Below are 72,089 nucleotides of genomic sequence, written 5' to 3'. Positions count from 1 at the left end.
ATTTGGAAGAAGTGGTATATATACACAATGGAATACTACTCAGCCATAAAAAAGAATGACATAATGCCATTTGCAGCAACATGGATAGAACTAGAGACTCTCCAATTGAGTGAAATGAGCCAGAAAGACAAAGACAAATACCATATGATATCACTTATAACTGGAATCGAATATCCAGCACAAATGAACATCTCCTCAGAAAAGAAAATCATGGACTTGGAGAAGAGACTTGTGGCTGCCTGATGGGAGGGGGAGGGAGTGGGAGGGATTGGGAGCTTGGGCTTATCAGACACAACTTAGAATAGATATACAAGGAGATCCTGCTGAGTAGCATTGAGAACTTTGTCTAGATACTCATGTTACAACAGAACAAAGGGTGGGGGAAAAATATAAATGTAATGTATGCATATAAGGATAACTTGATCCCCTTGCTGTACAGTGGGAAAAGGAAAAGAAAAAAAAAAAGAAATGATATATGTGGAGTTCTCATCGTGGCACAGTGGTTAACAAATCCAACTAAGAACCATGATGTTGTGGGTTCGATCCCTGGCCTTGCTCAGTGGGTTAATGATCTGGCGTGGCCGTGAGCTGTGGTGTAGGTTGCAAATGAGGCTTGGATCCCTCATTCTGTGGCTCTGGCATAGGCCAGTGGCTACAGCTCCGATTTGACCCCTAGTCTGGGAACATCCATATGCCACCAGAACAGCCCACGAAATGGCAAAAAGTCAAAAAAAAAAAAAGAAATGATATATGTATGATATCACTTATATGTGGATCTAAAATATGGTACAAAGGAATCTATCTACAAAAAAGAAAGAATCATAGTCATAAAGAACAAGGGAGAAGGACGGTGGGATGAACAGAGAGTTTTGGGTTAGTAGATACAAACAATTACATTTAGAATAGATGGTCAATGATGTCCTACTGTATAGCACAGGGAACTATATCCAATATTTTGGGATAAACACGATGGAAGATAGTGTGAGAAAGAGAATATATATGTATATATGTATATATGACTGTGTCTGTGTAGGCTGTACAGCAGAAATTGGCACAATACCATAATCAACTATAATAGAAAATATTTTAAAAATAAAACAGAACCTTCAAAAAAGAAATAGTATATGTTTTAATTAGCTAGTGTATATTTTTTCTTCATTATTGAATTGTTGCGAATTTTGTCCTCAGGAGCCTGTACTTTTACCCTGGAACATGGTATTCTAACATCTTCAAATGCATCAAATTCCTCAAATGCATGAAAGAATTTTGCGTCATAATTCTATAATACATCAACTCTTGGGGGAAAATCTGAGTCTGAGACAGGACTTTAAAATAACACATCACAGAAGTTCCTTTAAAATGACTCCAAAATATAATTTGTAGCATTTTACTATGTTAATGCTCATCATATATAAATTAATCACGTTATTTTTTCTTTCCAAGTAGTGAGGACGACTACATGGTTACAGGCAATGATACACAAATTTCAGAATTCATTCTTGGATTTTCAGAGGACCCACAACTGCTGCCTCTCATATTTGGGCTTTTCCTCTCCATGTACCTCATCACTGTGCTTGGAAACCTGTTCATCATCCTGGCTGTCAGCTCAGACTCCCACCTCCACACACCCATGTACTTCTTCCTCTCCAACCTGTCCTTTGTGGACATCTGTTTTACTTCCACCACCATCCCAAAGATGCTGGTGGATATACAGATTCAAAGCCAAGTCATTTCTTATGAAGGCTGCATCACCCAGATGTATTTTCTTTTACTCTTTATACAATTGGACATCTTCTTTCTGACTGTGATGTCCTATGACCACTTTGTGGTCATCTGCCACCCGCTGCACTACACAGTCATAATGAACCCTATTCTCTGTGGAATTCTGGTGCTTATATCCTGGGTGATAGGTGCACTTAATTCCTTATTACAAAGATTACTGGCTTTGAGGCTGTCTTTCTGTATGGTCTTGGATATCCCCCACTTTTTCTGTGAATGAAAACAGATGGTCCAAATTGCCAGTGGGGATACCTTTCTTAATAATGCAGCGATGTATTTTGGAGTTGGGCTGTTTGGTGGTGTTCCCCTTGCTGGGATACTTTACTCTTACTCCAGGATAATTTCTTCCATACATGGAATGTCATCAGCTTGGGGGAAGTATAAAGCACTTTCCACCTGTGCATCACATCTCTCTGTTGTTTCCTTATTTTATTGGACAGGCTTAGGAGTGTATGTTAGCTCTGCTGCTACCCACAGATCACAGTCAAGTGCAACAGCCTCGGTGATGTACACTGTGGTCACACCCATGCTGAACCCCTTCATCTACAGTCTGAGAAATAAAGACATAAAGAGGGCTCTAAAAATATTATTTAGGGTAACAGCAATAAAAGGGCCAATTGTCCTATGACTGAAGTAGTGCCCGTGACCACAAGACTCAGAAGGTTAGAGGCAGAGATAGCAATGTTTTGATTTGATAGTAGAAATAGCACTTGCTCTTTATATTTATTGCTGAATACTTCCATTTCTTTGATTTCAGCCTCTCTATATGATTTAGGTAACTCATTTGATTAAACTTTTCATCTGTATGATATAGGTAGAGTCTTCCATTTTTCTATTTTCCTAAGTTTTTCCCAAACATGGATGAGAAATATTTGGAAATTTCCATTTCCTTTATGGGACATATTTGTTTTCATAAAGGTGACTTTTTTTTCTCTGAAATGACATTTATCTTAACAAGTAAGCCTTTATTTGTTTTGCTGAAAGAGTGGTCATCAGTTTTATCACTCACATGGAAAAAACTACATATGACAGATAAAGACACTTATGCAATTATAATTGCATAGGAAAAATCTGAAACTAATGTTTTCACTTTGGATTTGTAATTCTGTGTAACTACCTTAATTATTGCAATAATACTGACTTTATTATTATTTATTTATTTATTCATTCATTCATTCATTCATTATTTCCCCCAACACACTTTTTTCTTCCCACTGTACAGCATGGGGCCCCAGTTACACATACATGTATACATAATTTTTCTCCCATTGTCATGCTCCATTGTATTCTTGCTACTGAGTTTTATAACTGGTCTCTTGGTATTATATAATTATTCACCCTGGGTCCCCAATACCCACCACCATCATTAATAAAAATTTATCACCAATCACAGTGGAGTCTGTATTGAAATGCAAGTGTGAATAAATAAAATAATATGGTTTTTTGTCAGAGATGACCTTAAACATAGAAAAATTTAAGCCTCACATTTCATTACTGTACAAAATATTTATTTACACTTTATATCTACTCATCAGAGTATGGAAGATTGGTGTCCACATGTGAGAGGGTTTTTACTTTGAAGTGAATGACGTGTTGGTTTTATGTTATTTTCTTCCCCTTGATCATGCCATTTGTTGGCTTCAAAAATTCCTGTATTATATACAATTATGACTCCTCTATTTCTTTGAATAAAAGATTTTCCCCTTTCTAAATTTTGTTATAACCAGTAAAGAATCAGAAGTAGGGGATGAACAAGATCTTGGTGAACCATCGTTTACCCCCTTCCTGCTTAGCTATCTTCAATATTCCTGACAAAAGAATGACTCACAAAAAAGCTTAAATTTTTATCCTGCCATGTGCTTCAGTATCAACATTTATTTCTGCACAACTTCTCCTAGATCCCTGGAATTTATCCTTTTTTTTTTCTAAATGACACTTTATTTATTTATGTCTTTTTAGGGCCTCACCTGATGCATATGGAATTTCCCAGGCTAGGATCCAGTTGGAGCTGTAGTTGCCAGCCTATGTCACAACCAAAGAAATGCAGGATTCCAGCTACATCTGTGACATACACCACAGCTCATAGCAATGCCAGATCCTTAACCCGCTGAGCAAGGTGAGGGATCTAACCTGTGTCCTCATGGACAGTAGTTGGGTTCATTAACCACTGAGCCACGATGGGAACTCCTGGAATGGATCCTTAAAGTAGTCAACTGATAAGAGAGCTATATGAAATAAATGTAAATAATAATCCCATATACTGTCTCCAAATCAGATCATAAACCAAAAAGCAGTAGATTATCATATCTGCCCTCATTGATGTTTGATTTTGTTGTTATATAAGCTAACTATTGCTTCATAACAAGCTGTCTTAAATCATATAGTTTATTACAATATCTATTATCAAATGGGAGTATACCTGTTCAGATCACAGAAGCTATGATTCTCTACATTGAGTACAATGTGTGTGATCCTATCACCCCAATGTGTTCATTCTACACCGATGTGCTCACCTCACATCCATAAATTCAAGAATAGTAGACTTTTGGAGTTCCCATCGTGGCTCAGTGGTTAATGAATCCGACTAGGAACCACGAGGTTGCAGATTCGATTCCTGGCATTGCTCAGTGGGTTAAGGATCTGGTGTTGCCATGAGCTGTGGTGTAGGTTGCAGATGTGGTTTGGATCCTGTATTGCTGTGGCTCTGGTGTAGGCCGGCAGCTCCAGCTCTGATTAGCCCCCTAGCCTGGGAACCTCCATGTGCCGCAGAAGCAGCCCTAGAAATGGCAAAAAAAAAAAAAGACAAAAAAAGAAAAAAAGAGTAGTAGACTTTCAACAAAGTCCGCTAGGATGAACCACACTACCTCTATTTATATTAGATACTGGTTGTGTCTCACACACATCAAGTTAATTCTTTTCATTTATGAGCTTTCTCAGTCCAATTACCAACTGCCAACTCCTGGAGTTGTTTGTCCAAGGGCTTTATCTGACAAACGTCTTTGTCTGGTCAACTTCTACACAACTTGCAAGGTTATCTAAGAGTTGAAGTGATGTAATAGCCTTTATAATATATGTTCTTGTTCTCATGTAGCAAGCATGACCTCTAGAAATTCATTAAGCTTTTACTCAAGACATTGCTTGTTGTACAGTGGACCTGCCTTCTTTCCAAGCTCTTTTCCAGGCAAGTTGTTTCTCATATCCATGTCTCTCATTGGAAGCATCTGGCTTTCATTAGGTTTCAGGCTAGTGGTTGCTCCAGCATCATGCCTTTCCTGAGGTGGATCAGCTCAGTGCCAAGGAGAACTTTTGGCCTGTGATTTCTACTGTGGTGGAAAGTGAGAGCATTTGAGTGAGTGCCTAGCTTCTCCAGCTGTGTAGAATACTGCCAAAGAGACTCAATTTTTTCACGCCCATCCAGAAAACTTTGTTACAGAATTGTGCTTTGTGACAAAGGGGTGGGGACACATTGGAAGAACAGCAGCCAGGACCCTTTGAGAGTATCGCTAGTAAGCAGATTCTAACAACTGCTTCATCATCTCTATCAGGAAGCCCAGCAATGCGCTCGCTTCTGGACCACTCCAACTGGCCTACAAGCATCCTGAAGAGTTAATGCACTTCATCCACAAAACACTCTCCACCATGGTGGGCTCCTTGTACATGGTCCTAGAGGCACTGAGAATGAGACTTTGCAGAAGGCTAGTGATCAAGTACAGAAGTCCAGCCAGAATCTAAGGGGATGGGAGAGAACACAGATATTTCAAAATATATCATCAACATGGGGAAAGCAAACAGGAGGCTATCAGCCCTCTTCTAAATGGCTTTGCTGGATGTGAAAAATTATGCAATCATAAGGAAACTTTGTGACCCCCCCAAAAGAGAAAAAACGTGTAGAGCAGGAATACCCACAGACTACTTCTGACAATGCATCAGAATTTCTAAAGGGGCTAAGGAAAGATGGTCTTTCTCACCTAAGCAGTCAGTAAAGCCTGGATGAGCTAACGGCTTCTTCATATCTGAACATAGCAATACAAATCTTAAAGGATATGTACAATCAAGGAAATATGACCAAGAAAAGAATGAAATCTCCCAAGAAAGAAAAATTCAGGACCAGGTGGTTTCATTGGTGAATTCTACCAAACAGTTAAAGCATGACTGCCCATTCTCAAATTTTTCTAAAAAATTCAAGAGGAGTGAATACTTTCAAATTCACTTTCTGAGACCAGCATTATGCTGATACAAAAGCCAGACAAAGACACTCTAAGAAAGCTAATAAATTCAAAGTAGTTTTAATTTATGTTTTTCCAATGATATTGAGCAAGTTTTCATGTGCTTATTGGCCATTTGTATATCATTTTTGGGGAAATATATTTTCATTTCCTTTGTCAATTTAAAAATTATTGAAGTATATATAATCGACATAACAAAATTACATTTTTGCATGTATAAATAAAATGTTATATATCCAAACATGGAATATTATTTGGCCATAAAATGGAATGATATACTTACTGATACATGCTGCAACATGCATGAATCTTGAAAAGGTTATTGTGAGTGAAAGAAGGAAGTTACAAAAGACTCCATATTATATGGTTCCATTTATTTGGAAATATCCAGAATAGAGAAATTTATAGACAAAAGGAAGATTAATAGCTACTTAGGTCTGGAGGGAATGGGGAGGAGATAGATAAAAGATACACAATTTATTTTTGATGTAATAAAAAGTTCCAAATTTGGTGATGGTTACACATATCTGTAAATATACTAAAAACATTAAATTGCATATATATATATATATATATAGTTATATAGTTATATATATATTTGTTTTTTGTCTTTTTAGGGCTGCACCTTCGGCATATGGAGGTTCCCAGGCTAGCGGTCGAATTGGAGCTGTAGCTGCTGGCCTATGCCACAGCCACAGCAACGCCAGATCTGAGCCATGTCTGTGACTTACACCACACCTCATGACAATACCAGATCCTTAACCCACTGATCGAGGCCAGGGATTGAACCCACAACCTCATGTTTCCTAGTCGGATTTGTTTTCTCTGTGGCATCACAGGAACTCCCAAATTGTACATTTTGAATGAGTGAATTGTATGACTTGTGAATTATATGTCAGTAAAGCTGTTTTTAAAAGTCTAGTTTTGTTTTAAGGAAAAAAAGGACACTACAGGCCAATAACTCTGATGAATATACATGAAAAAATTCTACACAAAATAGTGGTAAACCAATTCAACATCTCACTAAAAAGATCATGACCCATGATCACGAGGGATCTATCTCTGGGGAAAAATGATGGTTCAACATAAGCAAATCAATAAATGTAATATTACCACATTAATGGAATTAAAGCTAAATATCATATGGCCATCACAATAGATACAGAGAAAGCATTTGATAAAATTCAGCATTCTTTTATGATAAAACCACAACAAAGTCAGTATAGAAGGAATGCTATAAAGCATACAATAAAAAAGACCATATATGACAAGCTGACTGCTAATGTCATATGAAATGATAGAAAGTTGATGTATTTTCTTTCAAGGTCAGAAATATTCAAGAGTTCTCACTCTCACCACTTCTGTTCAACATAGTACAGAAAGTCCTCACCAGAGCAATTAGGCAAGAAAATAAAGTCATCTAAATTGGAAAGAAAGAATTAAATGTCTTTAACTGCAGATATGTCCTTATATACAGAAAACAGTAAAGTCACCACAAAAAAAAAAAACATTAGAAAGAATAAACCATTCGGTAAATTTGCAGAATAGAAAATCAAAATGTAAAATCAGTTATGCTTTTATACACTAATAACGAACAATCTAGAAAAGATAAGAAAAATATCTCAATTATAATAGCATCAAAATGGAAGAAAAACTACCAAGACGTCAAATATATATCCACTAAACAGTTAAAACATTCATGAAGGGAGTTGAAGGTACACATGAATGGAACAATATCATGTATCTATGAATCAGAAGAATTAACATTATTAAAATGTTCACATTACTCTAAGACATCTATGGTTTCAATGTAACTCCTTTCAAAATTGCAATGTCAGTTTTCTAAGAAATAGAGAAATCAATTCTAAATTTCATATGAAACTGCAGAGAACTCTGAGTAGCTAAAGCAGGTCTGAAAAGAAAAACCAAAATATAAAGGTCACACTTTCCGATTTCAAGCTATACTACCAAAGCTATCATAAGCAAAATAATATGGCACTGGCATAAAAACAGACACAAACACCAATGGAGTGGAGTCAAGAATTCAGAAATAAACACATGCATAAATTGTCAACTAATATTGGACAAAGGCACCCAGAATACTCAATGGATAGAGTATAGTCTCTTTCATAAATGGTGTTGGGGAAACTTGTTACACGCAAACTAATGAAAATAGACAGCTATTCTACACTAGTCACAAAATTTAATGAGAAATGGATGAACTCAAATGTAAGATCATAACAATAAAAGTATTAGCAGAAAATTTGGGTAAAATTTCCTTGACATGTGTCTTGGCAATGATGTTTTGGATATGACACCAAAAAGCACAATGAACAAAACCAAAAATAAGCAGGATTACATCATACAAAAATGTTTCTACACAGTAAAAGAAACAACAACATGAAAAGGCAATCTGGAGTTCCCATTGCAGCTCAGCAGTTTAAGGCCCTGACATTGTCTCAGTGAGGATGTGGGTTCAATCCCCGTCCTCACTGGGTTAAGGATCCCGAGCTGCAGGATAGGTTGCAGATGTGGCTCAGACCCAGGGTTTCCATGGCTGTGGTGTAGGCTGCAGCTCCAATTAGACCCCTGGCCCAGGAACTTCTATATGCCACAGATGCGGCCATAAAAAGACAAAAAACAAAATAAAGGAAAAGAAAGAAAAGGCAATCTGTGGTACTGATAAAATATATGGACACTATATTTCTAATGAGTGGTTAATATCCAAATTATATAAGAATCTCATACAACTCAGTAATCATCATCATCCTCATCTGATTGAGGAAAAGTGGACAGAGAACTGAAATAGATTTTCCCAAAGACAAACATATGACCAACAGGCACATCAAAAGACGTTCAACATCACTACTCATCAGGGAAAGGAAAACCAAAGTCACACGGAGATATTATCTTACATCTGGTAGGAATTGTATTACCTAAGTGACAAAAGATAACAACTGCTTGCTAGGATATGAAGAAAAAAGAATGTCTGAACAATGCTGATGAGAATGTAAACTGGTTTGGTCAACAAAGAAATAAATTAGAGTTTCCTTAAAAAAATTAAAAATAGAACTACCATATGATTCAGAAATCTTGCACTGGGGTATATACACAGTGGCAACAAAATCACTACCTCAAAGAGATATATGCACCTTCACTTTCATATGTTCATTGCACTATTATTTTATAATAGCCAAGATATATATGAAAACATACTGTCTCCATCAATGAAAGAATGGATAAATAAAATGTGATATATATGTAATATGTGATATATATAATTATATATGATATAAATTACATATATAATTCAAATATTCATTTTAACCCTGAATTATTTCAAATATTATTCAGCATTAAAAATAAAGGAAGAATGTCATTTGCAACAACATGTTGAACATAAGGGCATTATAAGAAATGAACTAAATCAGACAAAGAAGGACAAACCTGTACAAGCCCTCTTATATGTGGTTATCTAAAAAAAGCCAGACTTATAGAACAAAGAGAAATGTATGGTTGCCTGGGACTTAAGGAGTAGGGGGAAAAGTGGAGATGTTGATCAAAGCACAAACTTCCAGTTATAAACTATAGAAATTCTGGAGATCTAATGTACAGAATAGGGGTTAGGTTCAACAAGACTGTATTATGTGCTTGAAAATTGCTAAGAAAGTATATATTAAATGTTCTTACCACCAAAAAAGGAATTATATGAAGTGGTGGATATATTTACTAATGATATTGTGGCAATAATTTTACAAAGTATATCTGTATCCTATCATCATGTTGTGTGCTTTAAAATTGCACAATGTTGTGATTGGCCAGTGTGGACCTTCTGTATAGCACAGAGAACTCTACCCAATATTCTGTGATAATCTGTGTGGGAAAAAGAATCTGAAAGAAAATGGATATATGTATATGTATGACTGGCACACTTTGTTGTACAGAATAAATTATCACAACATTGTAAATCAACTATACTTCAATAAAACTTTAAAAATTAAAAAACCCAAATACATCAATTATATCTCAATAAAGCTGGAAAATTTATTTAAAGTCGCAAAGCAAGGATTGGTAATGTACAATCTACTTGGGTGTAAAAAAATAAAATTCTATATAGGGCAAGCGGACACACAAGCATTTCCTACTTCTTTTCATAAAAACATTTATAAGTCATATGCTATATATAGAAGTAAAACAAGGGAGATACAAAGAGTTAATAGAATAATTTGTTTTTCCAAGAAACGGCAGCTTTGCCGATATTCCCAAGAGTGGAACGTAGGAACATAGTACCATAGCCTGAAGATTCTAAAAATTCTTACTGTAGCCCCTTGTACCCAATGTGAAGGGGTCAGAGGTTATATCCCTGAGTGCACCTAATGGTAGCCTCTCAAGCACTCTTCTCCGTGTGTGGGGCCCTGGGGGAGATGTTTCTGCAAGATGACAGCTCGTTATCTTCCAGGAACAAGTCAATGTTTGACTCATTTTCAGACCTGAGTGATCCTCTGATGTCATGTAAATCTTAGTAAATGAAGAACTGGGACATAGTCACAATAGTTCTTCTTGATTGAGCATCTGTTCTATTCAAAGTCATTTTATCAGGTCTAAATTATTACTAACGTTGCATGGGTGGAATTTCCCTATTTATAGAGAAGGAACCAGAGTCCTAAAAGATTCATTTCCTGTCCTGAAAGAAACACTCAAAAAACACACATAAACTGGAGCATGCAGAAACTGAGCCATATTTTGACCACCTAAACTCAGACCTGAGGTGGACAGGGTGTGTTCTTTGTGGAGAAGGCCTTAAAAAAATCTGACTGTAATACTGGACCACAGTCTCTACACTGAAAGAATGGTCCATAGGTCTGCAGCCTCAACCTCAAGTAGCAAATGCAGAAATTCTGGGCCCATCTTAGACCTACTGAATCAGAATCTTAATCTGGAAAGGATCCTCAAGTGATTCTTGTACACATTGATGTTGGATATGTTCTGGTCTAGCATAGTATTTCCCATCTTCCTACTGTTCACATTTGTGCTGGATGATTCTTTTCTGTGGAGGCCATCCTGAGCATCATAGGATGTAGAGAAGCATCCCTGTCCTCAAACCACTAGGTGGCAGTTAGCACCTCCCAGGTTGGGGCAACCATTATTTCTGGACAGTGCCAGGTGTTCCTTAGAGGCAACATACTCCAGTGGATACCTGTTGGCCCAGAGCATGAGGACTGAAAAATTCTTGATGCAGTTCTAATCAAAGCTCATCCCTTACTCAGTTCATAACTTTGGACATATCCCTTCACCCTTTTCAGACCCATTTCTGGAAATGTAGAATAAGGTACATAACAGTACAGACATGAGAAAAGGTACTTTTGTGAAAATAAAAGAAGACAATGCATATAAGATTCTAAGCTAATTTCATGGTGCATAAAATATGTAAATATATCTTATAATTAACATTATAAATGAAACACAGAATGACAGCTTTTAATATGTGTGCTAAGCATGATTCTCCTAATAGACTTGTCAAAATCATCAAGACATGATTATAGTACCTATATACCTATAGCAAAGGAGCACACCTCTACCCCTTGTTGTAAAAGAGAATAGCAATTTTTTGAGCTCTCAGGAGATGTTCCCACTGCAAGATAATACTTTGGGGGTTCATGAGACCTATTTAAAAAGTTTCCTCAGTTTCAGATTTTGAGAAACTATTAACTAAAGATTATGATAAAGTGCAATGTTAGACTTCTGGAAAACATGGAGAAAGTGTAATAAAAACTGAATTCATGTGTCTTCTGAGCTAATCTCCTGGGAACAGAGAACCAGTGGGAAAAACTTTCTTCTGTCCATACCAGGATCCCAGAGGATAATGATGTGCACAGAAGTGGGAGTAACAATGGAAGCATTGCCTAATAAGCTAACATAAGGATCTGTAAATAGCTCCTCTGCTGCATCCCTACATCAAGTACAACCTTGGATGGGCAGGACATTGTTGCTGCTTTTGGAGTCCTAAGTCTGGTTGGAAAATCAGTGCTTCACTCCTTTTTACTGCCCTTTCTGGGGACAGACTTCAGTCTCCACCATTAACCATCCAGGGAGGAACTGGGCTTTCACAGTGAGACCTTCCAGTGACTCCATCCAGAAGAATCTGAAAGTCCAGTAGGAAATTCAGGAAGGATTCAGAGAAAATGTAGGTGGAGAACGTAAAGTCACCTGAGAGCCCAACCAGACTAACCCAGAGCCAAGAGATTAATTGCCAATAACGGAGAAAGCAAAACCAATGAAGTAAATGCTTGTATGACCGAGGGTTGACAGGGATAAATCCAATAAAGAAAGGGGGTAGATTGTCATGGAATATGCAGGATTTTATAGAGAATGGTCTGAGAGGGTCACTGCCATGTTGGATGAGGGACAGAACCAGGATTAGATTGTGTCCATGGGATTTGTCCAAAAAGAGATCAAAGCCCAAACCACAAGAATAAGAGAGGCAGGAACACTACAAAGAACAGCAAGAGATGGGCCAGGCTTATCCCACTACTGGGACACATAAAAACAAGTGTGGTGATACAAGCATGGAACAAGTACAAGACTAACAGATCAGGAGCCTGAGGTGGGTGCTGTGATGATGCTAGTGGAGCCATCAGTGTGTGGTCCCTTGAGGTGCCATCAGTACCTACATTGCCGCCTTTCTCTCTGCAGCCTGCCTCTTTTGATGGGCCCTTCCTTCATATTGCATTTCCCTCAGAGCATAAATATGCCTTCTTTTAAAACAATTTTTTTCTTTACTGCAGCAGATTTCTAATTTTCTGACTGTATCCAAAATCAAGCATGTCTTTTACATTATTGGCCACCACGTATACACATGCAAACATACAAATACACATAACTACACACACACACATGATTAAACAAATAGAGTAATTGCCAGTAATATTCATTCATATACTCACAGGAAGGAATTACGTGAACATTTTCACATATGTTGAAGAAACCTATTTACCGCCTTAGGAAGTTGGATACCACTCTTCTCACTATTTCTATAAGTATATGAACATTTAGAATATTCATTTATCTCTATACATTCAAACTGATAATATAAGGTAGATACAAGATTAAAAATTCAGTTACTGATTCCAACATTTTGCATTTAATATCATTCAGAGAAATCTTTTTAATGTTTCATCACTATTTTTCTCCATTGTAGGTTTCTTTTTGTAAAATGTGCATGTATTCATTTTTCTCATATTTGCTTTGCTCATATTTCTAGCAGGTGTCCATTTGTTGTCTTGACATGATAAATATATAACTCCTCTCTCTTTTGTATAAATTGTTTTTGCTGCTTTATTAGGTATTCTGGGAATCAAGGAGATATAACTTGGGCTGGAATGATGCCAAAATCAAGGAAGCTTTTTTTCTTTACAATGTTTCAGGGCCTACGTGTGCTAATTAGATATTTTCTCTGCCCCATGTCCATTTCTTTCCTTTATCTCTATTTTTAAACTGAGTTTTAACATTTATTTAAAGGCAGAGCAAAAAATGGTCATGTTAAAATGCAGTACCAAGTTCACATGTCCATTGTAGGCTCATCAATTAAAATTTGGACACTATTTCTTCATTCTCTAGAGTAAAGGTAGTTTAACACTGACCACTTGATTTGTATCTTTTCTTTTCTAAGGAATTTGTCTGGGGAAGCAGTGAGAAGAGCCTGGTAGTAACATAGTCCCAGATGAGTGTGTGTGTGTGGGGGGGGGTTGAGGAGCAGTTCTGAGAACTGAGGTAACTGACTCCATATATTCCAAGGTGATCTTAGACAGAAACCAGAAATACAACCAACACATGAAAATAAGGAGGGGATCCTTGTCTAGTCTCAAGATTCCTTCAAATTAAATTTAATAAATTCTAAGACACAGAATGTGAAGAGGGGGCTTCGTGTGCCTTGAAGTGTCAGCCACCTCTTTCCTCAAAACTATTCTGACATGACCTCTCACCATTCTCTCTTGCTCATTCTCTTTGTACCCTGGCTATATTTTGAGCCTTGAACATCTGGAATAAGAACCCTCCTCAGGGCCATTGCACTGGCTCTTTCCCCTTCAGAGCACACATTTCCCCAGATAACCTCCTGTCTCCCAGTCACTTTTCTCTGAAGTCAATATTCAAATATCCCCTTGTTTTTAGATCATTCTGAACCCCCAGAAAACTAACACAGCTATCCTCTTTCCCTTATACTTGCTCTTTTCCCCCCACAGAGTGTTTTAATTGTAGCATATTACTAGTGCCCACTTATGTAAAAATTAATCATGCTATTATAAACTTTTATTCCTAGTCATTACCACTACCACCACATGGGACCAGGCAATGATACCCGAATTTCAACATTTTTTCTTCTGGGATTGTCAAAGGAACAAGAATCGCAGCCTCTTGTATTTGGACTTTTCCTCTCCATGTACCTGATCACAGTGTTTGGAAACCTGCTCATCCTCCTGGCCGTCAGCTCAGACCCCCACCTCCACACACCCATGTATTTCTTCCTCTCCAACCTGTCCTTTGTGGACATCTGTTTCACTTCCACCACCATCCCAAAGATGCTGGTGAATATACAGACAGAGAACAATCTCATAACCTATGCTGGCTGCATCACACAGATGTATTTTTCCATACTCTTTGGAGGTTGTGATAACTTTCTTCTTGCTGTGATGGCTTATGACCGCCTCTTGGCTATTTGCTACCCCCTCCACTACACAGTCAAAATGAGCCCCTGGCTCTGTGGACTGCTGGTGCTGGTGTCCTGGATCTTGAGTGTCCTGAACTCCTTGTTACAAAGCCTAATGGTGTTACAACTATCTTTTTGTACAGACTTGGAAATCCCCCACTTCTTCTGTGATCTCAATCAGATGTTCAAGCTTGCCTGTTCTGACACTTTTGTCAATGACACTGTGTTACATGTATCAACTGGGCTGCTGGCTGGTGGTCCCCTTGCTGGTATCCTTTACTCTTATTCTAAGATAGTTTCCTCTATATGTAGAATCTCATCAGCTCAGGGAAAGCATAAAGCTTTTTCTACCTGTGCATCACACCTCTCAGTTGTCTCCCTGTTTTATTGTTCAGTCCTAGGAGTTTACCTTATCTCTGCTGCTACCCACAGCTCAAGCTCAACTGCTGTAGCCTCGGTGATGTACACTGTGGTCACACCAATGTTGAACCCCTTTATCTATAGTCTGAGAAATAAAGACATAAAAGGGGCTCTGAAAAGATTCAATGGGATGGCGGGTATGAAAGGGTCAGTTATCCTCGAGGTGAAGAAGTGCCCTTGATTGTATGAGTTGAGACCTCGGATCAAGAAATTGTGATTGTTTGATCATTGTGGAATATGTTTTTTCCCATTTATGTCCTGGGATTTATATTTCTTTGAATTAAATATTTCCATACAATTTCTACACATCACTTTATGATTTCTGCTCTGTCTGATATATAAGCAGTTTTTCTTTTTGTCCATTTTCATACATCCACAAAGTCTTTCTCAACCTTGGATAAGAACCGTTTGGAAATTTCCATGTCTTTCATGCGACAACCTCAATGTCTTAAAAATATTTTCTTCTCAAATGACATATATCATGCCATGTATTCTTTCCTAGTTTTCCTGAAAGAATAATCATGAGTTTTATTACTAGACTATTTATGTAATTTCATTGTAGGGTAAAATATGAAACCACAGTTTTTATTTTGGTTTTGTTACTCTGTTTTATATCACTACCCTAACTGCCCTTCCTGGTAATGTAGACAGTGTCACTGTCCCCTTTCAGTCCCAGCCAATTGATTCTGATGTGTAGGATAGGAATGCCTGGGGCATTCACGAGGGCCCATGATACTCATGATTCTGATCTAAGCCAGTGTTTTGACTGGACCAGCCCTTGTGTTGTGAATGTTTCATTTATTGAAATGGAACTGACATAACATTATACTAGTTTTAGGTGTACAACATGATGATTTGATGTTTGTACCTACTGCAAAATAATCACCACCATAAATTAAGTCAATGTTCATCACTATACATAGAAATTTTTTCACATCATGGGAATTTTCAAGATCCTCTCTCTCAGCTAAATTAAAATATAAGTTACAGTTTTACTAACTATGGAACCCATGCTGTACATTAAAATTCCATGACTTATTCATTTTATAGCTGAAGTCTTTACCTTTTGATATGATTCATCCATGTTGCCCACTCACCAATCCCCACCTCAGGCAGCCATCAACCAGTTCTCTATCTCCACATACTTGATTTTTTTTAATATTCCGGATAAAAGTGAGATCATATGATATTTATTGATTTTTCTGTCTGAATTATTTCACTTTTCTTAATACCCTAAGATCTATCCATGTTTTTGGAAATACTAAGATTTCATTCTTTGTTATGGCTGAATCATGGAATGTAACATATATATATATACACATGTGCATATATATGTATGTATATATGTATGTATATATACACACTTAACACATATGTATACATGCATACATATGTATTTATATACATACATATGTGTATATTCTTCTTTCTCTTGCTGATTTAGGTATAAGTTTATTTTGTTTAAGGTTTTTTTGTTTGTTTGTTTCCTGAGGTAAGATTGTATCACTATAAACTTCCCTCTTAGCCCTGATATTGCCCTCAAATGAACCTCATTTGACTCCCACCTCACCAGGACACCCTCCAAGACCCACGGGTAGGTCGAGCCTAGATTCCTGTGGAGTTATTGCTTTGTACTGGGTCCCAATGAAGGTGACACACTGAGTGCACCCTCCGAGAGTGGAGTATTTGTTTTCCTCATTTATGCGGAGGCTTCGGCACTCAAGGCCCACTTGCCTTTGGAGCCAAATGCCCTGGGAGTTTTTTTCCTGATCCCAGACCCTCAGACTAGGGAGCCTGATACAGGGTTCAGAACTCTCACTCCTGTGAGGGGATCTCTGTGATAAAATCAGTTTATTGGTCACTCATTCAGTGGGTGTGGGATTTAGTTATGTCACAAAAGCACTCCCCCTACCATCTCTTTGGGACTTTTTTTGTCCTTGAAAGAAGAAAGTCTTTTTTGGTAGGACCCAGTCTCTTTTGTCAATGGTTATTCAGCAGTTAGTTGTAATTTTGGTGTTTTGTTGAGGTGAGTTCAAATATTTCTACTTTGCCATCTTGTCCTGAATTGAGGGATTGTTTTTAGTTTAGGTGCTTGCTGCCTCTTCCAATATCCATTTGACATGGAGTGTGCAGGTGCAATGGCCCTTGTGTGTTGTGGGACAGCAAGGAGAGGAATCCATGGCCACTGGCATGTCCCCAAAAGGGCAAGTGGCCCTTGCACATTCCCAGGACAATGGCAGAAGTCTCTGGCACTCACATATTTTTCAGTGATGGCTGGCGTTCACTCCCTGGACAGAAGGGGCAGGACTCAGTGCCTGCTAGCAGGTCTCCTAGCAGCCACCAGCCTATGGAGCTTGCAGAGGCTTATGAAGTATATACATAAACGTCCCTTGATGGAGAACACTAAACCTATGTGCACCTGAAACCTAACAGAGGACCGCAGCCTTGCTAGCCAAACTGAGATCTCCAGACCAGGACATGCACCATCAACTACACCTGTGCCTCATTAGATATGCAGTCCCTGGAGTTCCCATCATGGCTCAGTGGAAACTAATCTGACCAGCATCCATGAGCATGCAGGCTCAATCCCTGGTCTCACTCAGTGGGTTAAGGATTCAGCATTGCTGCGAGTTGAGGTATAGGTCGCAAATGTACCTTGGATCTCACGTTGCTATGGCTGTGGCAAAGGCCAGAGGCTACAGCTCCAATTCAACCCTCAGCCTGGCAACCTCCAGGGTTGCCAGGGTTTAGGGTGTGGCCCTAAAAAGACAAAAAGAAAAAAGAAAAAGAAAGAAAGAAAGAAAGAAAGAAAGAAAGAAAGAAAGAAAGAAAGAAAGAAAGAAAAAGAAATGAGGTCCATGGGCCCTCTGGAGACCTGATGAATCAGAATTTGTATTTAAACACAAATCAGAATTTGCATTTAGACCTTTGACATTTGTATGCATGTGTAATTTATGGATTTTCTGTTCTAGAATAGGTTTTCTCAAAATCTTATTCTTGACCTTGGGGAAGGATAAATATGCATATTGGATGCTCTTCTGTGGTTTATAGGAGATTATTACCCTCCCTTCAGATATTGCCAAATATTCCCAAAGACAAAGTCATCTCTGGTTGAGAATCACTGCCCTAGAGTTCAAGAACTAAGAGCACCCTGACAGATTCCAATCAAGACTCCATCCTTTCTTGGTTTAACCCTTTCAGCAGAACATTAAATCCCTGAGTCCCATTTTTGCAATGGAGAATGAGTTCATAAAAGCACTACCTCATAAAATCCACTGCCGTAAAAATTTGAAATTTGACAGTGTCTATGGAATGCTAGCTAGTGGTGCATAAAAATACTCATGTCTTTTAAAGTTACAAAAGTGTGTCATGAGGGAAAATATTACAGCTTGAAACTTCTGATATAAGTGGGAAAATTCCTAATTAGCTTGGAATCTAAGGAGTATAACACTCATGATTTTATATTAGATGGAAAACTTATCCCCCCTTTGAAGAGGTGAATGGTAGTTAGAGATTTCAGTGGTAATGTCCTTACACAACACACATTGAAGTTTTGATGACCCATGGACTGATTTAAGATAATTCCTCAATATCATACTTTTGAGAAAATTTGAATTCAGGGAGGTGATGAGGTGCTGGGGGGCTTAGAGCTTTGGAAGCAGGAGAGTTAAAGGAAAAGGAGCAATAAAATGAATTCACCTGACTTGTACTCTCCTAGGAATAGAAAATCAGCAGAAAAAAAATCCATTCTGTCCATACCAGTGTCTCCAAGGGAAATCATGTAATTAGAGGTTTAAAGTAACAAGAAGGAAAACAGGCCTAATGAGCAGACATAGGACACTGTAGATTCTCTTCTGCTGCAGTCCCTCCTCATGTGCAAATTTTGGTTGGACATGTCCTTTCTGTTGCAGTCCTAAGTCAGGAAGGGAGACCAGTGCTTGATCTTTTCCTATTGTCTTTTTTAAGATAAAACTTTAGTCGGAGTCACCAGTCATTTAGGGAGGAATTTTGACTTCTACGAGGACGGATTCCTCTCAGACTCTGTCCATAGGTAAGTCTGAGAGCTGAACAGACACTGTAGGAGAGGATCAGAGAAGACGGAATCTGAGAACATGTACCTGAGGTCATCTGAGAACCAACATCACACTGCCCACATGCCAAAGTTCACTGGGGTTGTTTGCTGGCTTTCCTGATAACACACTTATTTATGATGCTGAAGAGTGAACACTGCACTTAACAATGAAGTGCTGGTATTGACAATTAAAGGTTATTCATGGAACCTCAATTTGAAAAAAGAATGGGAGGCTTAAACTGCTTCCAGTAAAAGTAGGACATAAGTCCATGAATCTTACTAATTAACAGGATTAGACAAATAGAGAAATGTATCAGGAAAAATGTCTTCTGCTGCTTCATAGAAAACACACCCCAGTTAGTCATATGTTATATATTTCCATTTTTTTTATATTTTTTTTATGGCCCTCTTGATTTTTCTTTCAGGATATTTATCTGTAAAGTGTTTCACATCATTAAGATACTGCTGTTTCAGTCCCAAATAATTTTCCTCATTATTTTTCCTTAGCATCAAGAAAATGTCACTGGAGTTGGAATGTTGTTGAACTATGCAGACTCATCGTCATCACAATGTTTCAGGGGCCATATGAGCTTATTAGATCTTTCTCCTCTAATGTCCATATATATGTCCACTTCGTGTCTCTCTGTCTCTCTTTCTCTCTGTTTCTGTTGCTCCCCCTTCTATTACTATTTTTTATTTTTAAAATACTGAGCAGAAGTTGGACTTACCAAAATAGAACCTTGAGCTTATTTGTCCATGAGAACCTTATAAACTGGAATTTCTGAGTATAATTTAAACATTATTTATGGGAAAGGTAATCTGATTTGAACAACTTGAGCTCTAACTACTCATGGCCTAAGGAGGGTGTTTCTGGGTAAGAAGTGGAAGGTAATAAAGCAGCCAAGGAGGAGGCCATGGTGTGTGTGTGTGTGTGTTTGTGTGTGTGTGTGTGTATGCACATATTCCTGCCTGTGCCTTGTGGAGTGAGCACAATTCTCAAAGCAGAGGCATCAGGACTCTATATTAAGGTAACATAATATAGAGGCCAGAATTCAATCAAAACAGATGGTACAATGAAGGGGATCTTCTTTAATTTAAAGGACACCTTTGCAAAATATGAATAAAATGGTAGGAACAGGATATGAATGGGGGATTCTCTATCTACTGAAGTTGTATCTTAAACAGAGAGGCCACTTAGTTCTGCAACATCCTCTGACACCATCTCTCATCACTCCTTCTCTTGCTCATTCCTCTGCCTGACTAGCTTCCTTGTTTGGATTTGTACATATCAAACCAGCATTATCCTTAGGTCTTTTGCGCCCTTCCCTCTGCCAGGCATAATCTTCTGATAACATACTAAATCTTTTTCTCTTTCTTGAAGTCTGTGTTCAAATATAACTTTGCAGACTTTGAACATTCTGCACATATTTCACTTTCTGACACATTATGGAATATTTTTATTTGAATATTTGTAATCCTTGGATTGTGGGAGAGCTGTTTTTCACCACTCTCTGTTTATTCCTTCTTTGTGCTTGGAACCTGGTTGGCATCAAAGTATGTTTCTCAAATGCATGAAATAATTTCTCATTAAAAGTGTGGAATAAAAGACCTCTTAGGAAATATGCCAATAATGGGACAAAAATTCAGTCGGAGATGAAATGGGGAATAACCTCAAGGAGAACTTTTCTGTACATAAAATGTTAGCATCATTTTTTTCACAGCAAAATAGAAATTGAAGTATTCAGTTTGTGAGCTATACCAGTTTGTGTGAAAATTGGTCATGTTATTTTCCTTTTTTCCCAGTAGTCTCCTCTACATTATGGAACCAGGGAACAATACACAAATTGAAAATTTTCTCCTTCTGGGACTTTCAGAGGATCCAGAACAGCAACCCCTCATATTTGGGCTCTTCCTCTCCATGTACCTGATCACTGTGTTTGGAAACCTGCTCATCATTCTGGCTGTCAGCTCTGACTCCCACCTCCACACACCCATGTACTTTTTTCTCTCCAACCTGTCCTTTGTAGACATTTGTTTCACTTCCACCACCATCCCAAAGATGCTGTGGAACATTCAGACCCAGAAAAAAGTCATAACCTATGAAGGCTGTATCACCCAGATATATTTTTACTTACTGTTTGCAGGATTAGATGATCTTCTTCTGAGTGTGATGGCCTATGACAGGTTTGTGGCCATTTGCCACCCCCTGCACTACATGAGTGTAATGAACCCTGGACTCTGTGGATGCTTGGTTCTGCTGTCCTGGATAATTATGGTCATGTATTCCTTGTTACACAGCTTAATGGTGTTGCGACTGTCTTTCTGTCCAGATTTGGAAATCCCCCACTTTTTATGTGAACTCAGTCAGGTGGTACAACTTGCCAGTTCTGACAACTTTCTTAATAACCTGGTGATGTATTTGGCAGCTGTCCTCATGGGTGTTGGTCCTTTTGCTGGTATCCTTTATTCTTACTGTAAAATAGTTGCTTGCATTCTTGGAATCTCATCAGCTCAAGGGAAGTATAAAGCATTTTCCACCTGTGGGTCTCACATCTCAGTTGTCTCCTTATTTTATTGTACACTCTTAGGTGTGTACCTTAGCTCTGCGGCTACCCACAGCTCGCACTCAAGTTCAGTCACCTCAGTAATGTATACTGTGGTCATGCCCATGCTGAACCCCTTCATCTACAGTCTAAGAAATAAAGATTTAAAGAGGGGTCTGAAGAGATTCTATTTGATGCCATGTGTAAAATGGCCAATTATCCTGGAGGTGATGAAATCCCCTTAATTGCACAACTCAAATTCTTAGAACTAGAAGTAGGGATACTTTTATCTTTGTATAATAAAGTTTTCAACTTGTATTTATTTTCTGGGATTTCTATTTTTTGGATTGGCCTCTCTATATAATTTCAGTGCATCCTTTATTAAGCTTTTCCTCCCTCTGGTATATAGGTGGTTTTAATTTTTTCCCACTTCAAAATTTTCCTACCTTTGAATCAGAAATATTTGGAAATTCCACTTCTTAATTGGGGCATCCTAGAACTATTAAAATAATTACTTCTCAGATTATATGTGTTCATCCCAAGTAATTTTTCTCTTGCCTCTCTAAAAGAATACTCATCAATTGCATTACTCTATAAAAATATAGTTGACAACTAAGGCAATTTACATTATTTTAATAAGGTTGGTTGAATCTGTGGATATGGAGAAGTGACTCTAAAGTTATATGAGGATTTTTGACTAAGCAAAGGGTCTGTGCCCGTAATCCTCATGTTGATGAAGGGTAATTTGTACATACATATCTAAATACATATATGTGTCCTCATCATTGAAGGATGGATGATGAGAGAGCTCAAAGGCCTGTGCATTCATGTGATTCTTTTGTTTCTGTAGCTATACAAGATGATGGAGGTTAACTAAACTTGTGATAATCATTTCACAAAATATATATCACATCATTATACTGTTTGTATACTTTAAACTTAAACAGTGCTGTATGTCACGTACATCTTTTTAAAATATAAATAAAGCACATGCACTGTTTGTTTGCGTTTATCTCCTCTTTTCAGCCAACATTAAGTCCATCAGAAGAGTCCCACTAACTCAATATTTGCAGTATGTCCAGAATTTGTGCATTATATCTTGAAAAATCTGGAATAAAAAGAGAGCTCTGAAAAGATTCTTTGGAATGGCAACTGTAAAGAGACATACTTTGGCAGATATATAGGGCTGAAAAAGTGCCCATTTTTGCAGGATGCAAAGCTTTAGAGACATAATTTGACATTATTTGATGGGATTGTGAAGGTAGAACTTGCTCCTTTTTATTTCCTGTAAGTTTCATTTCTTTGATTCAACTCATCCTTTGATTTGAAGTACCTCACTTTTTTGAGTTTGATAGGGACAGTGTTCGCTGTTTGATAGGACAGTTTTATCATATGTCCATTTCCTACTTTCTTAATATTTTCTCCAAATCTCATTCAAAATATTTAAAATGTACAATGATTTCATGGGTTAATACAGATTTCTTTTTTTTATAATGATTTTTTATTTTTTTCCATTATAGATGATTTACAAAGTTCTGTCAATTTTTACTGTACAGCATGTTCACCCAGTTACACATATATGTATACATTATTTTTTTTCAAGTTATCATGCTCCAACACAAGTGAGCAGTTACCAGTGCTATACAGCAGGATCTCATTGATTATCCATTCCAAAGGCAATAGTTTGCATTTATTAACCCCAAATTCCCAATCCATCCCACTGCCTCCCCCTCCCCCTTGGCAACCACAAGCCTGTTCTCCATGTCCATGACTTTCTTTTCTGGAAAGGTTCATTCATGCCATATATTAGATTCCAGATATAAGTGATATCATATGGTATTTGCCTTTCTCTTTCTGACTTACTTCAGTCAGGATGAGAGTCTCTAGTTCCATCCGTGTTGCTGCAAATGGCATTATTTTTTCTTCTTTATGACTGAGCAGTATTCCATTGTGTATATATACCACATCTTCTTAATCCATTCATCTGTTGATGGACATCTTGGTTGTTTCCAGGTCTTGGCTATTGTGAATAGTGCTGAATTGTTTTAATTTAATGTGACTACTTGGATATCCACATATAAAACTTTGCTTTTCCCAGTTAGAAGAAATATCTCCCACCCCAATTTGGTGTGACTCAGCTGTGTGCTCCATGTATTACCCTGGCATGCACCCTAGAGTTTTAACATCCTAATATATTTAATAAAGCTTAATTGTAAACAATAAATTGTGCTCATTGAAGTGTAGAAATTGAAGAATTTTTAAAGTCATAAAAATTTAGAGTACACACTGGTTCAAATTGTATGTAAACCAAAAATGTGTACAATAAATTTTCTGCCTTGTTTGGTAATTGTTATAAATGTAATTCCCATAGATTTACTTTTGAAGACAATGCAGAATAATAAACACAGATTCTGCAGTATGTTTTGAGAAAAAATGAAATTTTAAAAAATTCTTATATAGTCCAAAGAATGCACTCAAGTGTAATGGGTATGTGTGCCTGTGTGTGTATTATTTGTATATATTTGATCTTAAAAACACATTCAGACACATATTTGTATATGCACACAGACCCATTTATAATTCTACAATCTTTATAGAAAATTGTAAATAAGAAAATAAAAATGTGTTTATTAATATGAATTCAAGGAATGTGTACATTTAGATAATCAGATATCAAATAGAATGTGAGAGCTTACTTTTGATATGAGTTAATTTTCCTATCTTAAGTCCTCAAAGTAGAATAACATTTATATTTATGCAATGAGAAATTTAACAAACCAGAAAATAAGTCAAATACCTCTAAATTGCTTCTAGTTTTCATCTTTTTTTAAAAGTGAGGTTCTAACACAACACCTTTATCCAGGGGAAACTAAATATTTGAATTGAGAAGGCTAAACTTAGCTATTCCAAACCATTTTTTATGGGTTAAATGTGTGTATTACATTCCTATTGCACATCACTACACTAACGGCTTTAAGAAAATTAAAGTTCTAGAGATCAAATATTCCTGTCATTGGGCTGAATTTAAGATGTCTGGCAAAAACTGAGATCCACTTGGACACTAGAGAAAAATGCATTTCCTTCCTAGATTAGTTTCTAGTAGGCACCTGCACTCCTTGTCTCATGGTCCTTCCTCTACCTTCAAACCAGTGGCTTAGCATCCTCAAATCTCTTTATAACTCCAATTCTTCTTCCTCTCTCCACATTAGAAATTCATTGAAATTATTTATACCAACCTGGGTAATCCAAGTTAATCTTCTAGTCTTAAAGACAGAGATTAGCTAATTCATTTAATCTGCTAACTTTATTCCTTTCTATGGAAGCTAACATAGTCAAAAGTTTGAATACTTCATCAGAACCTTAAATGCCTCTAAGTCCAGTTTTAAAATGGAGAATGTAGTGCATAATAGTCCTACCTCACAGAATGAATTTATTTAAAATTCAAGCAGATAATCCCTAAAATGTGCTAAGGTAGGTTACAGAGCTTAAATATTAAATATATCTATTGTAACTTAACAAGCATTTTATATTGGGGGGCTAAATAACAGCTCTTAACTTCAGATATAAGTATGGAATTTGTAATATTTTAGCAGAAGTGTCAGGAAACCAGGTATTGCTTGTGTAATGTTTTACATTAAAGAAATATAGTAGTTCCTCTTATAAAGATGGGAATAAAAATCTTCCTAAGGTGTGGTGAGATGTGTCCCCACAAAAAGTCAAGTCATGAACAGTTCCAGGGACCTAATCAAGACAGCTGCCTCAGCCTCAATCTGGAGAAAACTTAAAATCAAGTTAGGGATAAGACATTGATAGTTTAGACCTTTGTAAGGAAAGAGAGTTAATGGAGAAGGATTAATAAAAACTGAATTCACCTTACAACCTGGTCTCCTGAGAACAGAGAATCAGCAAGAAAAGTATCTCTTTTTTTGTCCAGACAAGTATCCACAGGGAAAGAATGTGCTTATGGGTCATTGTAACATGAGGGAAATGTAGCTAATGAGTAGACATAGAAAGCTGTAAATATCTCCTCAGCTGTATTCTTGAGCTTGTACAACCTGGGCATGGACAAGACAGGTTGTCTTTTGGAGCCACTTAGGTGGTGAAAGGGCAAGTGCTTGACCCCTACCTGTTTTCTCTTCTGAGGACAGATCTTCAGTCTCCATTATAAACCATCTAGGAAGAGATTCAGATTTTCAGAGGGAGCACTTACTTGCAGAGTTCTCATGCAGGTGAGTTCCAAGAGCCAAAAAGACACTGCAGAAAATTATCAGATAAAATGAAATAAAAAAAATATTTATCAGATGTCACCTGAGAATCAATTGAGCCAAACTTAGAGCTTAGAGACCACCGTGGTTGTTTACTTGCTTTATTAAAATATCAGTGTAGGAGTTCCTGTCGTGGCGCAGTGGTTAACGAATCCGACTAGGAACCATGAGGTTGCGGGTTCAGTCCCTGCCCTTGCTCAGTGGCTTAATGATCCGGCGTTGCCGTGAGCTGTGGTGTAGGTCGCAGACGTGGCTCGGATCCTGCGTTGCTGTGGCTCTGGCGTAGGCCGGTGGCTGCAGCTCCGATTCGACCCCTAGCCTGGGAACCTCCATATGCCACGGAAGCGGCCCAAAGAAATAGCAAAAAGACAAAAAAAAAATCAGTGTATTTTAATGTTGCTAGAGAGAAATCAGTAAGGCGATGTTCAATGATGCTAATAAATGATAGGAATGGAGGCAAATATAAAAGAGGGATGAGAGGCATAAAGTGCTTTCAGTAAAAGTAGAATATGTGTCCAGATAGCTTATTAAGTAGCAGGAGTAGAGAAGTAGGGTATAAGCTGGACAGATATAAAACGACATGAAAGAGTTTCTTAAAGACTGGGCACATTTGACTGTGTTTTCATATTAATGGGAAATATGTACATCAAGGAATATATGCAAATCTCTTGAAACAGCAGTTACAGGGGAAATATTTTCCACAATATCTTCTGAGAAAAAATTAAAAATTTAAATGTGAAAAGGGGTATGCTAGTGAGCTTTCTTTACAATTACTTCAGTATCTCTGAGGCTGAATATGTATATGGACGTGTGAGCCATTTACTTCTCTATCTTGAACTATCTGTGAGTCCTTTGCTTTTCTTTAGAAAAGTACTGGAGAAAGTGAATTCCTATTTTAGACTGTAATCTTTCAAACAATGAGTTTTTTTTCACAAACTAACCATTTGCCATCTCATTCTCTTATTATGTATAGACATATTTGAGGGGAATTGTGAATCTATATAAATTTTGTATAGTCAAATCTCTCAATCGGTCATATTGTGCTTTCTCTACTGCTTTTCTATGTTTTATTTTTTTGCTGAAATAATTGAACTCTCACATTATTGTTCTTCACTTGCAAGTTATTTCTAAACAAAAAGATAGTGAAAGTCCTGCATCTTTAGTCCTAATAAATCACCCTATATACTTTCTACAATGTTTTACATCTTGATCTGATATTCCTTTATTTCACCCTTTGTTATTAAATCTATATCTGAAAGTTGAAACACATGTGGCAATCACTTAGAAGGTGTTCTTCTTCGCCCTTTGACTCAAGGTCTCCTGTACCATTTTGAGCATATTGAAAACCACAAATCTTCATGTAAAATGAAATTATAACTTAGGTATGTTTTTCACCCAATGTTATAAAAACTCTTCTTTTATATCCTTTTCTTTCCAAGTCATTGGCAATTTAATATTATATTACTGACCCATGCTGATATCATTAAATTATTACTATTTCACATTTCATGTAGCTTATAGATTAATATTTAATTTTGTTACAAACAGTTGTTTTGAAACCACTGAACTTAGCCTAATTTCATTCTAACTGAGGTTTTTGTCCCAAAAGATGTTAATGTCTTTTTTTCTTTCTTTCTTTTTTTGGCTGCACCTGCAACATGTGGAAGTTCCTAGACCAGGGATCGAATTTGAGCTGTAGCCATGACCTACACCACAGCTGAGGCAAAACATGATCCTTAATCCATTGCAACACAGTAAGAACTCCAAGATCCTAATTTTTTTTTTTTAATTTCTCTTCTCTGGAGTTTCCTGGTGGCCTAGGGGTTAAGGGTTCAGTGTTGTCACTGCTGTGGTTCAGTCCCTGGCCTAGGAACTTCCACATGACATGAGCATGGCTGGAAAACAAAACAAAATTTATCTTTCTATATCATACAAACATACATAATCAAACACTTTTATGCAAATGCATGAATAGGATCCTGTACACATGGTAAATGCTCTTATGTTGTAGCATTATCACTTTTCCTACCTTTTTCCCCCCTTATCTTTTTACTTAATAATTCGTCATGTACTTTTCTGTAATCATTAGTATAATTTTTAAAAATTTTTTTGACTGTTTAACATGTTATGATGTGCCTGCGCTCCTCTAATTCTGACAGTCTTATAGTTTATCATTAAGTTACTTTATACCAAATGTGCAAAAATGTGTTGAGACATTGAAGTTCAAACCATGGTTCTAACTGTGAATGATTTTTTCCCTCAAGGTATATTAAACAATATCCAGGGGAGTTTAGCTGTCACACAGGAAGGGATCAGTAGGTGGCAGAGATGCTCTAGACCCATACAATGCACAGGAGAGAGACTCCACCAAAAACAATCATCTGACCCAGAATGTCAGTTATGCCAACACTGAAGAATACGAGTAAAGGAATATTTGACTACTTATATTTGTCTTCAGATTTTTCCCTACAATATTGTAACACTTCACATTTCTGCCAGAAAAATCTAAGAGTACTCCCTTGCTACTAGTTCAAAAGTACTCAGTCTAAATTTGACAGATTTTTAAGTGTTTCCACTGGGTGATGGTATGAAAGTGATTCCTTATTTTCTTAAACTATATACTGAATTAGTACACAATTTTATGTATTTGGTCACCCAATTTGATTTTTCTATCATTATTATATACCCATATAATATACGCCCATTTTTCTATGGTAAACAGACTTTCAAATAATTTTTATAAGTGATTGTTTTTTTCAACTGACATCAAGGGCATATTTTTGGGCACAAATTTTATTTTAGTTAAATCTGTTTATCTCCTTATTTCTGAGCTTCTTGTCTTATTTAAGATGATTTTGCTTACTCACAGATGATTTCAAAATGTCCATCTAACACATTGGTTACTCTTACGCTGAGGTTATAATCTCTCTTATTTTGTGTAACATGTTTGAGGGAGGTGGAAACTTCATGCTCTTGCAAGACAGACAGATATTAATATCGCCTTTTATCAATGATTCTCTTTCCAAGTAAATTGAAGTCAAACCTCACCATGTACTAAACATCCGTATGTAATGAGATCAAATCCTGATCTCCTCAGCAATGATAATTTAGTATGTTCTCCTGTCAGAACATTCTAGGAACACAATTTATTATATTATTTATTTTTAAATTTTTTTATTGTTATTTCCCCAACACAATTTTTTTCCACTGTATAGCATAGGGACATATATTACATTATTTTATCTATAGGTCATTATATTATATTATTTTATCTAGAGGTCATTGTTATCTTCATTAATCCATACTGATATCATAAAGTATTGTTATTTTACTCTTGTTTAAGTAGTTTTCAATGCTTCATTTAATTCTTTTTATTATGCTTATTTTAAAATTGTACTATTTAACCTGGTTTAATTTTCTTTGTCTTTCTTTTCATTTCCCAACTTTACATTTTTCTAAATTTATTTTGGTAGAAGTTCATATATATTCACATACTTGGTTAGAACACATAGCTGAAAAAAAAACAAAACGTGATGTACCCGCTTGTTTGGATTGAGCATTATAATTGAGAAGACAGAATACAATGAAAGAAATGTGTATGCAATACAATATCCTTAGACAGGTAACATGAAGAAAGTTATTCAGCAAAAAGTTTGGAATTGTCACAGCATGTATAGGTTTTATGTGTATAGTCCACATAGATTATTGATAATATGGCAACTATCAGAACTAGGACTAAAGTTTGCCCATAAGGCTAATAAAACAAGCAGTCGAAACTCAAGAATAACAAAGAGAAGATGCCACATATGAAAAAAGGAGATAGAGGCTTACCTCCTCTGCTATCAGACCATGTAAAACCAATCAGTTGAATAAATATGATACAGACATGGGAAAAACAAGTTTTGCTGCCTGATCTTAAAAATTACAAAATTTCATTTTCCATTCATTGTACTTTATATACACCCTTTTATGAAGCATTGGTTTATTTCCTTGCTCATTTTTTCTCTTAGACTGTACAACTTTGTGTTTTAAAACATGTAGATATTGCTACTTTTTCCTTTGGATGTATTTATTTTTGCTTTTTAATTTTTTTTTTCTGGAAATCAAGGAAGGATAACAGCACATGAAATGTCACCAGAACCAAAGGAGCTTTTCTTTCCACAGTCTCTCAGGGACCATTTGAGCTTATTAGGTCTTTATTCTCTCTCTTGTGTCCATTTTCTCTCTCTCTCTCAATATATGCATATGTCTTAAAGTCCATCTTTTGAGAAAGGTTATAGATATGTACATATATAAATATACACACATCTAATCACTGAACATATTTTTATGTATCTTAAATACAGGAATAAGTTGGTCATACTCAAACTGAGCACCAAGTTTACTGATACTTGGGAAATTTATAAGCTGGATATTCTGGATACTACTCGTACATTATCTGATATAACCAACTCAAGCTTTATCAACCTCTAACTTAATCAAGTGTTTAGGGGTGAAAAAGACGTAGAATTAGCACAGCCTAGGAAGCCAAGTTATACTCTATGTGTGTATGTGTCTTTGTTTTCATGCCTTGGATATATGAGAAATCATCAGAGCAGCATATTGAGCCTGTTATATTCCAAGGTGACTCTAATGCATAGAGGTCAGAATGCAATCAATATAAGAGATCCATTTATACATACAGGCTACCTTGCAATGATTTCATAAAGTGCTAGAGGAACATAATGTGGACCAGCGAATCCTGTGAGTTGAAGTTTAGCAGCAGCAGGGAGACCAGCAGCAATCTCTGACAATATCTCTCCTCATTCCCCTCCTGCCTATTGCCCTCCCCAAACTGAATATCTTAAACAAGTACCTTCCGAGGGCATTTGCAAGTGCTGTTCTCCCCTCTTGGCACACATTTCCCCTGATATGACCACAGTTCTTGCTCTCTCTTCCTTGAAGTCTCTGTTCAAATGTTGCCTTACTTTCATGTCTTGCCTGAACACCAATAAAAAATAGCAACCTCTCTTTTTTCTTTCCTGATAGCTGCTTTCCAATTTCTTCATTGCATCTGTCATACCCGCGAATATATATATATATATGTATATATATATATATGTGTGTGTGTGTATATATATATATATATGTGTGTGTGTGTATATATGTGTGTGTGTGTGTGTATATATATAGGCAGATATTATATATATTATCTATATATCTGTTATTTATGTATAATATATGCCTATATATTTTTTCTCAATGATTAGATTATAGAAGTGTTGTTTATTTCTTGCTTTTCCTTTTTTTCATGGCTGCACCCATGGCATATGGAAGTTCCTTCACCAGAGATTGAATCAGAGCCACAGCTGCAACATTCTTCACAATCATGACAGTGCTGGATCCTTTAACCCACTGTGCTCAGCCAAGGATTGAATCCACACCTCCATAGCAACCTGAGTTGCTGCAGTAAGATTCTTAACCCACTGTGCCACAGTGGAACTCCCTAGGAGATTTTGTTTTTTACACCTGATATTCACCTAACTACCACCTGATATTGGTTTTTAGCACCTGATTTAGCACCTAAACAGCACGTGGAACATTGATGGCACTCAACTTATATTCCCCAACAGAATGAAAGAATTATGCCAGGGACGCAGACAACAAATTTGCAAAGCATTTTTAAAGATTACTTTAAAACATTATTTTTAATGTTTTAGGAATTTTAAGAAGTGCATAATTTTCAGGTGTCTGGAATTCTATCTTCATTCCTAGAAACTGACTAGGAGATCTAATAAAACTAAGATAAAAGCTATAATTCTCATTTCAGATGTCCACGTGGAACATTTAGTAAGCTTATACCAGTGTTTTAACTTCTTTAAAATAAAGATTAAGGTAGATTGCAGCAATGAACACAAGTCTTCTGTGTCCATTCCCCTTGCATTTCTTATTAAATGTGTGACATACATGACAATATGTGACAACTTGAGAAAAATACTAAAAGTGGAACAAGTTCACTGATTAGAGATATATAGGGAATTCCCAAAGGGAACAAAATCCATGAACAAAATATTGAAATTAATTAAGCAAATATAATCAAATATAATTAAATGTATTTAAGGAAAATGTAAAGAGTCATTTTTGAACAATGTGAGCATTGTCCATTTTGGGGAAAATTTATCATTGTATTTGGCTCTTTCTTTGTAGTCTCCTCCATCACAGGCACCAAGGAACCTAACAAATGTTTCAGAATTGCTTCTTCTGGGATTTTCAGAAGAACCAGAACTGCAGCCCCTCATATTTGGAATTTTTCTTTCCATGTACCTGATCACTGTGTTTGGGAACCTACTCATCATCCTGGCCATTGGCTCTGACTCCCACCTTCACACACCCATGTACTTCTTCCTCTCCAACTTGTCCTTTGTAGACATCTGTTTCATCTCCACCACCATCCCAAAGATGCTGTGGAACATCCAGACCCAGAGAAAGGACATCAGCTACAAAGGCTGCATCGTACAGATGTACTTTTTCCTACTCTTTGCAGGGTTGGATGACTTCCTGCTGACAGTGATGGCCTATGACCGCTTTGTAGCTATATGCCATCCTCTGCACTACACGGTCATCATGAATCCCCAGCTCTGTGGAATTCTGGTTCTGGTTAGTTGGATCATCAGTGTCCTAGATTCCTTGCTACAAAGCCTAATGACCTTAAGGCTGTCCTTCTGTAGACAGTTGAATATCCCTCATTATTTCTGTGAACTCAAGCAGTTAATTCAACTTGCCTATTCTGACAAACATCTTAATAACATGATGATGAATTTTGCAGCTGGGCTGCTGGGTGGTGTTCCGCTTGCTGGTATCATTTACTCTTACTATAAGATAGTTACTTCCATATGTGGAATCTCATCAAGGCAGGGGAAGTGTAAAGCTTTTTCCACCTGTGTATCTCACCTCTCAGTTGTCTCCTTATTTTATTGTACCTGCTTAGGTGTGTACCTTCATTCTGCAGGGACCCACAACTCACATTCAACTGCAGTGACCTCAGTGATGTACACTGTGGTCACACCCATGCTGAACCCCTTCATCTATAGTCTGAGGAACAAGGACATAAAAAGGGCTCTGCAAGCATTCTTTTAAATTGTAGCCAGAAATAGGCCAATTTGGGAGCTCCTATTGTGGCTCAGCAGATTATAAACCCAACTAGTATCCGTGAGGATGTGTGTTGATCTCTGGCCTTGCTCAGTGGGTTAAGGATACAGCTTTGCTGTGAGCTGTGGTGTAGACTGGCCGCTCCAGCTCCGATTTGACCCCTAGTCTGGAACTTCCATATGCAGATGGTGCAGCCCTAAAATACCAGGTTGACTCACCAGGGCCTTGGCTGGGACATTCAGGCTCTGCTCCACAGGTCCTTCCATCCTCTGAATGGCTCATCGGTATTTGTTTACACATCTGATCATATTTCCAGAAGAAATAAACAGAAATGGACAAAATTCTCTTAGGAAACATCATCATTTTCTTCATATGAGTTTTACAGATTCAGGTCTTATGTTCAACTGAGTTGAGTCTTTTATATAATGTGATATAATGGTCTAGTTTTGTTTAATTTTATAAGGCTTTCCAAGTTCTCAGCAGCATTTATTGAAAAGACTATCCTTTCTCTTTTGTATGTTCTTTGCTCCTTTATGTAAATTAATTATCCATTTATTTGTATTTATATCTGTGCTTTCAATAGTGTTCCATTCATCTATGCATCTATTTTTTCTGACAATGCCATAATGTTTCCTTACTATGGCTTTGTAATATAGTTTGAAATCAGGGAATGAGAAACTTCCAGCTTTGTTGTTTTTTCTCAGGATTGTTTTGAATATTTGTGTTTTCTTATGGATTCATGCTAATTTTAGAATTTTTATTTTATCTTTGTGAACAATGTCCCAGGAGTTTTGATAGGAGTTGCACTGAATACATGGATTGCTTTCAGTGATATGGGCATTTTAACACCATTAAGTCTTGCCATCCATGAGCAGGGAATATCTTTCTATTTCTTTGTGTCTTCTCCAATTTACTTCAGAATGTCTTATAACTTTTAGTTTACAGTTTTTCATCTCCTTAATTAAGTTTTTTTTCTAGGTATTATATTCCCTTTGTTGCAATTGCAATTTCTTTTCTTTTCTTTCTTTCTTTCTTTCTTTCTTTCTTTCTTTCTTTCTTTCTTTCTTTCTTTCTTTCTTTCTTTCTTTCTTTCTTTCTTTCTTTCTTTCTTTCTTTCTTTCTCTCTCTCTCTCCCTCTCTCTCTCTTTCTTTCTTTTTTGTTTTTTTAGGGCCACACTCATGGCATATGGAGGTTCACAGGCTTGGGGTCTGATCTGAGTTGTAGCTGCCAGCCTACACCACAGCCACAGCAATGCCAGATTTGAACCACATCTATGACCTGCACCACAGCTCATGTCGATGCTGGATACTTAACTCACTGAGTGAAGCCAGGAATTTAACCTATGTCCTCAAGGATACTAGTCAGGTTTGTTAACTGCCGAGCCATGACGGGAACTCCAGAATTGCTTTTCTTAATTTCCTTCCTTTTGGCTCACTGTTAGCATACAGAAATTGAAGTCATTTTTGCATGTTGACTTTGTACCCTGAAACTTTACTATGTTTGTTTACTATTTATAAGACTTTTGGAGAAGTCTTTAGGGTTTTTAAATATAAAAGTTTGTAATCTGCAAATAGTGCCAGTTTTACTTCTTTCCAATTTGAATGAATTTTACTTTGTTTTCTCCCTCATTGCTCTTGGTAAGACTTCCAATGATATGATAAATGAGTGAAGAGATTGGGTATCCTTGCCTTATTCCTGATTTTAGAGAGATAGCTTTCAGTGTATTAGCATTGAGTATGATGGTAGCTGTGAATTTGTCATATATGACCTTTATTGTGCTGTATATCTTCCTTCTAACCACTTTGTTGGGAATTATTATTATTATTTTTTACTTATTTCACAAATTGCTACTGAATCTTGTCAAATGCTTTTAGTGAATCTGTTGAAATAATCATATTTTTTTTATCCTTCATATTTGAATGTGGTGTATCACATTGACGTTTGCAGATGTTGAACCATTCTTGCAGCCCTGGGATAAATTCCACTTGATCATAATAGTCGATTCTTGTCTTTAGCTTTATAACATTTTCTTAAGGATTTTTGCATATTTGTTCATAAGAGATATTTTCCTACAATTTTAATTTTGTGTGTTGCTTTTGTCTGGCTTTAGTATCAGCATAATGTTAGACTACTAAAATTCATTAGAAAGCATTATGTCATCCTCAATTTTTTTCATATTTTATGAGAGATAAGTATTAAATCTTCTTTGAATTTTAATCAAATTCACCTGTGAAGACATTTGGTTCTATACTTTTATTTTTCTAGAGCTTTCTGATTACTGTTCCAACTTTTGCTGTAGTGTTCATCTCTTCAGAATTTCTATTACTTCATGGTTCAGTCTTAAACACTGTATGATTCTAAGAATTTATCTATTGCTCTGCTTTTTTCTGTATATTATCGTATAGCCGTTTATAACATCATCTTATAATCTTTAGTGTTTTGTGGTACTTTAGTATTTCTTCTCTTTCATTTCTGATCTTATTTATCAGAGCCTTCTCTCATTTTTCTTAGTGAGTCTAGCAGAATATTTTCAATTTTATTTATCTTTTCAAAGAACAGCTTTTATTTTCATGATTCTGTTCTATTGTACTTTAGTCTCTGTTTCATTTATTTCTGCTCTGATCTTAGTATGTCCTTCCTCTTACTGATTTTAGGCTTCATTCTTCCAAGTTATTTTAGGTTAAACCATAGATTATTAGGGATTTTTTAGTTCCAGTTTTGCTGTTTCCCATGTATTTTTCGATGCCATATTTTCATTTTTATTTGTCTTCAGGTAATTTTATGTTTCTTTTTTGGTTTCTTTGTTGACCCAAAACTTTTCGAGTAGCATGTCGGTCAGTCTACACATATTTGGATTTTCTCAGCTTTTTTCCTGGAATTAATTTTTAGTTTCACTTTTATGATCAGAGGGGATGCATGATTTGATTTCAAGCTTCTAAAATTTATTGAAACTTGTTTCATGTCCTAACATATGGTCTCTCTTTGAGAAAATTTCATGTGCACCTCAGCAGACTGTATATTCTGCTGCATTGTTCTGAATTTTCTACACAATCTATGAAATATCTCTGATCTAATGTTTTATTTAGCTACTGTTTCCTTGCTTAATTTCTGTCTGGATAATTTATCCATTGATGTAAGTGGGGTGTTAAAGTCCAAGACTGTTATTTTGTTGCTGTCAATTTCTCCCTTTAGGTCTGTTAATTATCATTTCATGTTTTAATGCTCCTAAGTTAGGTACTTATATCTATAATTATTGCATCTTCTTGATGAACTGTCTCTTTTAAGTATTGTCTGTCTTTGTCTTTTTTTCTCTTTTAGGCATGCAATCTATTTTTTTTCTGATATGATTATGGCTATACCCTCTTTTGGTTGCCATTTTCTTGGAATATTCTTTTTCTATCACTTCAGTTTAAGCCTGTGTTTGCCTTTAGAACTTAAGTGAGTCTCTTTGAGACAGGATGCATTTGAGTCTTGTTTTTTAATCCATCCAGGCACTCTGTGACATGTGATTTTTGCATTAAACCCCTTTATGTTTAGGATGGTTATCGATATTGATATTGAGAGAACTTAGTAATGCCATTTTATCTTTTGTGTTCTGGTTTACCTTTTGTATTCTGGTTGCTCTATATCTGCATTTTTTCTTTTTCATTGTGTTTCTGTCTGGCACTTTGGTGAATTTCTACAGGGTATTTTTCAGTTTCCTCTTTCTAGTTATTTAGTCTAGATTTATGTTTTGTTATTGCCCTGGGTTAGTGTAAAATATCTCATAGATTAAAAAATAGTTCTTTTTTACACCGATAGGAGCTTATTTTCCTTCGTTTATGTGGGTTCCGTTATTTTCCTCTTCCTCTTTGTGTTTTCATTGCCTTAATCATCCCATTTTAGGTTGAGAGTTTGTTACCTAATTGAAGGAGTCATAATTATATTTTCTGCATTTTCTCCCTTTTATATTTTAAATTATAAACCTATTCTCCTAGTATTTTCCAATTTTCTGATTCTGTTTGGTTATTTATCACCTTACTCAAAGTTTTGTGAGCTTTTGCCCTTTTGTTTCTGTAGAATAGCTCCTTTCAATAGCTTTTTTTTTTGCAGGTCTAGGGTTGATAAGCTCCCTCAGCTTTTGTTTGTCTGGAAAAAGTCTTTATTTCTCTTTTATATCTTAATGATAACTTTTCTAAATAAGATATTCTTGGGTGACAGTTGTTGTCTTTCAGTATTTTGTGAATGGCATTCTACTCTCTCTCTTGCTCTCTAGGTTTTCTCTCTGAAATCTACCGACAGCCTAACGGGGGTTTCATGTATGTTTTCATCGCTTTCTCTCTGTCATCCTATAAATTCTTTTTTCTATTGGTCTTTGACAATTTTAATATAATGTGTCTTGTAAAAGTTCTTTGAACACTGAGGTAATTAGATAATGTTTAGCTTTACAGAATTGTATGTCCAGTTACTCCCCAGGTTTGGGGAATTCCCAGTTATTTTTTATTTAAATAAACTCTCTGTTCCCCTCTCCTTCTCTCCTCTTTCTGGTATACCTACTTGTTATCCCAAGGTTGCCCTTCATAAAACATTCACATGGGTCCTGTTGAATTTCCTTATTTTATTTTATTTTATTTATTTATTTATTTATTTATTTATTTATTTATTTATTTATTTATTTTTGGCCACACCTGAGGCATGCAAAATTTCCCAGGTCAGGGATAGAACCAACACAACATTAGTGATAATGCTGGATCCTTAACCTGCTGAGCCACCAATGAACTCCAATTTCCTGATTTTAAATATGTCATTTCTCTTTCCTCTTTTACGTTATCACTATAGATTTCTGTCTTCAACCTTGCTAATTCTCTCTGCTTTATTTCCAATGCTTTAATGCTTTCTTCATCTTGTTTTTTTTTCTTCTTTTTTGTTTTTTTTATTTTTTTCTTGTTTTTGAACTTTTGAATTTTTGTTTTGTTCAATTTTAAAGTTTTAATCACTTAGGTAAAGTATTCCTTCTGTTCATTAATTTTATTTCTAAGACATTAACCGACTTCCTGAGTTTTCTTATAGCTCATTAGCTTTCTATATGATGGCTACCTTGAATTCTGTATCAGTTAGATAGTAATAATCCAAGATTTGAAGTTTTGCTTCTGGATGATTTCATTTTCTTTTATTTAATTATTATTCGGTCAAGCCTGTGGCATGTAAAATTTCCCAGGCCAGGGATTGAACCTGTTCCATGACAGTGACCCAAGCCACAGCAATAACAATGTGACATCCTCAATCACTAGGCTAACAGGAAATTTGTTATATTCTCTTTTTTGTTGTTGCTGTCGTGTTATTGTGCTTCTTCTTAGTATTTGATGATTTGTTCCTCTACTGGTGCAACCTGAAGCAGAAAACACTTTTCTCTGTTTCAAAGGATTCTATGGATTAGAAACTTGATGCGTTTCTTTCATTTTCCAGTAGGTAGTGACATAGCAATCAAAAATTGTTATACCTAAACTGTCTCTGGCTATGAGTCTGTACTTTTCCACTCCATCACCTCTGTCAGAGGTATCACTGTGTGCCCTAGTTATTTCTTCTTGTGCTTCTAGGGTCAGTAATTGTCTGTTGCCACTATTGCTGATGTGCTGCCTGGAGCACTGGGTTAGGAGCTTTCCTGATGCATCTGGGATTCCTGAGTCACAGGCTTTGCTGCCATAGGGGTAAGGTGATGGTGGGTGGTGGGGCTGAGGCTGTAGGAATGCCTGTGCTATGTCCAGTGTGGTAAGGTCCACCAACTCTGCAACTGCAAGTGTGGAGCTGGGGTGGGAAGAGTAATGGGCACCTAAATGGCTAGAGGAACAGGGTCTCACGCTCCACTGCCACCTCTACTCAGTTGCCTATGGCTGCAGGCACCACACAGAATTGTGTGTGCCACCTCCCCTGCTGATACCAGGTTCTTTGGGGCTGAATCCATAAAACTCTAGGAAAAAACAGACAATTTTGACGTTGGTTTTAGCAATATCTTTCTAGATCTGTCTCCTCAGTCAAGAGAAACAAAAACAAAAATAAACAAATGTTACTACATCATACGTAAGAGTTTTGCACAGAAAAAAAAATAACAAAATGAAAAGAGAGCTTACCAAAGGGGAGAAGATATTTGCAAATGGTCCGTCAGTTATGAGGTTCATATTAAAAATATACAAATAAGTCATACAACTTAAAAACAACAAAAACAGCAACAAAACAACCAGATTTTAAAATGGGCAGAGGAACTTAATAGATTTTTTCCAACAAGACATACAAATGGCCAACAGGCAAAGGAAAAAATGTTCAACATCACTAACTATTAAGGAAATGCAAATCAAAACCGCAATGAGATATCACCTCATGCTTGCTCCAGTGGTATTATCAAAAATGCAAGAAATAAGTTCTGCCAAGAAAGTAGGGAAAAGGGAAACTTATTGAAGAGACTGTCATTTTTCCATTGTGAATTCTTTGGTCTTTGCTGTAAATTAATTGTCCATATATGTGTGTGATGTTGGTGGGAATGTAAACTGGTACAGCCACTATGAAAAAAAGATTAGAGATTCCTCAAAAATTTAAGAATAAGACTACCATAGGACTCAGCCATCCTACTTCTGTGTATCTAGCTCCAAAATACAAAAGCACTGATTTTTTAACTCAATGAATTTTATCCCATTTATAGGTGTACAATGATCATCTCAACTCAATTTTATAGAATTTCAACCCCCAACCCTCAGCCTATCTCCTTTGGAAACCATAAGTTTTTCAAAATCTGTGAGTCAGTATATGTTCTGAAAAGAAGTTCATTGTGTCCTTTTCTTAGATTCCACACGTAAGTGATAGCATATGACATTGGTGTCTCACTGTCTGACTAACTTCACTTAGCATGATAATTTCTATGTCCATTCATGTTGCTGCATATGCCATTTTTTCTTTCCTTTTAATGGCTAAGTAATATTCCATTGTATATATGTACTTCCTCTTCTTTATACACACCTATGTTGATGGACATTTAGGTTGCTTCCATGTCTTGGCTATTGTATATAGTGCTACAATGAACATTGGAGTACCTGTATCTTTTTGAGTCATGTTTTTCTCTGGAGAGATGCCAAAGAGTGGAATTGCTGGATCAAATGGTAATTCTATTTTTAGTTTTCTGAGGACTCTTCATACTGTTTTCCACAGTGGTTGCACCAATTTACATTCCCACCAACTGTGTAATAAGTTTCCCTTTTCTCCACACCCTCTCCAGCACTTATTGTTTGTAGACATTTTGATGATGGCCATTCTGGCTGGTGTAACGTGGTACCTCATAGTAGTTTTGATTTACATTTCTCTAATCATTAGTGATATTGAACATCTCTTCATATGTTTTTTGGCCATCTGTTTGTCTTCTTTGGAGAACTGTCTGTTTATATCATCTGCCCATTTTTCGATGTGGTTTGTTGTTTTGAAATTGAGCTGTAGGAGGTGTTTATATATTTTGGAGATTAATCCCTTGTCAGTCACTTTATTTGCAAATATTTTCTCCCATTCTATGTGTTGCCTTTTCCCTTTTATTTAGGGTGTTTCCTTTGCTGTGCAGAAGCTTTTAGAAAACATTGATTTTTAAAGATGCATGAACCCCTAATTCATCACAATATTATTCACAATGTCCAAAATATGGAAAAAACCTAAGGCCTATCAACAAATGAGTGGGTAAAAGGTATATGACATGTATATTTGTAAAATGTATATGCATATTGAATTTGCAATTACATGGGTGGAATTTGAGGTTATTGTATTGGGTGAAATAAATCAGATGGAGAAAGACATATACCATGTGGTTTCACTGAAATGTGGAATAGAATCAACAAACCAGCAAACCAAACAAATGAACAAACCAAATCAAACAAAAGAGAACATGTATACACAGAGAAGAATTCTCTACCCAAGGTAAATGTGCATGAAGGGTGAGTGAAGTAGGTAAGATATCAAATATATGGTGATAGATAGAAACAAAATTTTGGTTATGAGGCTGCTCTACTGTACCCAGAACTATAAATATAAGTTTGGACACACAAAATTACTTGATGTAATAAACCAATGATATCTCACTAAAAATAAATAAAAAAACAGGAGTTCCCATTGTGGCACAGCAGAAATGAACCCAACTAGGAACCATGAGGTTTCAGGTTCGATCCCTGGCCTTGTTCAGTGGGTTAAGGATCCAGCGTTGTGGTGAGCTGTGGTGTAGTCAGATGCAGCTTGGATCTGGCATTGCTGTGGCTGTGGCGTAGGCCAGAAGCTACAGCTCTAATTAGACCTCCAGCCTGGGAACTTCCATATGCTGTGGGTGTGGCTCTAAAAAGACAAAAATAAATAAATAAATAAAATTTTTAAAAAATGAAAAAAAAAAACCAAAAACACATGTTCATCAGTCTCACTGTCCTTCCTAAGATCACTCATCTGCTGAAAATAGAAGAGGAAATAAAATGTTACTGAATTGAAATTTATTCTTCTGTGAGATTATTTGTAGACTTGGCCACAATTCACCACATTTTGCTGTGTCCATGTTTGCAATGTGACAGTGAAACCTTCCATCAGGGCAAGGAGTTTATTGTTCTACCTTTGTAGCTGTTCTGGACTTAGGGTTTTTTATTTGTTTTCACCCATGGAATGTGGTGGAAATTCTGATGTGCCTCCAGATGACTTGGCACGTTTCAACTGATCTCTCTGGGTACTCTACTCTAGAAATGTGAGCAAATTCAGGTAGGCCACTCAGAGGATGAGAGAACTTATGGAGCAGAGCCTGACTGTCTTTGCTAAGGCCACAATACATCAGACTTCAGCTAGATGAGCATCCAGTACGTTAAAATGCTCAGCCAAGATCAATAGAACCTCCTCAGGTGACTTTCAGCAGAGGTTCCTACAAGAGATATGAACAATTCACCACATACAATTTCATTTTAGTAAAACAAACATATCGTTAAAGCACTGGCTTTCAGACTGGCTTGCTGTACAGCAACAGCTTACTGATACAGCAATTAAAATGAATAGAAGGGAGGACAATTATAAAAAATTCCTTTTTAAAAAAATTTTTGACATTAGCTTTGGTATTGAGACAATATTAGTGATCATTCCATTATTCAAGCTTGCCTCAGAAAACTGTACTAAGATGTGACTCCACTGAACGTCCCTTTCAGGTAACCAGGGTTGATTGGAAGGAAACAAATGTTTATGGAGGAAAAAAAATGTGACTCTGAATCACAGGATTAGGCAGGAATTGAACCTGTCTTGTGAGTCACTTGTTGATTATAAGGATGAAGATATTTCAGATCAGAAAGAGAATATATAGTGGATAAAATTTATATTATACTTCCATTGCTCCTTAAATTATTATGACTAACTTTAGGAAAGATGAAAATGTTTCATTTAAAGCAGGAACAATTCATGTGTTAATAGCACTAGAGGTTTTCAAGCAGAAACAATAAGATAATCTGATAAAAACCATGTAAAACAAGCCATCAACTCCTTAATTCCAATGTAAAAACACCCCTCACATGAAAATATGTCTTCCAAAACTCAAGTAATAGATGTCCAACATGGAAATCATATATATATATATTGCACAGTAATATGAGGTATATTGTAAATTTTGCTTCATAATATTTTGCATATTTATAACATCAAATGATTTATTCAAATGTGTGTTTTCTTGGAAACTCCACAAGGACACATGTATGGGATAGTGTGGTCTTGACAGTGCCTATGGTAGTTATTGTGGAAACAAAAGTGAATAAGACAATAGAATCCTAATGAGGAGAATAAAATTCAATGACACCTTGCAAAACAGTAAATGTTAAAGTCCAGAATATTATGAAGAGCCGTCAATCTAGTGGTGCACAAAGGAAGGATGTACACAAAAGTCAAATTCTGTGGTCTGAGATTTTCCTTGTTATAAACACATGAATGGCCATGCAGTCCTAGACTAAGTAGTTTTCCTCTCCCCACATGACTCAGTAGAACACATAACTATTCTCTTTTTAAAAGAAAAAAAAATTGGTACTATAGGTTTTATTTGAGAATGATTTGTTTTAAGAAATCCATCTAGTCATATTATAAACAGTAATTCCCAAATTGTTCAGACTCAAGTTTAAGAACAAATTTAAGAGTGGGAAATCCTAAAGGAGAACAACTATTGAATATGAGAGAAAATACTAAGCTTAATTATGTGAGTTACAGCAATTGTATGGTAATTGCATTTCTTTGACTTCAAAGAAAAAAATCCCAAAAAGTCAGAGTCAAAGAAATGAAAATAAATAGAAAGAGCAAGCTCTACTTCCACAATCTTTTCAAAGACTGGCAATTTTGTGTCTGAGGCTTTGGAGTTTTCAAAAAATGACACTTCTTCAGCTCCAAACAATTGGCCTTTTTATGGCCATATTAAAGAATGCTTGCAGAGTCCTCTTTATGTCTTTGTGCCTCAGACTGTAAATGAAGGGGTTCAGCATGGGTGTGACCACAGTGTACATCACCAAGGTGATTGCCATTGAATGTGGGCTGTGGGTAGCTGTAGAGCTGAGGTACATGCCTAAACAGGTACAATAAAATAAGGAGACAACTGAGAGGTGAGATGTGCACGTGGAAAAGGCTTTATACTTCCCTTGAGAAGATGAGATTCCATGTACGGTATAAACTATCCTGAAGTAAGAGTAAAGGATACCAGCTAAGGGACCACCACCCAGCAGCACAGCTGAAAAATTCATAATAAAGTCATTAAGAAAGCTGTCAGAACAGGCAAGTTGGACCAGTTGCTTTAGTTCACTTTAGTTTAGTGTGGCATTTTCACCACTCTACAGAAGGACAGCTGCAATGCCATTAAGGTTTGTAAGAAAGAATCTAGGACACTGATGATCCAGCTAACTAGAACCAGAATTCCACAGAGTTGCGTGTTCATGATGACTGTGTAGTGCAGGGGTGGCAGATGGCTGCAAAGCGGTCATAGGACATCACAGGCAGGAGGAAGTCATCCAACCCTGCAAACAGTGTGAAAAAATACATCTGTGTGATGCATTCTTCATAGGCAATATCTTTTCTCTGGGTGTGGATGCTCTGGAGCATCTTTGGGATGGTGTTAGAGATAAAACAGACATCTACAAAGGACAGGATGGATAGAAAGAAGTACATGGGGGTGTGGAGGTGGGAGTCTGAGCTGATGGCCAGGATGAGGAACAAGTTTCCAAACACAGTGATCAAGTACATGGAGAGGAAAAGCCCAAATATGAGGGGTTGAAGTTTTGGTTCCTCTGATAATCCTAGAAGAAAAAATTCTGAAACATTTGTTAATTTCCTTGGTGCCATGTGGTAGAGGTGCCTGCAAAGAAAGGGCCAAATAAAATGACCTATTTTCACAAAAGCAGACATTGCTCACTCACATTGTTGGAAAAAATTATTTATATTTTGCTTAATTACATTTTCTCAGTTAATTTCAATATTGTATTTATGAGGTCAGTTCCCTTTAGGGGATTCCCCATGTCATCTCCAATTCATAAACTTCTTCCACTTATAATTTTTTTCCCAAGATGTCGTGTATTCCAGAGTTTTAGTGTGAAATTATTTCATTCATCAGGGGAACATAAAGTTGTCCCAACAGGAGTTCTTGTCGTGGCACAGCAGAACCAATTCCGACTAGGAATCATGAGGCTGTGGGTTCAATCCCTGGCCTTGCTCAGTGAGTTAAGGATCTGGCATTGCCATGAGCTCTGGTGTAGGTTGCAGATGCGGCTCAGATCCTGTGCTGCTGTGGCTGTGGTGTAGGTCAGCGACTACAGCTCTGATTTGACCCCTAGCCTGGGAAACTCCATATGCCACAGGTGCGGCCCTAAAAAGCTAAATAAATAAATATAAATATAAATAAATTAAAAATAAATTAATTTAAACAATTTTCCCCAAAATGTTTCAGGTGCTGTCTAGACTATGGATATAGGGTTCCAAAAAATAAGAGTACCAAAAATTCAGTCATAGTGACAGCAGCTTTGGATAAATTTAAAAGCATCTATAAGGAAAAGAGTAAAGATCATGTGCTACTTCTTACCGTTATTTAGGCAAAACATGGAAATAAAGTGATTTGAACTTTGATCTCAAGAACGAGAGAGCAGGAGCCATGAGCATTCAGGCAATGCGTGCCTTGTAGGGAGAAAAGACCTTGCAAAGGCTCTGAGGCATTTGTTTAAGATATTCAGGGTGAGGCGAGTAATGTGCAGGCAGGAAGTGAGGAAAGATGGTGTCAGAGATTATTTAGGAAGATGACCTCCCTGCTTCTGCTAAACTGCAAGACACAAGGAATCCCTCATAGACATGATGTTTCTCTAGCACCTTATGGAACCATTGCAAAGGTGGCCCATATGTTTCAATGAATCACTTCTGTTATAAAATTATGACCTCTGTATGATTCATCTTGGAAAATATGAGTTCATTACCCCTGCTATGAGGACTTGGCACACCTCGCAAGGCATGAACCAAACACACACACACCCCTCCCCACACACACACACTAGACCCTGGCTTCCTAGTTTGTGTTACTTCCATGCATTTTTTTACCCTTAACCACCCTGATTGAGTTAGAGGCTCAAATGGATCAAGTAAGATAATGTACAAATGGCGTCGAGAAATTCTAGTATAAATATATGTAAATGAATATGTACACATTCTTTTTTATTACCTTGGTTTTAAGATATATATATATATATACTGGAGGAGAGAGAGAGAGAGTGGTGGTGGTGGTGGGGGGAAGACACGAGAGAGAATATAAAGACCTAATAATATTGAATGGTTCCTGAGAGACTATGGTAACAAAAAAAATTTCTTTGGTTCCTGTGACATTTCATGTGCTGTTATTGGTTCCCTTGATTTCCAGGAAACATAATTAAAAAGTGAAAATAAATGTAACTAAAGGAAGACATAGAAATGAAGCACTTGCAGATTGGATAGCCCAAGAGAAACATGAGAAAAGAGAGTACACCAACACCTCACAGAAGGATGATTATTAAGTGCAATGAATGGAAAATGAGAATTGGTCATCATTAAGATCATGCAGCAAAACTTAATTTACCTGTGTCTCGTAGACAGTTATTTGACTAATTGGTTGTACATGATCTGATAGCAGAGGAAGCAAGCCTCTGTCTACTTTTTCATAGGTCAAATCTTCTCTTTGTTATTTTTGGGTTTTATCATTTTCCTGATAAGCACTAATGGGCACGTTTTTGTCACAGTTCTGATCTTTGTCCAACCGTCAATGATCTGTACAGTCTACACACATAGAACCTGCTCAAACTATGACAATTCTAAATTTTTCTGAGTAACTTTCTTCTTGTTAGTTATTTGGGGACATTGTATTATACACATGTTTCTTTCAATGCACTCTGTATTATCAATTATAATGCTAGATCCAATCAGGCTGGTAGTTCATCTGTTTTCTTTTTTTTTTTACCTGTGCTGTCTTAACCAAGTATGTAAATATACGCGCACTTGTATAAAAATAAAAACAGACTTGTGGTTGCCAAGGGGAGAGAGGAGGAAGTGGGGTGGACAGGAAGTTGGGGTTGGTAGATGCAAACTATCACATTTAGAATGGCTAAGCAATGAGATCCTACTGTACAGCAAAGGGAACTATACCTAATCTCTTGGAATAGAACATGATGGAAGATAGCATGCAAAAAAGAATGTATATATGTGAATAACTGGGTCATTATGCTGAGCAGAAATTGGCACAATACTGTACATCAACAATACTTAAATTAAAAAAAAGAAAAATGGAAAATAAAGACAAGGAAAATGAATCCAGGTTAAATAGTATGGTTACAAAACAAGTGTAGTAAAAAGAATTAAATGAAATTGAAAACTGATTGAACATTATATAAAATAACAATTTTGACATCATACAGACTAATTAAACTGACTAATTAAACTAGAGATAAATTAATATAATTTTATATTATAGGAATATATTATGTTCCTAGAATGTTCCCCCATGTAGCCCATGCTCAGTTGTTATTATTTAATAAATAAGGAATATGTCTAACTACATGTAGTTGTTTAACATACAGTGAGGTTGTATTTTATAGAAAGATAAAATTGTTGATAAAAGCTGGCAAAAAGTCTATCTATCTTGAAAAAAAAGGAAGTTTCACCCTCCCTCAAATATCTTACGAACAAAATTAGATGATGACCTCAGTGTTAGAGTAGCCAATGCATTATAAATGAACAACTTGAAATCTATATATGAGATCTATGAGTAAGCAAGTCATCTTAAGGCAAGAAGCTCAGAAGTAAGAAAATAGACATGTTTAATTAAAATATTTTGTTAAGCCTGTGGCCAAAATATACCCTTGAAGTCAACTGAAAATTAATCATTTGTAAATATTATTTGAAATTCAGTTTATTGTAGAAAAATGGGCATATAATATATAGGTGTTTAATAATAACAGGCAAATCAAAATGGTGACCAATTACATAAAATTTTGCACAACTCAGTATATGGTATGAAAAATTAGCAAGGAATCTCTTTCTCAATATTGTCCTGTGGAAAACCCAAGAATCTGTCAAATTTGGACCGATGACTAGTAGCAAGGGAGTGCTCTCTGATTTTTCTGGCAGAAATGTGAAGTGTTACAACATTTTAGGGGAAAATCCAAAAGCAGCTATAAATTACTCAGGTTCTTCAGTGTTGGCACGAATGACATTCTGGGTTAGATCATTGGTTTTGGTGGAGTCTGTCCTGTGCATTGTAAAGGGTTTAGAGCATTTCTGCTATCTACTGAGCCCTTTCTGTGTTAAAAATCTAGACATCATTCAATATCCCCTGAGGGACAAAATTATTCACAGTTAGAACCACAGTTTGAACTTCACTATCTCAACACATTTTTGTAGTTTTGCTGTAATAATAACTTAAGGATAAAGAATATGAAAGACCATCAAAGTTAGACTAGCACAGGCACACCATAGCATGTTACACAGTCAAAAAATAATAAATCATTATACTGGTGGATGGCAGAAGATACATGAGGAATTACTAAGTAAGAAGCACAATGGGGCAAAAGTAGGAAAAACGACCTTGCTACAACATGAAGAGAATTTACCTTGTGTACAGGATCTTGTTCATGCATTTGCATAAAATGTTTTGAGTATGTATGTGTGCATAATATAGAATGAGAAATTTTGTTTTGTTTTTGTTTTCCAGCCATGCCCATGGCATGTGGAAATTTCCAGGTCAGGGGTCTGATCCCAAGCCACAGCAGTGACAACATCATATCCTTAACCTCTAAGCCATTAGAAAAGTCCAAACAAGAAAATTTTTAAAGAAACTAAGGGAGTTCCCGTCATGGCTCAGTGGTTAACAAATCTTACTAGGAACCATGAGGTTGCAGGTTCGATCCCTGGCATCACTCAGTGGGTTAGGGACCCAGCACTGCAGTGAGCTGTGGTGTAGGTCACAGATGGGCTCAGATCTGGCATAGGCTGGCAGCTACAGCTCTGATTAGACCCCTGGCCTGGGAACCTCCATATGTTGTGGGTGCAGCCCTAGAAAATGCAAAAAAGACCAAAAACAAAAGAAAGAAAGGAGGAAACTAATATCTTGGAGTTCCTGCTGTGGTGCAGTGGATTAAGGATCCTGTGTTGCCACAGCTGTGTGTAGGTCATGGCTGCAGCTCATATTCGATCGCTGGCCTAGGAACTTCCACATAGTGAAGATATAGCCAAAACAAAAAATGAAGAAAGAAATAAATTAAGATCTTATGGGACAAAATGTCAATTAGAATAAAATTATGTTAAGTGTAGTAGCTTCAAAACAACTGTATGTAACATAATTAAATGAAAATCTGTAAGTCATATAAAATATGAAATAGTAATAATTTAATGATATTAACAGGGGTCATTAATATAAAATTAAATTGCCAGAGACTTGGAAATAAAAGGATATAAGAGAAGAGTTTTTAAAACATTAGGCAAAAACCACACCTAAGTTATAATTCATCTGACATGAAGATTTGTGTTTTTCAATATGCTTAAAAAAGGTACAGGAGCTCTTTAGTCAAATGGTAAAGAAGAATGCCTTCTAAATGATTGCCACATGTGTAGCAACTCTTAGATATAGATCTAATAACAAAAGGAAAAATGAAGGAATATCAGAGATATAAAAATATTGGAGAAAGTATATGGGGTGATTTATTAGGATTAAAGATGCAGAACATTCATGATTTTATTAAAAAGACTTGGCAGACTATTGTAATAGCTGAATGCTTTCAGATAAAACAAAAACATAGAAAAGCAGTGGAGAAAGCACAATATGACTGATAGTTTTGACCATAAAAAATTTATATAGACTCACAATTCCCCTATATGTAATAAGAGAACTTGATGGAAAATGGATAGTTTGTGAAAAACAAAACTCCATTGTTTGTTTGAATAATTGCATCTAAAATAGGAATTAACACTCTCCAATCCTACAATAGGAAAGTGAAGGACTCACACAGATAGTTGGAGATAGAGAGGTAAATGGCTCACACATCCACATGTATATTCAGCCTCACAGGTAATGAAGTAATTGCAAAGGAAAATCTAAGTAACTATTGAAAATACTCCTTTTTAAATTTTTTAAAAGTATAGTTGATTTACAATGTTGTGCCAATTTATGTTATATTGAATATATTTACTAGTCTAAAATCAAAATAGTTAAATTAAATTCCACTTTGTGTCTTCGTTATAGAGGTAGAAATGCAGCAATTACAAACACTTTGTGTGTATTATGGAGTTGAACAAATGAGAAATAATTGTTGATAAGCCAGGCTCCCACTGAGAGAATGAAGATAGAAATACGGATTGAGTGAAGGCAAAAAAGAACCCTTCACCATTGGATTGGAACTAGAGGTCAGTATAAACACATAATTTAATATATACATGTGTGTATATATATATATATATACCATTCAAATCATTAAAATAACTCATTAGCATACTCATTTTCACCTCTAAATTGTTTTTATTTTTTTCACAGAAGATATTGTGAAAAATATTTATCTGGAAACTGCTGTTTCAAGATATTTGCATACATTCTTTGCAAACATATACCTTTCTCATCAATATGGAAATAAGGTCAAATATGCCCAGTATTAACAGTAAGAAAGAAATTCATTTTATATTCATCCATCCTATCATTTAATTAGCGTCACTAAACATTGACTTACTGAGTTCAATATTCATTTCTGTCTAGTATCATTAAAGTGCATTGATATTTGGAGTTCCCATCATGGCGCAGTGGAAATGAATCTGATTAGGATCCATGAGGACCCAGGTTCGATCCCTGGCCTCATTCAGTGGGTAAGGATCTGGCATTGCCATGAGCTGTGGTGTAGGTTGCAGACATGATTCGGATCTGGTGTTGCAGTGGTTGTGGGATAGGCCGGTGGCTACAGCTCCAATTCAACCCCTAGCCTGGGAACCTCCATGTGCCATGGGTGCAGGCCAAAAAAGCAAAAAAAAAAAAAGGGTTTTTTATAAAGCAAGTAAACAATCATGGTGGTCTCTAGGCTCTTATATAGGCTAAGTTGGTTCTTAGCTGACCTCAGGTTAATATTTTTGAATTTCATTTTATCTCACCTTTTTCCACAATGTCTTTTCGTCTCCTGGACTCACTTACATGGGAACTCTGAGTTGATGGTCTCCCTATGAAAATATGAATCTCTTTCTAGATGTTTGATGATGGATACTGAAGCTCTGTCCCCAGACAAAACAACAGGAAGGTGTCAAACATTGATTCTTTAGCCAGACTCAGGACTCCAAAAGATACAAACTGTGTCACTCATGTCCACATTGTACAAGCTCAGGGATTGCAGCAGAGGATATATTTACAGGTCTCTATATCTGCTCATTAGGTACATTTCCCTCATGTTACAATGACCTGTAAGAACATGATTTCCCTGTGGACACTACTCTGGACAAAAAGGATGTTTTTCCTGCTGATTCTCTGTTCCCAAGAGACCAGGTTATAAGACAGGAGAATACAGTATCTTATCCCAACCCTGATTTTAAGTTTTCTTCAGCATGTGAGACTGAGACAACCATTGACTAGGTGTCTTGGAATGTCCATGCATTGTTTTTGTGCAGATACAGCAATGATACCCTAGGGAAATATGTATTCCCCTCTTTTTAAGTTTTATTCTTATCTCTATTTCTTTAATGTAAAATATATAGGAGTGCAGTGCTTGATTTCCTGATACTTCTGCTAAAATTTTACAAATTTCCTACTTATATTTAAGGTTAAGAACTGTCGTTTAGCACCTCATTATAAAATGTTGTAAGTTATAAGATTTATTTAATATTTTAAATGCTGTAACATACCTTAGCACTTTATAGGGGTTATCTGTTTGAATTTTGTAACTTTAATTATGTTTTTTTTTATTAAAATACTGTTGGTTTACAATGCTGTGTCAATTTCTGTGATACAGCAATTGTAGAGAAGTTCTTTCTGTGAGGTAGTACTATTACGCCCTCCATTTTTAATTTAGGGATGTATCTCAGAGGTACTTAATGTTCCACTGAAAATTTTAAACTTTTGAATATGTTAGCTTCCATAAAAAGGAATGAACCTATCAAATAAATTAAATTGGCTACTAAATGTCCATAATATGAGATGATTAACTTGGATGACCCAGATTTGCATAAGCAATGGCAACAACCCTCTAATATGGAGGAGAGAGGAAGAAGAATTGGAGTCAGATATTTGAAGATGCTGTGCTACTGGATTTGAAGATGAAGGAATAACCATGAGATAAGAAATGTAGGTGGACCCTAGAAAGTGATTTAGGAAAACATTGCATTCTTCTCTGGAGTGTCTAGGTGGCATTTACCAGGCATCTTAAATTCAGGCCAATGAGAGGAATATAGACTTCTGATCTCTAGAAGTTTAATTTTCTCAAAGCCATTAGTGTAGTGATGTGCAAAAGGAATGTAATACACACATTTACCTAATAAAATGTAGTTTGCAGGAGTAGAGTTTAAGCTTCTCAATTCAGTCATCTTGGATATGCTGGATAAAGATGTTTTATGTTGCAACCTCAATTTAATAGAAGAAGAAAATGAGAGGCAATGCAGAGATATTTGCCTCATTTATTGGTTCATTGAATTTTTCACTTCATAAATATAAATGCAGTTCTATTTTGAGGACTTAAAATAGGAAAATTAATTCATAGTGAAAGTAATGTCTAACATTCTATTTTAAATTTTATAGTCTAAATTCTATAGTCTTTGAATTATGTGTTAATACAAACATTCATTATTTTAATTTCCTTACCCTTCAACTTTCTACAAGGTTTCTTTCAAAATAATAGATTGAATTCTAAAGGAGTCTGTGTAAAGGTACATGTACATGTTCAAATGTGTCTTAAGATAAAATATATACAAATAACACACACACACCTTACCTTTGAATTTTCTTTGGACTGCACAAGTATTTTTACAGATTTCATTTTTTCTCACAGCATCCTTCAGAAGTTATGTTTATTATTTTGCATTGCCATCTGAAGTAAATCTATGAAGATTAAATTTATAATAATTACAAAACAAGGCAGAAAACCTTACTGCATACCTTCTCTAGTTACATAAAAATGGAACCAGACAGTATGTATTATAAATTGTTATGAATTTTAAATTTCTTCAATGTATACACTTTCATTTGCACAGTTTATTGTTTGTACTTATGCTTTAGTAAATATATTCGAATTTTAAAAGCCAGGGTATGACATGGAGCACAGGCAGCTGAATCCCACCTAAAATGGTGTGAGGTAACTCTTCTAATTGGGAAAAATCAAAGTTTTATATGTGGATATCCAAGTAGCCACATTAAATTAAAACAATTCACATTGAATTAACTCAAAAAAGGGAGTTCCCTGTGGGGCTTAGTGGAAATGAATCTGACTAGGATCCATGAGGAAGAAGGTTCAGTCCCTGGCCTTACTCAGTGGATGAAGGATCTAGCTTTGCCATGAGTTGTGGTGTAGTTCACAGATGTGTCTCAGGTCTGGTGTTGCTGTGGCTGTGGCATAGTCCAGTGGCTACAGCTCTGATTTGACCCCTAGCCTGGGAACCTCCATATACTGCAGGTGTGGCCCTAAAAAAACAAAAACATGAATTAACTCATTTACCCCTTAAAACTAGAAGATTAGCCTACTGTATAAAAGAGGTAAAATGACAAACATTAGTTCAAGCACAAGAGCCATGAGCCTCTCATGGATGAACCTTCGAACACAGTGGAGAGATTCATTTCTGACTACAGATTCATGAGAATCCTTGCAGATATCAGAACAGCTTTCCCCATAACATCGCATTTGATAAGATAGAGGACACACTAATGAATTTTTATCTTAGGAAAGTTTGTATGAAGCAACACGTGATTCAATTATTGAATTGGACGGAAATGAGAAAAATTGTAATAATCTGATTCTATTCATTCTAGGCATTTGTTCTGATATTTGAAGAAAGTATTCATGATTAGTCTGTTATTCAAGTTTATTCTGTATAATTGTTTGTGAAATTGGCTACATTGATGCTCCATTGATTTCCCTTTCAGGTCACATAGAGAGGTTGGAAAGACATGGATATTTGAACAGTATTTGTGACCCTGAATCATACACCTGAACAGGCATTCAAGATTTGTAATGTGTCATCCTTTGATGAGGAGGATGATATATGAGAAATATTGACATTGAGTTTTTGCTATCCCTTTAATGGTTATGACAAAACTTTGAATGGTGGCAGATATTCAATTTAGAGAAGTAAAAGAAATAAAATTTTCCAGAAGCAAAATGTCTAGAAATTTTCAAACAGAAACAAGAAAATAATTTAATGACAAACCAAACTATGTATCCAGTCATTCAGCTAAACAAATGCAATGTACAAATGGACGTTGATATTCCACACTTCAATGAGAGGAGCTGGCTGAAAATTAAATATTTTGCTTAGTAATAAATGCATGATTTAACACTTTGCTCCGTGATACTTAAGGTCATCTCATTCTAAAGCCTTATGTCAATATAGTTTTTTATATTTGTCTTTCTATGTAGATTCCTCTGAGAGATACATATTTTATTATCAATGTTTTCCAGTAACTATGGTAGACATATTAGACACAAGCTCTATAACAGACTGCGATCCTAATGAGAAGAAAGATATCCCACATCAGTGAAAACAACCAGTATGTTAAGATTTGGACTATCAGAAAGAGCAATTAAGGTAGTGATATGCAAAGGAGTGATGTTCACAAAAGTGAAAAACACTGTTCTCATAGTTTTCTCTTTAATAGCCTTATATAAATAGGTGTGGTTGTCAAGAAGAGTTTTTTCTCTTCCCCATAGGAGTACAAATCATGACTATTCTTTTAGCCAAACAAAAGAATAAAATCATAAGATGCATTTCAATTGATAAGAAATTATTCTGAAGAGATCCATTTACTCCCCTGAGATAAAGGACGATTTATAGATACTTCACAGCCAAGACTGGGATTACATTTGGGAGAGAAGGAAAATGACGAAAGGGAAAACATCTTGGATATCATAGATGTTAAAAACCTTAAAAGTCAGTCACATAAATTGTGTACGAAATCAAAATAAAAATAGAAATTTGGACAAGAAGCAGAAGAGGCACATTCTACTTCTACAGTTTTGTCAAAAACTGACAACATTTGGCTCAGGCTTAAAGCTTTGTTATCATGGGCATTCCTTAAGCTATAGGGACTATTGTACATTTTATAGATGACTTTCCAATGAGTATTTTCAGACCCCTCTTTATGTCTTTATTTCTCAGACTATAGATGAAGGGGTTCAGCATGGGTGTGACCACAGCATGCATCACTGAGGCTATTGCACTTGAGTGTGAGCTGTAGGCAGCAGCAGAGTTAATATATACTCCTAAGCATGTACGATAAAATAAGGAGAAAACTGAGAGGTGAGATGCACAGGTATAAAATGCTTTATATTTCCCTTGAGATGATATTTCATGTATGGAGGAAACTATCTTCCAGTAAGAGTAAAAGATACATATGAAGTAATCACCAGCCAGCAACATAGCTACATGTTATTGAGAAAGGTGTTGGAATGAGCAAGTTGGATCATCTGATTGTGTTCACAGAAAAAGTGGGGGATTTTGAAGACTCTACAGAAGGTCAGTATCAATACAATTAAGCTTTCTTTCTAACAAGGAATGTGGGGCACTGGTTGTCCAAGACACCAGAATCAGCAGTCCACAGAGCCAGGGGTTCATGAAGACTGTGTAGTGCAGGGGATGACAGATGGCCACAAATCATTCATAGGCCATCATGATCAGAGGAAAGATGTCCAATCCTGCAAAAGGTAGACAAAAAATACATTTGTGTGCTGTAGTATTCGTAGGCTATGACTTTGCTCTGGGTCTGTGTATTTATCAGCATCTTTGGGATGGTGGTAGAGGTGAAACAGATGTCCACAAAGGACAGGTTGCAAAGAAAGTAGTACATGGCTGTGAGGAGGTGGGAGTCATAGATGGTGACATGAGTGATGAGCAGGTATCCAAATGAGATACCTTTAGAGAAAAATAACAAATAAGAGGGGTTGCAGCTCTGGTTCTTCTGAAAATCCCATAAGAAGAAATTCTGTAACTTCTGTTAAGTTCCTTGTTGCCATATGGTGGTGATGACTAAGAAGAAAAGGGAAAATAGCATAACTAATTTTTCCATAAATTGAGGGTTATAACATTGTTGAAATGCTACTATTTTTATCTTGCCATAAACATGTAAGTCCAATATTTTGTTCATTGATTTCATGCTTTTTAGGGAGTCTCCTGTGTCATCTCTAATTAGCAACCTTCCCAACTGTTACCATTTTCCCCCAGATGTCATGTATTTACAGTTCTAGTCAGAAATTCTTTAATGCATTAAAAAAATGAATTGGGACAATGTTTCAGGTGCTTTCTATGCAGAGAGCTTAGGGTGCTGAAACATAAACACTCTTAAAATCCATTTATAAAGATAGAATATAAGCAAATAAAAATCACATAGCATGTCAGATGGTTACAGGTGTTATGAAATAAAATAAGGCAGATATAAGGAGAGAGTAAAGAGGTAGTACTATGTTGTGCAGGTTTGGGCAAGAAATGTTAACAAGATGATATTTGAACAAAGACCTCAAGCAAGGAGTCAGGGCTATGAGAAAACCTGGGAAGTCTGTGCCTGGCAAGGGAACAGTTAGTGCGAAGTCCTCAAGGTCAGTGCTTAAGATGTTCCAGTCCAAGAAAAGGCCAGTCTAGTGAGGGAAATGAACAGGAGATAAAGGGAGGAAACATAGTGTCAGAGAATATTGAAGAAGGAAGGTCCCCCCGCGATATTGCTGAAAATTCAAGGCGCAAGAGGTCACTTGTCCATAGTAGATATCTTTGGCACTTTGGAAAAATCAATATAAAAAGACTATCTGAAAGAAAACAGAAGGAAAATTCAAAAAATAAGCTCTAAAAGAAAAGATATACAATAGTTACATATTTTAAAGACATTAATGTGTGTCCTTAATTCAATTTTAGACTACCAAAGTTTTGGATGTAAAAGAATATGACAGAGATTCTTTTAAAATGAGACGAGGAAACTGTACTTGAGTTATACTTTCCTTTTGCATAGAGGCATATGTATTGAAATATACATATGTGTAATAAAATTATCTTTAGTTAACTATAAAGAAGAGTACCTTCCAGATAGTGGTTGAAAATGATGCAACTTTTATAAATAGATTGAATTATAATAGAATAAATTAAACAATGAGGGATAAGCTATATGGAAAGTAAATATAAATATGTATAGAACATGATTTATTAACAGAAAACATTGGTGTTCAATTCTCTTTAAGGCAAAGATTTGCAAGTAAAGAATATTTAAGTGACAACTCTACTTCTTCAGTTAAAAAAAATTAAAGCAATGGAGAAAACATAAGATGATTGACACAGATTTCACCACATAAAATTTATAAACTCTCCGACATTCTGCACAAATACTTGTACCCACACATAAAATGACTCAGTGGCAAACAGCACACTTGAAAAAATTACAGTTCTTATTTGAAAGAGTACATTTTAAAAGAGGAGTGCAAACATGCTGGATTCACCATACAAAAATAAAGGAATTCAACAGGTAAGTCTCTATGTTTTGGTTTGAGCTGCACAGACAACGCCAGATCCTTAACTGCTGTGTCACAAGGGAGTGCTAAATCTCTACTTTTTGGTAGAGAAATCTGAAAATATATTCAGCTTTACAAGAAATAAAACAATTGCAGATTAAATGCATTAACACACCTCTTTTTACACAATATTTTTTCACTTGAGTGCTGAGAGAGGAATTAGTGTGAAATGTATATGTCACGAACTGCTGTTGCTAGGAAATGTTGCCAGCATTCCTTGGTCTGGATATTCACATCAGATTCAAACATGCTCCACATTAGGAAAAAAAAAAGATCTTATGTCTCTTACATTCCTTCACAGCTAATAGACTATATCTCTGCTCCAGTTAATTGCAAAGTCCTTGGACGTAGGTTCTACTTTTGACACCTCCTGTCCCCTTTTCTAATTGGGCTTCCATGTCTTTCATTTGACAATTGACATTGACCTTTGCATTGCTGAGTTCAATATTCACTTCTGTTTTGGGCATTAAATTAATAAATTAAGTAATCAATCAAGCAAACAAACAGCTGCATTGATCATGGCTCTGGCTTAGCCTGGACTGGCTCTTGGGTGAACACAGGTAAATGTCTTGGCTGTCATTTTCTTTGTCCTTCCAAAGTATTTACTGAGCTCTTGGACTCACCTGGGTAGAGTCCCTGAGAGGAAACTCTCAATTTAGATGTCCAAATCTTCTTGGGTGGTTGATGATGGGGGTAAAAGCTCTGTTATTGGACAAGACAGTGGGATGGAGTTAAGCATTGGTCCCCCAGACAGAGTTATGACTCCAAAAGCAACAAGTGTGTCCTGTCCACACCAAGGTTGCACAGGCTGAGGGACTACAGAAGAGCTATTTATAGGTCCTTATATCTGCTCCTTGGCAGGTTTACCTCTTTTTACTACAACCTCTAATAATCGATTCCCCTTAGAGACACTGGTCTGGGTAGATAGGAAATTTTCTGGCTTATTCTTTGTGTCCAAAAGGCAATGTTACAAACCAGAGAAATTCAGTGTTTATTAATCCTGTTCCATAATCTCTCCTGTGTTTCATAGGAATAAACCTTAAGGTCCCAGTCCTTTATATCAACCAGGAGTTCAAGTTTTTACTGAAGTCTAAGATTGAGGATTTTTCTCAATTAAACCCTTATGAAAGCATTGATTCCTGGTGTGTCACAGCTTCTCCTAGCTCTAGAAAATTGCTTTACCATATTCAAAAGTGGAACAACGTTGTTCCTTTAATATGAAGCCTTAGGCTGTGCACTGCTTGGATTCATCACAATATTACCCAAATAATTGGGAATTTCATAATTCTAGCATGAATTAAGACTGGCTGTTTATTCCCTCATTAGAACATATTTGTTACTTATAAAAGTTATTTTTAGATCATAGGATCTTATGGGGATTGTACTATTTAATTTTTAGAAAACTCCATTCTATGAGAGGGTACTATAAACAACTCCATTTTCCATTGCAGTAATGGGGTTTGTGTGGATTAGTGATTTGCCAGTTTTAATCTGAATAAGGCATGAGACCTTTATTGGAATTCTGTCAGGTTGTTTCCAGTTTTCAAAGTCTGGGCCAGTGGTTCTCAATCAGAGATGTCTTTGCCCTGGGTGATATTCAGTCATGTCTTAAGGGAAGTTGTTTAGGGCCACACCCATGGCATATGGAAGTTCTCAGGGTAGGGGTCAGATAGGAGCTCTAGCTGATGGCCTATGCCAGAACCACAGCAATGCAAGATTCTGAGCCTCTTCTGTGACCTACACCACAGCTCATGGAAACACCTGATCCTTAATCCACTGAGTGAGGCCAGGGATTGAACCTGTCCTCATGGATAATAGTCAAGTTCATTACCACTGAACCACAATGGGAACTTACAGTGTGTGTATTTTTGTTTTGCTTGTTCATTTATTTATTTTTATACCACATGAAATTGAAATGATATGTTATTTGTCTTTTCTCATCTTAGTAATTTCAATAAGCACAATACTGTCAATGTCTATCCATATCATATCAAATGGCAAGATTTTACGTTTTTATAGCTAAGTAGTATTCCATTGTATAGATAGAACCCATCACCTATATCCATTCTTCTGTCAATAAGCACTTAGGTTGTATTCATATCTTGGCTGTTGTAAATGTGTGTCAATTAACATAGAGGTACTTCTTAATTTTTGTTTTCATTTACTTCTGAGAAATACTAGAATTGCTAGATCATATGCTAGTTATATTTTTAGTTTTTGAGGAAACTCCACTCTATTTACTGTAGTGCACTAATTTACATTCCCATCAACAGTGTGCAAGAGTTCCCTTTTCCAAACATCCCCTCGAACGTTTGTTATTTGTAAATGTTTAGATGACAATCATCCTAGCAAGTGCAAGGAGGTGATATCTCATTCTTGTTTTGACTAGTATTTCTCTAAAATTTAATAACATTGCACAACTTTTCATATGATTGTTAGCTATCTGCATGTCTTCTTTAGGAAAAATATCTATTCAGTTCTTCTGCTCATTTTTTGGTTGAGTTTCTTTTTTTTATTAAAGCATAGTTGATTTACAATGTTGTGCCAAATTCTGTTGTACAGCATAGGGACGCAGTCATATATGTATATATGGCATATATATGTGTGTGTGTGTGTGTGTGTCTATTATTATTCTAATATTATCTTCCATTATGTTTTGTCCCAAGTGATTGTATAAAGTTCTTTGTATTATGAGGTAGGACCCCATTTCTTATCCATTCTAAATGTAAATGTTCGCATCTACTAAACCCCAAACTCCCAGTCCAGCACAATCCCCCCTGCCTTGGCAACCACAAGTCTGTTCTCTATGTCTCTACATATGTTTCTGTTTTGAAGATAGGTTCTTTTGTGCCATATTTGAGATTACACATATAAGTGATATCATATGGTATTGTTTTTCTCTTTCTGACTTACTTCACTTAGTATGAGAATCTCTATTTGCATCCATGTTGCTGCAAAACTAACCCTATCACTGATATAATTTGCAAATATTTTCTGTCAACTCATAGATGATCATTTCACTTCTTAGATGGTTTCCTTTGCTATGAAAATTCTTTTGAGTTTAATTAGGTCCTTTTATTTACCTTTGTTTTTATTTCATTTGCCTCAGACACAGATGCCAAATAATATTGGTATGATTTATGTTAACAAATATTCTGAATATGTCCTCTTCCAGGAGTTTTATGATTCAGGTCTTACATTTAGGTCCATAATTGACTTTAAGTTTATTCTTTATATGGTGTGAAGGAATATCCTAATTTCATTGCTTTACATGTACCTGTCAATTTTTCCCAGCACCACTTATTGAAGACTGTTCTCCATTGTATATGCTTGCCTAATTTGTCATTGATTACCATAGAATGGATTGGTTTATTTCTGGGACCTCTAATCTATTCCATTAACTTATGGGTCTATTTTTGTGCCTGAACCATGCAGTGTTTTTTTTTTTAATATGTAATTATTTTTATTTTTTCCCATTATACCTGGTTTACAGTGTTCCATCAATTTTCTACTGTACAGCAAGCTGACCCAGTTACACATAAATGTACACATTCTTTTTCCTCACATTATCATGCTCCATTATAAGTAGAACTACCATATGATCCAGCAATCCCATTCTTGGGTGTATACGCAGACAAGACTTTCCTTGAAGAAGACACATGCACCCGCATGTTCATTGCAGCTCTATTCACAATAGCCAAGACATGGAAACAACCAAGATGTCTATCAACAGATGATTGGATTAGGAAAATGTGGTGTATATATACACAATGGGATACTACTCAGCCATAAAAAAACCAAAATAATGTCATTTGCAGCAACATGGATGGAACTAGAGACTCTCATCCTGAGTGAAGTAAGTCAGAGAGAGAAAGGCAAATACCATATGATATCACTTATATCTGGAATCTAATATACACCACAAATGAACCTTTTCACAGAAATGAACCATGCAGTTTTGATTACTGTAGCATTGTACAATATTTTGAAGTATGAAATATTGTTCTTGCCCCCCTCCCTTTGTTCTTTTTTCCCAAGGTTGCTTTGTCTATTCTAGGTCTTTTGTAGTTCCATGTGATTTTTAGGATTTTATGCTCTAGTTCGGTGAATAATATAATGGATATTTTGATGTGGATTGTATTAAATTTTCAGATTGCTTTTGGTAGTGTGGCCATTTTAACTGTATGAATTCTTCCAATCTAAGAGTATAAGATATCTTTTCATTTTTCATATCGTCTTGATTTTCTTCATCAATGTTTTACATGTTTTGGAGTATTGGACTTTCACTTTCTTGGTTAAGGTTATTTGTAAGTATTATATATATATTTTTAATTTAAATGATTTTTAATTTTTCCTTTATAGCTGTTTTACAGTGTTCTTCCAATTTTCTACTATACAGCAAAGTGACTCAGTCACACATATATTCTTTTTCCCACATTATCCTCCATCATGTTCCCTCATAAGTGGCTAGATATAGTTACCAGTGCTATACAGCAGGATCTCATTGCTTATCCACTCCAAAGGCAATAGTTTTCATCTATTAACCCCAGACTACCAGTCCATCCCACTCCCTCCTCCTCCCCCTTGGCAACCATAAATCTGTTCTCCAAGTGCATGAGTTCCTTTTCTATGGAAAGGTTCATTTGTGGTGTATATTAGATTCCAGATATAAGTGATATCATATGGTATTTGCCTTTCTCTCTCTGACTTACTTCACTCAGGATGAGAGTCTCTAGTTCCATCCATGTTGCTGCAAATGACATTATTTTGGTTTTTTTATGGCTGAGTAGTATCCCATTGTGTATATATACACCACATTTTCCTAATCCAATCATCTGTTGATAGACATCTTGGTTGTTTCCATGTCTTGGCTATTGTGAATAGAGCTGCAATGAACATGCGGGTGCATGTGTCTTCTTCAAGGAAAATCTTGTCTGCATATACACCCAAGAATGGGATTGCTGGATCATATGGTAGCTCTAAATTTAGTTTTCTGAGGTACCTCCATAATGTTTTCCATATCAGTTTTATCAATTTACATTCCCACCAACAGGGTAGGAGGGTTCCCTTTTCTCCATACCCCCTCCAGTATTTGTTATTTGTGGACTTACTGATGATGGCCATTCTGACTGGAGTGAGGTGGTATCTCATAGTCATTTTTATTTGCATTTCTCTAATAATTAATGATGTTGAGCATTTCTTCATGTGCTTTTTGGCCATCTGTTTTGTTCTTTTTCAGGCGATTTTAACTAGATTTTTTTTTTAAGTTTCTCTTTCTGATCATTTTTTGTGTCTAGAAAAACAATAGATTTCTGTGCATTAATCTTTTGTCACCTTTATGAATTCATTGAATAGTTCTAATTTATTTTTGGTGGAGACTTTAGATATTCCTTTTTTCTTTTTATGGCCACACCTAAGGCATATGGAAGTTTCAAGGCAAGGAGTCAAATTGGAAATGCAGCTGCCAGCCTGTACCACAGCCATGGCAATGTGGGATGTGAGCTACATCTGTGACCTACATCTGGTGAGCTTGCAGCAACACCAGATCCTAAAACACTCAGAGAGGCCAGGGATTGAACACACATTCTCATGGATACCAGTTGGGTTTTTAACCCATGGAGCCACAATTGGAATTCCCAGATTTTTCTATATAAAGTATTTTGTCTTCTGAATTATGACTTAATGAAATGCTCCTTTCATCTCACCTCTTCAACTGACAACCAAGAAAACACCCACAGCACAACCAAGGTGCCTTGGCACAACACGCTAGGACAACAGAGAATTCCACATGTGTATACATCTAAGGAGGGTGAACTGGAACACATAAAGGAGGTGGAACTGGGAGGAACATCAGAGGCACCTCTGTGACCTCAGCTCCTCCACTTGCTCACCCCCTACAGGAGAGCACCAGAGCAACCACAGAGGCAAAAGAAATTATAAATATGGTACAAGGCGACATCTCTGACAGATACAGTGGAAGGTGGGAAATTCAGATGCTTGAATATAAGCAGTGAAGCTCTGGTAAGAGAAACTGAAAACATAGGCTATCTCGCAACCCATTGATCAATGAAAGAAAGGTATCAAAATTTAAGCCTAATGAATAGTTTGAAGAAAATACAAAGCTGTTATATATTTCAAAAGCACTAATTGAGGAACAACTCATCAAACTCTGGGAAGAACCAGTCTAAGTGTTCTCTGCTCATGAATAGATTTTTTAAAAATAGTTTCGTCTATAAAAAAGAAGGAAATACTGCTGTTTGCGACAAAATGGATGGATTTTGACAACATTATGCAAAGTGAAATAATTTAGACACTGAAAAACTAATGCTGTATTGTCTACATATACATAGAATCTAAAAAAGCCAAATTTTTAGATCAGATAATAGAATGGTGGTTGCCAGGACATGGGGCATTGGAATACTGCATAGTAACACTACCACAAAGAAAGAAAATAACGGTTGTTCAGAAAGTAAACTTCCATCATGCAGTATTTCAATCTAACTGATAGAGAATTCAAAAGAGCTTTCGTGGCATTCCCATCGTGGTGCAGGGGTTAACGAATCTGACTAGGAACCATGAGGTTGCAGGTTTGATCCCTGGCCTTGCTCAGTGGGTTAAGGATCCAGTGTTTCCGTGAGCTGTGGTATAGTTTGCAGATGCAGCTCAGATCCCGCATTGCTATGGCTCTGGTGTAGGCTGGTGGCTACAGCTCCGATTAGATCCCTAGCCTGGGAATCTCCATATGCCATGGGAGTGGCCCTAGAAAAGGAAAAAAAAAAGAAAAGAAAAGAAAAAGAGGTTTCATGAAAAAACTCAATTAAAGAAAACTAAGAAGGGCAGTTCCATGACTTAGGGAAAAAAAAATTAATGAACAGAGAAATGCATTACCAAAATACTGAATCTTTAAGATTGAACCAAAGTGAAATTCTGTAACTGAAAAAAAAATCAGTAAGACAGATGAAGAATGCATTAGAAATCACTGGCAAAAGAGAAGAGAAAATTTGGAAGCTAGATGAGAGAAATGAGATATTTTTAAAATGAGGAAATTTAAGAAGAACTATCTGACTCTTTTAGGAAGTTCAGTGTTGCGGTAATGGACATCTTAGAAGGAGAAGAGAGGAAGAAAATGTGGGGAGTTTACTTAAATAAATAATAAGAACTTGCCAAATCTGTGGGAGAAACTGGATTATGAGTCCATGAAACTAAAAAAAAACCAACTAATTACCTAAATGTAAAACAATCTTCTCCAAGACACATTAAATAAAGTAGTTGAAATTCACTTAAAAAGTATTTTAAGGCAATGAAGAAATGTTTAAAAATGATACCATACAAAGAAACCTCCATTAGCCTATTAGCAGATTGAGCAGAAGAAATTATACAGACAAGAGGGTGTGGAAAGACTTTCTCAAGATATTGAAAGATAAAAACTCTCACCCAAGAATATTCTATCTAGCAAAATTACAATTCAGATCTGAAGGAGAAATAAAGGCTTTGCCACATGAACAAATGCTGAAGGATCCCATCACTGCTGGACCTGTTTTACAATAAATGTTGAAAGGAGCCTTTCTGCCAGAATAGAGTGGAAAACACACAAAACTCTGGATATGATGATAAATAGGCAGAATCAGAAAACTGAAAAACACTATCCTAATGTGTTTTGAAACACTTTATTATAACATAAAGTTTAAAGTGGAGAAAATACAAAAAATATGGCTACTTCAATTTAGTACCAATATCAGAACATAAAAAGGGATAATTTGAGGAAACTAAAACACAAAAGGGAAAGGGAAAGAATGGAACCTACATATAAAAGAAGATAAAATGCTATCAGCAGAAAAAAGGACTATTTTTATCTGTGAGATGCTTAACACCAACCCCATGGTAACCATAAAACATAAATCTAGATTAGAGACTCAAAAGACCAAAAAAAGAGAGAACAAGAGGAAAATATTACAGAAAGCCATAGACAAAATCACAAAGAAAAAGAAATAATATAGGAATAGAGCAATAGAATACAAAGAGAAAACGGCCATCTATCTGATCTATCAATATTTACCATAAATTTGAATGGATTATATACACCAATCAATAAATCAGTAGATACAAATTGCCTGGAGGGATTGAAATACAAGACCAAAATACATCCTGCCTCCAGGAGACTCACTTCATCTTTTAAAAAACACTGACGTTAAGGCTGTTTCTGTTTTGTAAGTTCTTTTGTGTCATTTTTTATTAGACCCCACATATTAGTGATGTCATGTTATTTGTCTTTGTCTGACTTATTATGATAATTTCTAGATACACCCATGTTGCTGTAAATGGCATTATTTTATTATATTTATGGTCAAGTATTATTCCTTTATATATATCTACCACATCTTATTTATCCAACACTGTTGATAGATATGTAGGTTTCCTCCAAGTCTTGCCTATTGTAAATAGTGCTGCAATGAACATCAAGTGCATGTATCTTTTGGAATTAAGGTTTTCTCCATGTACACATTACTATATAAAATACATATGCAACAAAGACCTTCTGTACAGGAAAATCTCAATACTGCGTGATAACCTCTATGGGAAAAGAATCTGAAAATCAAAGGAAGGTATATATATATATGCAACTGATTTACTTCGTTGCATACCTGAAACTAATACAACTTTGTAAGTCAACTATACTCCAATAAAATTTATTTAAGAAACATAGACTTAAAATGAAATGATAGAAAAACATACTCCAAGAAAATGGCAATCAAACCTGGTATAGGCATATTCATACCCCCTAAAATATATTTCATATCAAAAAAGGGAAACAAAAGACAAAGATGAACAGAATATAATGATAGAGGGAAGAATTCATCAATATACATAATAGTTTTTAATGTATATGTACCAAAACATATAAAAATGATTAAAGGATTAAAGGGAGATTGCCTTTTCTCCATAGCCTCTCAAGCATTTGTTATTTGTAGACTTATTAGTTATAGACATTCTGACCAGTGCAAGGTGGTACTTCATTGTTTTTTTTTTTTTCTCATCACATGGAGACTCCCAGGCTAGGGGTCCAATGGGAACCATAGCTGCCAGCCTACAGCAGGGCCACAGCAATGCTGGATCTGAGCTGTGTCTCTAACCTACATCACAGCTCATGGCAATGCTGGATCCTTAACCCACTGAGAGGAACCATGGATCAAACCCCTGTCCTCACGGATGCTAGTCAGGTTTGATAACTACTGAACCATGATGGGAACCCCTCATTGTAGTTTTGATTTACATTCTCTAATAATTAGTGATATTGATCATCTTTTCATGAACCAATTTGCTATTTGTATGTCTTCTTTGGAGAAATGTCTAGGTTGTCCACACTGTTGTTGGAAATGTAAAAATTGGTACAACCATTATGGAAAACAGCATGGAGGTTTCTTGGAAAACTAAATATAGAACTACCACATGATCCAGCAATACCACTCTTGGGCATATATCAGGACAATACTGTCATACATAAAGATACATGCACCCTTATGCTCATAGCAGTACTATTCACAATAGCCAAGCCATGAAAACAACATAAATGCCCATTGACAGATGAATGGATTAAGAGGTTGTGGTACAAATATACAATGGAATATGCTCAGTCATAAAAAGGACAAAATAATGGCATTTGCAGCAACATGGATGCAACTAAAGATTTCCATTCTAACTGAAGGAAATCAGAGATAGAAAGACAAATACGTATATTACTTATATGTGGAATCTAAGACATGGCTCAAATGAACCTATCTACAAAACAGAAACAGACTCAGAGACCTAGAGAAGAGAATTGTGATTGCCAAGAAGAAGGGGGGAAGGAAGTGAGACGGATTGCTAGTTTGGGGTTGGCAGATGCAAACAATTACATTTAGAATGGATAAGCATTGAGGTCCTACTGTAAAACACAAGGAACTCTATCCAGTCTCTTGGCATAGAACATGATTGAAGACAGTATAGAAGAAAACATATTATATATATATATATATACACATATATATACACAGATTATATATATATATTCACACTATATGCAAATGTTTGTGTGTGTATATATATACATATATATACATATATATACACTATGCTGCATAGCAGAAACTGGCACAATACTATAAATTAACTATACATTAATAACAATAAATTTTAATTAAAAACATTAAACCTTTCCACAGAGAAGAAAATCATGGACTTGGAGAATAGACTTGTGGTTGCCGATGGGGAGGGGGATGGATGGGGTGCTTGGGGTTAATAGATGTAGACTATTGCCTTTGGAATGGATTAGTAATGAGATCCTGCTGTGTAGCACTGGAAATTATGTCTGGTCATTTATGATGCAGCATGATAATATGAGAAAAAAGAATGTATACATATATGTGTAACTGGGTCACCATACTGTACAGTAGAAAATTGACAGAGAAAGCTGTAAGCCAGCTATAATGGAAAAAAATAAAAATAATAAAACATTTTTAAATCACTAAAGGGAGAAAATGAAGCAAGAAAAAGATAGCCCATTAATTTAACACCACTGTTACAAATGGACAAATCATCCAGAGAATGTCAACAAATACATAGCAGCTATATGAAACATAAGACCAGTTGGATTTGATGTATTTTTACAGAACATTCCAACCAAGTGCAGCAGAATACATTTTCTCAAGTGTAGGTGGAATATTATCAAGAATAGATCATATCTTGTAACACAAAGCAAGCCTCATCAATTTAAGATCAAAATTTCATCAAGCATCTCTTCTGATCATTTCGATATGAAACTACAAATCAAATAAAAGAGGAGAGATGGAAAAAATACAAAAAAAATGTGGACACTGAGCAATATGTATTGAATAATAATTACGTAAAAAAAAGAAAAATAAAGTACTTGAAGACAACAAATTAAAAGCATCACATACCAAAGTCTATGGGATGCAGAAAATTTGAACTAAGGTGGATGTTTATTGGGTAATTGCCTAACTCAAAAAATAAGAAAAATCCCAAATAACAGTGTACACTTACAACTAAAGAACTAGAAAAAAGGGACAAAGTCTAAAGTCAGTAAGAGGAAGTAAATAATAAATATCAGAACAAAAATAAGTGAAAAAGAAACTAAAATAACTGAACAGATTAATGAACTTATAGCTGGTTCTTCAAAAAAATAAACATAATTCACACATCTATCATCTCACTCACAAGCAAAAAAGAGAAAAGACACTTAAAAAATAAAATCAGAAATTTGAGAGGATAAATAACAAGTATCAAAGAAAGACAAAGATTATAATAGAATATTACAAATAACTTCACACTATTAACAAATTAGAAAACCTAGAAGAAATGGATAAATCCCTAATCATACAACCTTCAAAGATTAAACCATAAAGTAACAGAAAATCTTAGTAGATGGTCACCAAAACAAAGATTGTAATGGTCATTAAAAATAACCAGGAAAAAATGTCCAGTCCCAGATGGCTTTACAGGTAAATATTCTAAAATATTCAAATAAAATTAAATACTTATCCTTCCAAAAACCTGAAGAGATGGTAATGCATCTGAATGTATAGTCTGAGGACAATATTACCCTTATGAAAAACAGAGAAGGAAAATAACACAAGAAAAGAATATTTTAGGCCAATATCTCTGAGGAATATAGGTGCAAAGTATACTGGCAAATATACTCAAAATATACTGGCAAACCAAATTTAGCAATACATTACACCGTGATCAAGTGGGATCCATTTCAGGGATGCAATATGGATTGACATTCCCAAAAGAAGGATGATAGTTGTTTGAAGGACCTTTGTAATGTTTTCCACAGTAGCTGCACCTGTTTAAAATTCCACCAACATAAGACATATTGTTTTGGTCAGACTGGCATTTCAAAATCATTCACCTGCTGAACGTGGAAGTAAATTTAACACTTAATTGAATGTTTTCCTTATATTAGACTCTCTATATATAGGGCTCCATTTCCCCACCTTTCTCTGTATGCATGTATTTGGCAATATGGCAATGAAACCCTTTCCATCATGTCCTGAAATATATTTTTCCACCTTTGTATCTATTTTGGGCTCAAGGATTTTTATTTCCTCTGGTCCATGGTATATGGTGAAAATGATGGTGTGCCTTCAGAGGACTTGCTACATATCTGCTGATGTCTAATCAAACTTTGATTCAGAAAACAAGAAACCAAATCAGAGGACAAGATAACATGTGGAGAAGATCCTGACTGTCTCAACCAAGGCCATGATACATCAGCCTACAGGTGGCTGAGAACCCAGGATATGTGAATGCTTAGCCAACATCAACAGAGGCTTCCAGGCTGACATATAGGTGAATAAAGACACACAAGGATCCCAGCAGAGATCAGAACAATTCAGCTCCATATCATTCCATTTCAATAATTAAATGAATGTCAAATCATTGGCTGTCAGGATGGCTTGTTGTGTAACAATAGCTAGTAATACAACAATATAAATGAAGGCAATTATAACTTGCTGTTTCTTATTTTTGACATTTGCTTTGATATTGAGACTTTAATGATGACTCTGTTATTCAAGTTTATTTCAGAAAAGAATATTAACATATGACTCTATTGAGGTTCCCTTCCAGGTAATCAAAGGAGTTTGGAAGGAAATGAATGTTTACAGAGAAAAATTTCTGACCCTGAATCACAGGAATAGATACAAATTCAACCTCTCTTGTGAATCTCCCTTTGATCATACTCACTGAAGTGATTCCTGATCACAAAGAGGACACATAACGGGTAATATTTTTGTATATTCATCTCTCATTTTATTACTATGACTAACTTTAGAAAAGAGAGAAATATTTCTTTAGGGAAATGGGAAAATTCATATGTAGGTAACACTAAATATTCAAGCAGAAACAGGAAGATAATCCAATAAAAAGAAACAAAACAAGCCATCAACTCCTTCATTCCAACGTATAGTCTTCCTTTCACATAAATGTGAAATTCCATAATTCAAAGAGTTGCTGTATAGTATGTAAAACAAATATATTAGTAATATAAAATGCATTTAAGATTTTCTACATTCTATTTCACTTATTTATTATTTAAATCTCTTTATTCTTATTTGTTTTACCTGTTATCCAACTTATTTATTTAAATGATTGGTGTCATTTAAGATCACCATTTCCTCATTGATTTTCTGTCTGGATGATCCATCTACTGATGCAAGTGGGAATATAAATTGGTAGAGATACTATTGAAAACAGTATGGAGATTTTTCAAAGAAATAAAGTGTTCAGGAGTTCCTGTCGTGGCGCAGTGGTTAACCAATCCGACTAGGAACCATGAGGTTGCGGGTTTGATCCCTGCCCTTGCTCAGTGGGTTAACGATCCGGCATTGCCGTGAGCTGTGGTGTAGGTTGCAGACGCGGCTCGGATCCTGCGTTGCTGTGGCTCTGGCGTAGGCCAGCGGCTACAGCTCCGATTAGATCCCTAACCTGGGAACCTCCATATGCCGCGGGAGCGGCCCAAGAAAAGGCAAAAAGACAAAAAAAAAAGAAAGAAAGAAAGTGTTCAAATTCCACAATCTGATCAAAGTTTGCCATTTCTGACTGTGAGTCTCTGAACCCTTAAGTCATGTGCTCTTCTTCAGCCCAGTAGAATCCATATGATCAAGGATTCTACTCCTTGGAATATATCCCCAAACCACAGCAAAACAGAAATTTGAAAATATATATGCACCTCAATTTTCACTAAAGCACTATTTACAATAGTTAAAATATGTAACAATCCAGATGCACATCAAGATTAAAGTATAATCAGAGTTCCCATCATGGCTCAGGAGTTAATGAACTCGACTAGTATCCATGAGGATGGGGGTTTGATCCCTGGCCTTGCTCAGTGGTTTAAGGATCCAGCATTGCCATGATCTGTGGTGCAGGTTGCAAATGTGGCTTGGATCCAGCATTGCTGTGGCTGTGGTGTAGGCTGGCCATTACAGCTCTGATTTGACCTCACCTGGGAACCTCTGTATGCCACAAGTGCGGCCCTAAAAAGACAAAAGACAAAAACAAGATTAATGTATAATTAAGATGTGATATAAATATTAACTCTTTGCCAAAAAAATTCAGTAATTTTCAGCAACAAGGATGGACCTAGAGATTATTATGCTTAGTAAAATATGTCAGACTGAAAAAGATAATGTAAAATATCACTTATATGTGGAATATTAAAATAATACAAGTAAGAGGTTCACAGATACAGAAAACCAACTAGAAGTTACCAGAGAGTTGAGAGAATGGATGATGAGCAAAGTAGGGGTATAGGATTAAGAAATACAAACTGTTGTGTATAAAATAGACAAGAAACAAGGACATATTGCATAGCACAGGGGTTTATAGCCATTATCTCAAAATAATTTTTAATGGAGTATAATCTGTAAAAATACTGAAGCACTATGTTATACACATAAAACTAGTAAAACATTGTAACAACTATATTTCAAATAAAAGAATAAGTAAAAAATTAAAAAAATTGTGTTACTTTGGAGGTGTCACAGGGACATGAACTTGATAATTTGTTTTTGCCAGTGAATATAGTAGGTATTAAGGACCCAGAGCTGAATAAGGTATTATGACACCAAGAGGAGAATAAAATTCAATGGTACATTACAAAATGCACAGTAAGCTAAAATCCGAATACAAGGAATAGAAGTTAAGGGAATGACATTCAAAGGGATAATATGA

The 72,089-nt window shown here is 36.0% G+C and overlaps 3 protein-coding genes and 3 pseudogenes across 3 annotated transcripts; 4 read left to right on the top strand and 2 right to left on the bottom strand.

Annotated features, from left to right (window-relative positions):
• Window positions 1–1,408: 1,408 nt before the first annotated feature.
• On the top strand, window positions 1,409–2,407 carry LOC125124643 (olfactory receptor 7A17-like; annotated as a pseudogene).
• An 11,863-nt stretch (window positions 2,408–14,270) lies between these two features.
• On the top strand, window positions 14,271–15,310 carry LOC125124251 (olfactory receptor 7A17-like). The gene has a single exon (XM_047774399.1). It carries the CDS (start codon window positions 14,342–14,344, stop codon window positions 15,308–15,310), a length of 969 nt encoding a protein of 322 aa, XP_047630355.1. The 5' UTR covers window positions 14,271–14,341.
• Window positions 15,311–20,981: 5,671 nt separating this feature from the next.
• Window positions 20,982–21,989, top strand: LOC125124642 (olfactory receptor-like protein OLF4). Its single transcript, XM_047774688.1, has one exon. The coding sequence runs from the start codon at window positions 20,982–20,984 to the stop codon at window positions 21,987–21,989; it is 1,008 nt and encodes a 335-aa protein (XP_047630644.1).
• A 10,227-nt stretch (window positions 21,990–32,216) lies between these two features.
• Window positions 32,217–33,125, top strand: LOC125124250 (olfactory receptor 7A10-like). The gene has a single exon (XM_047774398.1). It carries the CDS (start codon window positions 32,307–32,309, stop codon window positions 33,123–33,125), a length of 819 nt encoding a protein of 272 aa, XP_047630354.1. The 5' UTR covers window positions 32,217–32,306.
• Window positions 33,126–43,520: 10,395 nt separating this feature from the next.
• Window positions 43,521–44,472, bottom strand: LOC125124641 (olfactory receptor-like protein OLF4; annotated as a pseudogene).
• A 9,570-nt stretch (window positions 44,473–54,042) lies between these two features.
• On the bottom strand, window positions 54,043–57,605 carry LOC125124640 (olfactory receptor 7A5-like; annotated as a pseudogene).
• Between the last annotated feature and the right edge of the window lie 14,484 nt (window positions 57,606–72,089).

Source organism: Phacochoerus africanus, chromosome 4, assembly GCF_016906955.1.
Source record: "Phacochoerus africanus isolate WHEZ1 chromosome 4, ROS_Pafr_v1, whole genome shotgun sequence".
Lineage (NCBI taxonomy): Eukaryota > Metazoa > Chordata > Mammalia > Artiodactyla > Suidae > Phacochoerus > Phacochoerus africanus.
Note: the sequence above shows the minus strand (reverse complement) of the source record. Positions and strands in the feature narration are given on the sequence as shown.

Bases quoted from the DNA above. Each gene is read 5' to 3' on its own strand.
- LOC125124251 (XM_047774399.1), top strand. From the start codon at position 14,342: ATGGGACCAGGCAATGATACCCGAATTTCAACATTTTTTCTTCTGGGA.
- LOC125124642 (XM_047774688.1), top strand. From the start codon at position 20,982: ATGTTATTTTCCTTTTTTCCCAGTAGTCTCCTCTACATTATGGAACCA.
- LOC125124250 (XM_047774398.1), top strand. From the start codon at position 32,307: ATGTACCTGATCACTGTGTTTGGGAACCTACTCATCATCCTGGCCATT.